Genomic DNA, 72089 nt, shown 5'->3' with positions numbered 1-72089 from the left:
GCTAGATAAATGTATTTTAATGGAAAATTCCCAAACTACTCTTGTGTTGTGAGGTTTGCAGAAACACAACTCAGTGTTCAGGGAACATACTTTTTAAGCATATACTGACGTTTATTCATTTCAGCCACATTTTGACACCTGAGCCAGGAGATAAATCCCATATCCTGTGATCTACATCAACTAACCACCTAGCTCAGGAAAGTAATACTGAAAAATCAGAATCAATCACAATGAGCGTAATGAGTTAAAAACACTTCAAATAACGGCCAACTCTGGTGAAGTAACAACCTGCTTGCAGAGACTCCTCAAGGAGAAAAAAAAATCTAAATTCATTGGATAAATTATTTGTTGCAAATTATTTCTTCAGCTTTAATTAGTAATCTTCATTTTACACAGTAGGCCTCTAATGACCTGCTTGACAACTATGATGTCTGATAGACAGTGGGGATTTGCATGAAAATGAGTTTTGGTTTCTCCCATCCCAGCCATAAAACAACAGTGAGGATGCTCAGCTTTACCACGCAAAAGGGGAATAACGAGGGACCCAAGCTCTGGGTGAAAGGAGATAATTCAGCTATATTTTGGGAAATAAAAAACCAGAAGGCACTAATTCAAAACAAAAAATAATAGCACCTGGCACACAAACAAGCCTAATCAGATACAGCGGCTAAGTGGAGTCATGTGAACAGCAGATGATGGAGCAAAAGCAGAAGATACATCTCAATGAAAATATGGTGACCCAGCTCTAATAGGTCTTGTACTGTTGTTTTCTGTGATTGAATAATCTTTTGCCTTTTTATAGCCAGAGTTTTTAAATGCTGGACCTATTTCAAGTGTGTTATCATCTCCTGTCTGCTGATAATTGACAGGCTTTGGATCTTCCTCTGGCTTGTATATCCCGAATCCAGACAGATTCAAGCAGAAGACGATGCTTTTGCCAGTCATGAGCAGCTCAAATAAGGTTAAAAAAGAGCAAGAGAAAATCAGGAAAAGGCAACAAGCCTGATGTCCCTCCTGCAGCTCCAGGGGTTTCTTTCACTGGGATTTGCAGTATTTTTTGGTGATTTCAGCAATGTTATTCCCAGCCCAGTTCAGCACATCTTGTGCTTTGACAGCTCACTGCACCTGGAAATTATTACTTGATAAAAACTGGCAACTTCTCTCATTTTGGAAGGTTTTTTTGGAAACGAGCCTTTTTTCTTACTTGCCTTCTGGACTTCTGCTGGTGTAAAAGGAGGTGAAAGTGGATCTAAATGTAAGGTGCAAGAAGCACTGTAACACTGCCTGCATGTTGATGGACCAGAGTCTTGATCTGGTGGTGCAAGCAGAGAAAGGGTTGGAGGTTTGTATTTTGTTAAACGGGCACCGGGTGCACTTATATAGCCTGTTGTCAGATGAGCTGCCACGGGAGCTGTGTCCGTTTATTTGGTGGCAAATACGAACACGATGGCTTGAATTGCTACAATAAATTAGTGAGCTATTGGGGTAACTGAGATCAGAATCTGACCTCAAAAGGGATTTTAGCTAGTCTTTTTATTACTATTATTTTATTCAAAATAATATCATTATCACATCAATTTGTGAAGAAGAATTTTTAATTGCTGGTCATCCCGTTCACTTGATTTTTCTTTTAATGATTTGGCAAATGATCTCCCAGCAAAAAAGATAGAAGACATAATAAACCACTGTCAGCCACTCCTCTGTGAATTGGTCCCACTCCTTCTTCATACATTGTTGGTCTTCTAATTTAATCACTTGTCCAGAGGGCACACACAATTTTGTAGAGGGCAAAAAATTCACACAAGATAAAAGGAGGAGAATGAGAGTGGAAATCTCTTCCCTTGCCAGGCTGCGTCCTACACGGGAAGCAACACCCAGCGTGAGCGCTCCCCGGGGCTGGGAGGCGGAGGGACGAAGAGGAGTCTGCTTTCATCCCACCACCATCGGTATCGCTGAACTTGGCTGAGGGAAGAATAAATCATTCGGGAGCGAACAGACAGGCAGCCAGAAATACATCCACATAATCAGCATAGAATCATAGAATCATAGAATCATAGAATCATCTAGGTTGGAAAAGACCTTTAAGATCATCCAGTCCAACCATTAACCTACACTACCAAGCCCACTCTAGACTAATCAAGGGTAGACCAGACTAAACCATATCCCGAAGTGCCACATCTACCCGTTTTTTAAACGCCTCCAGGGATGGTGACTCCACCACCTCTCTGGGCAGCCTGTTCCAATGCCTGACCACCCTTTCCGTAAAGAAATTTTTCCTAATTTCCAGTCTAAACCTCCCCTGGCGCAGCTTAAGCCCATTTCCTCTTGTCCTATCGCTAGCTACTTGGGAGAAGAGACCAACACCCACCTCACTACAACTTCCTTTCAGGTAGTTGTAGAGAGCGATAAGGTCTCCCCTCAGCCTCCTCTTTTCCAGGCTAAACAACCCCAGCATGATTGCACGAGTTTTATTTTACCAGAAAAACGACCTAAAAATAGGCCAGGAAGGGCGCAAGTGGGTCCCCCTCAGCCAGCAGCCCCTGCCCAGGTGAACTTTCCCTTCATGCCTTCGCAGGGGCAGCAGCAAAAGCAATTTTCCGCAGGTGGGAGTCAGGAAGCAAAGTCTTTATAGTGCTGGTTCAAAGGGGCAACAACTGGCCGGAGGCAGCCACAGTTTGCAGCGTTTAGCTGGTTGGCAATGGCAACTTCTGGCTTTCATGTCGCCAAAAACATAGAAGCTGAAGGATTAGACATGGCTGTACTTGTGGATGCAGAACTTTAATGATTTATGGAATACTTTTGTGTGTTGGTTGGGGTTTTTTTAGGGTCAGGAGTCGCCGTTTCAAAATGCTCTGTAAAAACCAGATGTGTAAATCTATTAGCTTTTAAAGCACATTTTTATGAGCTGGAGAAAACCTGCTCAGCCTCCATGGGCTCTCTGACGCCAGCCCAAACCCACAGCCCCAGTGCTTGCCCCACACAGGTGTTCAGCCCTTCAAAGCTCCCCCCATAAAATTCAGCCACCTCTGTGGGAGCTTTGCACAAGGCGGGGGGCACAGACTGGATCCCTTGGCCACGGCCTGTGTGGAGGGGACACATCATGGCTCCCCACTTTTTGGTCCCCAGGGACCCTCTGCCAAGGGACTGGGGAAGATCTGCATTTCTGGGAAAGGAGGAGAAAAAGCAATTTCTGCAAGTGCATGAGGAGGGGAGCTGCCGTGGGGTGGCCGAGGACGGGATGGAGAGCTGCAAAACGCAGCAGCTTGGGGCGGATGGTGCAGGCGGAGGAAGTGGCCGAGAAAGTCCTTTCTAGGGAGTTTCCGTGAACGTCTGTGATGTGTAAAGCCAAGCCGGGATGCATGCCCACAGGCCTATGTATAGACCCCGTCTAAATCTACTCCTAATCTCCTCCAGGCTTAGCTGGGCTGATCTGAGCTGCAACATCTGACAGCTCTGCTCCTGAGAGCCAGCTGAAACAGGGAGCATGACAGGGATGTCCCTGAACTCTCCAAACCTGGGGCTGCTCCGCGTCCCCTTGTGTCGTCTCCCCCCGGGTCTCCCAGGCGCAGTCTGAAGCAGGGAGTGGGACTGCTGACTAAAATAGCCCTGCGTGCCTAGAAAGTGATGGTAGCCGGGGTCTGAACCTGGCTCCATGCGGTTCGGGTCATGTCTCTTGTGGTTTAAAAAAAGAAACAGGCTGTGACTGTGGGCCAAGTCCTCTATTGGCATAAATGGCCACAGTCCCACTGAGCAGAGTTCAATCTATTTATACCAGCAAAGAATTTGGCCCATCAGATAGAAGAAATCCTGGACTCCTCTTTGACTCTAAGTTTCTGCCCCGTAGAGCCACAGGACTTTGTGTTCATAGAAAGAAAGACTAAGGGAGATTTTTCACTAACAGTGTTTTGTAAAAATTGTGGATACAGGGAAAGTCAAACTTTTCATAGGAACACACCCATCCTGATTGAACTTGCTTTGGAAATGGTTTCTTAGCAGACTCGAAACATAAAATTCTCCCTCAGCAAAATTTGCACCCCACTGCAGCAAATAGTTGAGTTCAAACCATGCGGAGCACCAGGGATGTGAAAAAATGGGGAGGCAAGAAACCCAAATTCCAGTTCTCCCTTTGCCTGTGGGAGTTTCACCACTGGGGAAGCATCTTGGTAAAGGGCAATTCACTCATCCGGGGTGTTCCTCTCACTGGGAGGGTGGAGAGGGGAAGAGGGGATTTGGTTTTGCTTGTTTGTTTTATAAACGCTTTGAAAAGCTTTGGCTTCCTCTCAAATTCAGGGGAAGAGCTGCAAAAATCTCAAAAAAAAAAAAAAACCAAACCAAAAACGAAAAACCTTCATGGGTTTTGAAAGCTCTTTCCTGCCCTGTTCCAGAAGGGGTTGATAATTGTACAGCATTTCAATTGCAGAAAGTCTGACTATTGAGTAGAAGAGTCTTTTTGAGTCTAACCAGCTGTGCAGGGCTTTTGTAAGTTGCTCTCGACATTGCAGAAGCTCAATATAGTTAGCATTGCTCAGAATTTTTATTGCTACTGGTTGTAAATATGTCTATATGCATATTTCATTGTAGAGACCCCTACGAGCATCTAGGAACCAAAACTTCCTTCCACACCCCAGTCACTGAAATTAGATTATATACTGATTGCATAATTACTGTATAACAAGGTTTGCTCAGCCTCTCAGTGCACAATGCCTGTTTTCATAGCATTTTAATATGAGTGACATAATAGGCACCAGCTTGAATAGCCGCATGGCAACGAGGCATTGCATTCCCCAAACCAGCTTGGGTTTGTAAAATCTGGTCCAGCTGCTCTGCACACAGAAGGGTGACAAGCAAACGCCCTCCAGCCTGCGCTGGGCCAGGAATCAGAACACACACGGGGAAACACTCCCCTTCCCCGGCACAGAGCCCTACCTGGGTTATTTCTTCAGGCTACCACAGTTACATTAATGCTATGTCCTTCACATGTGTGTTGCCTGCACCTGTGTTTGCAGATCTGGACCAATAATGCTCCCACTAATATTGTTCTGGCTGCTGCTGCTCTGGTCTTTCCTCTTTGCTCTCAGTGAATGATTTAAAATGGCTCAAATCCCTCACAAGGCTCATTTTTCTAATAAGTTAGGCAGCAAATTTGCTTGTGTATTCAACCCTGGTTTTGTCCTGAGTGGTATGGAACCGGAACAGCCCATAAACAGCAATTTGCTCATCTTTTAAGCTTTATTGTTTAGACAATGGGTTTTACTTGGATGGTTGAAGACCAACCCTCTCTTCATACGAAACGTTTTACCGGCTCCAATAAAAACTGCAACCCATTCTTTCTGCTTTGCATTTATTTGCAGCTAAAATAAATGGACCAAATGCTACCAGATAAAATGAGCTCAACATTTCTGGTTGACTTACCCACAGTTCCAACAGGTCCCTTTGCCTGGTGGTTGCTCCATGTCCTCTCCACCCATTGCATACCGCTAACATTTTGATTGTTCTTTCATAAAACACAAGTCCTTCGTGGACTCACTGGATCTTGTTCTCAGCCTGTCTCTGGAAGGAGCACATTCACAGTGCATAGTTGTTACGGGAGGGTGGTCCCCAGTTCTGCACACACTGGTTTATTCTGGGGGGCTTGTGAAGAAACAGAGCTGGGATGGTGAAGCTGACTGTAAGTGTTAGGCTGTTCAAAGAGAATGGCCTGCTCATGGCAAAGTGAAGATTGTGGGCCTGGGCTTACTTAAGGTAATTTTTTTAAGGGTTAGCATAGTTGCAACATGCTATCTGGAAAAAAAAAAATTTGAGAAATTTTCAGGCTCTCTAGCATCAGATGCATACAGTGTGGGGAAAGAGGTTTTCCTGTTCTCAGCCTTTAATTTTCCTCTATCTCCTCTAACTTGTGGCTCAAAGTCACTCAGATCATCCTGCTTGTTTTGCCACCCTGCAGTTCTGTGACTTGTCTCTCTGGTTTGGCAAGTGCCCGGGGAAGTGCCCAGGAATAGCTGCTGCTCCCAGTGCCGGCCAGGCTGACAGCTGAGAGAAACTCAGGCATGACAAACTCAGGGCGATCCATACACGCATGTGTCTCCATGCAAAAGAAACCCGTCTTCCTCCCTCAAAGCTATTTTCTGTTGGTGATATAACCAGCAGAGAGCTATTTGGAGAAAGGCTTTTTAAGTCTGAAGTGTACTAAGGCAGGCACTCAGGCTATTAGGAAGCTAGTGCCCTTGTTAAAGTTACTACACTCCTTTCTCTTAACAGGCTAACCCGCTGCTGTTAGCACTGCAATAATGGCCAGTATGGACATACTCCGGAGCCAGGTTTTTTGCCCCTTCGTCATCTCAAATCGCATTTTGCTGCAGAAGTGTCACTGATGTCAGTGGGACTGCTGGGGGATGTTAGCGATGCAGTGGAGCTGGAAGGCATTGACTCCTCTGAGGAGAGGGGCAATAGAGGGACAGAGGAGCAGGTATCTCCCCGTACTTTCTGATGCATTGAGATGCAGCAGCCCATCAGCACACCGATGGCAGCGTCTGCCTTCCCCATGGCTTTGAGGCACTTGGGGAAGAGGGAGGGCACAAGTCAGCCTCCATGAGCTTATGGGTGTGTTTTCCAGGCAGTGATTGGGGATGGCCAGTCCTGTTGGCTCTGAAGGTGAGCGGCGTGGCCAGAGAGCAGAGAGTATCGTGCCCTCAGCCATCCTTCACATCCCCATCCTTGCAGGGAGCAGCCCCAGCACCCCATCCTGTCCAAGCAGCAATGTTCTTTGCTAGGTCGACACATTTTTACATCTGTCTTCTTCACTTTGCTCCTTTGCTTTGGTGTCAGACTCACCACTCCATGAAAATTAATTAAACAGACTTTTCCGGTGCAAAATATTCTAAAAAAGAAAAGAACCTTAGTCATAAAAATTGCTAATTGTGGGTAAGGGAAATTAATTCTTGTACATCCCTGGGGAAAGCAATGACTGGTGTGATAAGAAGATAAATGACTTTTTGGAAAAGTTTGCCTACCTTCCTTATCTAGATTACGATATTTTAAGTGTGGAAGGAATGATTTTATTTTATGGAAGCTCCCCAGCAGCCAGTGATGGTTTTAGCTGGCTCTCTGAGGACACAGCAGTTTGCACTCTGCAATGACATGTGGTTCACAGCAGCACTCAAATATTCGCACGTTGGTGCTGCTCTGTGTATCCTATTTCCTGAAGAGTCAAAGGATATAATCTGTTCAGAAACTCAAGGTTTCTGATTTAAAAGGACTTTAGACCCCACTTGTGGGGTTGGTCTTTTATCACTGATGAAGGAGGGACGTGAACAGCTGTGAAGCACAGAGGTTTCTCTTGCAAAAATGCCAGTTCATGGGGCATCAGCCAGGGCTATTCCTTGACTCAGTGAGACTAGGGTGGGAAAATCAGAAGGCAGCATTTTCAACACCACCTTTGAACGTTTCATGTTGAAAATATTGCCTGGAGAAAGCCCTTTGGAGGGGATATGCCATTTTTGCAAGGGCCCTTAAAAACCTGCCCCAAATGGCTGCACCACTCAGCCCACTCCTGGGGCCACCAAGCCACCCACGGCCCTGTGTCACCTCCTGTGGTGGCCACGCACCGTCTGCATGCAGGTCTGAAGACCAGGGCCATGGAGAGGTGAGCAGTTATCTAACCAGCCGGGTATTTTTTCTTTTCCTTGAATGAAATCAGCCCCAGCTCAGCAGGAAGCTGCGGTTTAGGCTCCAAAGTGGGTTGCAGCCCTCGCTCTGCAGCAGTCGCCGTCCACAGAGCTGGAAGCAGTAGTTTAATCTTGCTGTGCTGCGATTTCCCCATTTCCTGTGTATTTTGGAGTCTATTAATGAACCCAAGTATTCTTGCATGGGGAAGGCAGCCCTTGGGTTTCCTTCACATGCGAAAGGGGTTAAGCATGTGATGATGGTGAATCTGGCAGAGGAGAACGGTTTCTGTGCTTTATTGTAAACTTCCTGGCTGCCCTGCTGCAAAGCAAGGGGCTACGTTATTTAGAAAGAAGCTGAACTTTTGGGGCAGATATTACATTGAAGTAGTATTGTGTCTCGCCCCCAGACAGCAGCTGCACTTCTCCCGGCTTAGTGATAATGTAAGGGCCTAGATTTCAGATATCAGTGCCAGCAAAGTCCATTGCATTTGTCTTACTGCAGTTCACAGGATCTGGGAGATCACAGAGAAGAAGTCGGCCTCATTGCGGTGGTCTTCATCAATCAGTAGCACAAGCAAGGGGCTGGTACATGAAAGTGGGACTCCATTTGAAACCATTTTCTTGTTCACTGAGGGCAATGGCTCATGCTATATGAGGTCAGAGTGGAAATTTCTTTGGGTGTAGGAGGCTGGGAAGGGAGCTATTGACATCCAGCCGGGTAAGGCTGACAATTCCTGTAGGTGTTCTCCTCTTATGTCAATATAATGGCTATCTCAAAGTCTTTTAAGTTTTAGTTGATCTGGAAGATCACAAATTTGTCCAAAGCTTTTACAAACTTGCAAGTTTTATAAAATCGTATTATACAACTGGAGAAAAATTGTATCTGGCATTCCAGCTGCATAAAGCCCAGTGTGAAAACCCCAGTCCTTTCGTCTATAGTTTTGATAAGTCTCTCTGCATCCGTAGCAATGGAGAGGTACTATTTCTCAAACTGCTCCAAGGTTGAGAACTACCAATGGCTACTAGTTCAAGTCCTTCTTTCAGTGTCAAAGAATACTTCTTCAACACGATGATGTTAGGACTAAACTATCCAGCTATAATTGATTAGCAGCTTTCATGGAAAGGATCACAAAGCACTTTGTGAGCTGTGCGCTAAATGTGCAGTTGCATTAAGCCACTTTGGGATGGAGAGCAGCAGAGGCACAGACGGTCAGCAAACACGTGGGGCAGGAGAGGAAATGCCAGTGATTCCTGGGCAGACGTCCACTCCTGCCAAGTATGCCATCAGGCCTTTAATATCCCCACAGAGCAGATATTTTTAAAGTCTTTGCTAGACCTTAGGAAAAAAATCAGATTTTTAAGGTCTTTCTAGACAGATGTACCAAACAGAAGACAAGCATGTCCATTTAGGTTGGCCTCTGCCCCAAAAGGGCGCTGGCGCGATGCATTACTGGGTCAGTGTGATCCCAAACAAGCAGAATATTTCAGGCAGGAGCGGTCATGGTGTTTTCAACTTCATCTATTTTTATCAAAACACATGGGTTGCTTTGAGCACCGATGCATTTGGCACCCAGGCGTATCCACCCCGTAATTGCTCCCGGCTGCACACACACCCCATGCCCTGACCACAGTGAAGAGGGCAGAGGAAGACCTGCAGCAAAACAAGGATGTCTCTGCTGAGAAAGTGGACATTTTGACAGACTCCCATCTCACATGAGAAATGTTTTGATTTCATTTCCTCTGCAGAACATAAACAGATTTTGAAACCTCAGAAGTTGCCATGAAACAAACCCATTGTTCCCTGCCAGTGCTAATTATGGCTCACGACCAGCTCTTGCTTATTGAAGTCAAAAATTACACAGGGAAGGATTCTGGCTCTGCGCAGATTTGTATAGAGAAATGTGATGTGTCACTATTGTTTTAAGCAAAGTTAACTCTTAGATTTAAGATTTTTTTTGTTTTCTGTCCCTTCTGACTACCAGCAAATAACTACAAAAAGTGTGGTACGTGCAGTATGATAATGGGAAGGGCTGATGTGAACATGGCATGTGACGTAAGCATGGCGATGCCCTCTTTTCTCTGGCTGTCACCCCCAGGAGTGCAGGGATCTGAGTGCAGCCCTGGGGGAACATTTCCCACATGTCCCAGCATGGCATGGCCACCCTGAGGGCTGAGCAGAGCCCAGAGTAACAGCGTCCCCTTCCTCACATGGGCTGGGCGCTTCCTTCACCCACATCCCTGTCCCCTAAATTCACATGCTGAGGCTTTCAGAGTTGTCTTGGAGATTTTAATGCCAGCAGCGAAAAAAAAAAAAAAAGGGAAAAAAAAAAAATAGGGAAAAAAAAAAAAATAAGAAATGAGGCATCCAATTCCTGCAGACAGCTTTGAGAATATCAGCCTTGACAGCTTTGAAAATACCAACCTTGTATTTCTGGGCAGCTCATGAGCTCAGAAGTACTGACAAACTGGACAGAATTAGGGAAGAGCAAGAAAAATGATTAAGTGCTTGGGTAGAGGGGTTTGGCCATGGCGGGAGGAGGGGCAGAGGGTTGCGTGACCGCATTTGAAGAGTAAAATGTCCACAGGGCAAGAGGGTGGTTGGATGGAGGCTGCTGTTGAGCAAAGCAAAAGCCAACATGTCAGCACACCAGGAAACCTTTCCTCACTCTGAACTTCAACCCGTTGTGAAACCTTTCCTCTGGGGGAAGTGCTGGAAACCCCCGAGTTTGTGTCGATGATAGAAGGGCTGGCCAAGGAGGATGCAACCCCGTGAAGAAATAAAGCTCTGGGGAGCTGGCGTACCCGGGCTCTTCTGATTTATCTGATCACATCAAAGCAACCCATCCTGCAGGGCTCATCACAGGCAGTGACATGATCAGCAGCCAGGTTTTGCAGAGCAGGGGCAGGAAAAGCCAATTTTGCTAATGGTTGCTTGAGTTACAACAGGAGTGCACAGACCCATTGCAAGTACATGCACTAAATCTACAGGCCAGCATTTTTCTTCAGGATCAGGGCTTCGTCTAAGAGAAAATACTAATTTCACTGTCTGATACAAAATGAATTGATGGCACTGCCAAGGATTTATAAATATAGGACTTCTTCCAAAATAATCAGTGCTGCTCTTGACCTGAATTCAGGCTGTTAGGTTTTTCATCCCCTCTCATCATGATTTTATTTTATCATCCCCACAACTACATAGATTTTTCTGCAATGACTAATTTCGAAGATGGTAAGCTCGCTGCTGAAAAACAGCATCAGAAATGTATGGTAATCAAGAGTAATAGGTGCCAAAGGCACAAATCTTACAGCTGTGTAAGGGGAAAGGACGATAGTCATCTGAATACAAAATTATTTGCATCCCATCTTTGTCTTAGTGCTTCTGTATAAGAAAAACAATCCTTTTTTTTTAAAGTGTCTGAGGAATAACATCATAAACCAAAAAAACTTCCAAGTTACTGTTAAATTTCCTTTGTGGTGTCTGTAGCAATCCCTCAAAAGGGTTAGCTCTGAGTATTTCTTAATTTTGCAAGGATAACACAGGAAATGATTGCAACTGTGTTGAGCAAGTACACGGCTTGTTTTTTCAATGAATTCTTTGTGTATTTGATTTCAATTTATACTTCTGCATTTTGGTGCACCAAACCAAATATTTCTGGTAGGAGCAAAGGAAGGACTGAATTTTTTCCTCAGAATTGACACTTGAATAATTTCAATCAACTTTCAAGTTTGCTTAAAAATGAGGGTCATTGTTTGGGAGGAAAATTGCCTGGTTTATTCCACATTTTCCCAATATAATGTTTCAAATTTAAAATCTCAATAACATTTAGAAGTTCAAATGTGTTTATCCATGGCCTGCGCTCTGCAGTGCTTGTCCACTCCACTGTTCAGGAAGGACAAGTGTTATGTGATGTATCAGACCCATCATGACTCATCTCACAAATCTGAAATAACCTGAGAAATCATTGCAGACCTTTTTTATTGCAAGAAAAAATGGAATTCTTCTCTGAGAGAGGATAAATAAAGCTATCATGTTTTGCCCACAGAAAATCTTCAAACAAGGAAAGAAGAGATCACATTCCTCTGATCGTTTCTTCGTATGTCCTTAATTGCTATGATAATCCCATTGCCAAATCCTTTGGTACCTGAAAGCCTTTGCAATTGTCTTCTTTAAAGTCATAAACCAGGGGCCCAATCCTCCTGAAACCCTTGATGTTCACCCTGCCAGCTCTTAGGCTTCGTTTTGACACGTTTGTGGAGATCTGGGGAGTTTCCAGCCCAACGAGCAGCAGGGCTTGTTCGTCTTAGGGCAGATGATTCCAAAATGCAGTGGGAGCTGGGCACATATGTTTCCAATTACCATATAAGAAAAAAAAAATTACATTTTTAGAGGTTTCCAGATTTAGGTCTAAGTGTTTATAAAACTGGTTTCAGCTTTTAAGAATGTATTTCCTGGCTTTCAAACTAAGAGTTGCCCCTTGACTTCATGGGACTTTGGATGGGATCCCTGACTGTTTCTGGAGCTCCAGCGCCGGAGTGGTTCAGAGCAGGGGCTGGTACCCACAGCTCCATCCACATTGTGCCTGGGATGGGAGGGCTGTCCCTGGCACCAGTCTGCCAGCCCCACTGATTGCCATACCTTTATATGGGTTGTTTGGGTTTTTTTAATGTCGTCCCATAGGAGAAAAAAGTGTTGTACTAATTTCCAGTCTCTGAGGAGGCTTTGGCGAGCCCTGGTCAGGAGGCATATTTGTATTCAGCAGCATAAGAGCTAAAAACCCCAGAGTATCCTCAAAATCACATCATGGGGAAGTAGGGAGAGAGGAGAGAAGGGTCCTGTCTTCAACTAATGCTGGATCGCTCCCTGATGTGACCTCCTCCGTGTTTTGTCCAGACCCACTACAAATAACATAAAAAAGCACCACCCCAGTCAGTCAAAGTAGAGTGGCTGGTAGTATTAATGTTTTAAATATATATCCTGTCCTTTTTGCCCTCTGTTTTTTTGTGTCTTACATGAGCGGTGAGAACCAGTGTTATATTTTATTTTCCTTCATTTCAGAATTTGATCTACCTCCATGGAAAGCTGCAGTTATTCCATAAAACCAGTCACTCAGGTAAATAATAGCAATCTTACCCCATAAACCTGCTGAAACTGTTGAAATACATTAAAAGATTAGAGCAATCATTATTAATATAAATTACAAGAAAACACAACATTAGCTGAATCTGTTATAAAAAAGGAAATTTCTTCTGAGTTGGTTTTAATTTCAAATAAATAACAGAAAGATTTTTTTCCAGGACCATGAGGGGTAGTTTTATAACATCAGTCTATCAGAAATAATGCCCTGTTGGCTCTGTTCTTTGCCACACATGCTGAAGTGTTCACACTCTAAAGCATTGCTTTCTCTTCTTCAGATATAGGGGGAAAGTACTGATAATGAACATTTCATAAAAGCACAGAGACCTTTATCAAAGGAAAAGATGCATAATGCATTTTCAGCATTATTATTATTATAGTACTTGCCTTTACACAATTATTATTTGATGTTTAGGTTTGCTTGAGAGGAACATCTGAAAAAGATCTGCTAAGTCAAATCCAATGCTTTTAAAAGGCACTTAATGAATTTTTCTTGACGTGTTTTTATTGAGAGGTTATTTATTTGTAGATCATCTGTCATTTTTTGTGCAAAGTGTTTGTTTTTTTAATTCTATTAGTAAAATTACTTATGCAATGGGTATACGTTTTCCCATAGAGGCAGTCCTACAGGAACTTCCAGCATGTTGATTTAGTGCTTCTGAAATAGGCCTGTCTGGCCTCACTGGAGACCATTTTTTTCTCAGTCAGTGGAGATACAGATACAGCTCTCACTGGACGTGCCCGATGTGTCCGCAAACCCCAGCGCCCAAGGACCTGGGCAGCCTCAGCCCTGCTGTGCTGCCAGCACATTGAAGGGTTTCGAGATGTCCCATGGGAACTGCGTTTTTGACCTCTCCCATCCACGGGGTCCTTTGGGCTAAACCCACCGTGGTTAGGTAGAGCCTGACCTCCTGAAACACCCATCATCTGGGCTGTGTGGAGCCGGATTCTGTTTTTTCACAGTAATATTAAGATTCAGCCTGTGTAGGAACCAAATCTTTTTTTTTTTTCTTCCCCCTACTATTGACGGAAGTTTTCCATTCCCTAATTTCCTGAGGAATTCCTGCAAAATTCCCTGAGAAATTACATACAGGAGATGACAACTACTCCAGGTCAACTCAAATACTTCATCTCAATATTATGGCAAAGTTTCATTCCCACTTTGCCCCTCCCACGTCATAACACGAGAGCCAGGAGGTCAACGCAGCAGTTTAATTTAATCGACAGAACATTAAACCATGTCACATTACTATTATAAATAAATGGTATAGACCAGACATCTGAAAATCAGGAAGGATTTTTTTTTTTTCCCCTCCCAGTGTGTCTTTTAACTCTGCAAAGGCTGTCAGAGCCAGAGCAGTGGGCAACACAGAAAACGTCACTTTAAATTGAGGAGTTTATCACTTCAGCTCTCCTTTCCCTCTCTTCCCTGGCCAGTCGGCGTCTGTCAGCACAACCCCATCTCTCATTAGTGACGAGGCAGAAGACGAGGCAGTACTTGGGTGATCTGACAGTTCAGGCCCTGTTTTTTACAGATTGGCTTTAGCAGCTGAACTTGTCAGACATTTTGGGTAGAAAAAGCAGAAATGAGTAATGGAGGCGTCTGACTATAGCCATAAAATTCACCCAACCCCAAAAGGATGCATCGCTGCTCCAGAAACCCCAAGCAGATATTTTAAGGCATTCGCAGACTCCGGGGCTGACGAGGTTGTTGCCAGCAGTAATAAACTCCTGCGATCCAATCTCAGCGTACGCCCAGCCCTAGCCGTCTGTTTTATTTGGGCGAGGTGCGGAGGGCAGAAATTCCCCTTGTTTATTTTCACTCCCAGTGACAGGGTCTGCGTGGAAACCCAACGATTCAGGGCTGTCGTGAAGTCTTAATCTTATCGCCATTCCCTCGGGGGACCGGCATGAATGTGGTTTTCTGCACTTGGAGATTCTTTGGGGGACAACAGTGTTTTGAGATCCCGGGGTTGTCATTACATAGCTTTATTAAATAAAGCACTTAAGACTCTGCTTTTGTCAACCAGAATAAGCGGAGGTGGCCGGGAAATACAGGGATGCCTTGCAATCTGGGATTGCAGCATGGCAGCATCCGCTCTTCTGCCCCACGCAAGCCAGCTTGGCCTCCTCCTTGAGGTGCAGGGCTTAGAAAGCAAAGGTATTTCTCATTCCTGGCCTGTTTGACCTGAATCTTACCATCTACCTGAATTTTGACAGCACAGGATAGCACTTAAAAGAGGTTTGCATTCTGCTGTGTTTCTGCAACAGGCAAATGGGGATGATTTCAGGCTGGGGTTGAAGCAGTGGGAGAGCAGATTTCTCCCCCCATGTTCAAACCCTTAAAACTGGGCAATATGTCCTGGAAGTGTCTGACACCAGGCAGCCATGATACCTGCACGGACACGTAGAGGAATGTCATAGGACCAGACAGGAGTGCACTGGACTGGCACCAAACTGTGCTCTCGGTTTCTCCACTGATTTAGTTGGCTAGTGGCTGCAATGCCAACTGGAGGTCAGACCGACCACGTAAAATGGAGACAGTGAAGTTCACATGCTTTGTAAATGGAGAACAACACAAGGAGCTGTAAGACGAAGCTGTCCAAGCCAGAAACCTCATCCCCGTCGGCCCGACTTGGTCAGCCCCCGGTGACCCTGAGACAGCTAAACCTCCATTTAATCATGAAACATTGGATCCTGTGTCCTTTCTCGGCCATCGCCAGCTCCATCACCATCCCATCCAAGGTCAGTGCTGAGACTGGGTAAAAAATTACTGTTTGCTGAGCCGACTGAGAGACTGGGGATGCTGGAAGGGGAAGAGCCAGGGCTGACACGGAGCAGTGAAAAACTAATGGCTTTTAGTGCTCCTCTTTTGTTTTTTCCAGTTACTTGGAATACCTTCCTTCAACGATTTTTTTTTTCCTTTCTCCTTTATTGTGATTACCTCTGACTGTTTCAAACTCTTAACATTCAAAAATAATGCATGTTTATCTCTTTCCAATATTTTCCCAATATGTTCTCATTCAAATCCATCCAACAAACCCAACCTGAATTAACTGATCTGACTAGGCAGTTTTTAGATAAAAGCAAAGGCAGGGAGACATTCTTGGTTTTGCTGCTGCTTGCCGATGCCCACTGTGCACCTCGTGCTGCTGTTGCCTGAAAATAATAGGAAATGGTCCCAAAGAATTAGCAGCTGCTCTAGCTGGACTCCTCCTGCCAGTTTATCGGAGGATGCCTGATGATATTAGCAACAGCAGAGCAGTACTAGTTTGTCTCCCGTGGTTTATATGTGATTACAAAAAGGGCAGTCCATGACCAGCTGTCGCCGAAAGCAGTGCCTGCTCCAGCATGTTTAACACTGCCACTCTGTCAGCGCCCACCGCCGATACCCTCGCTGCCTTCGATCAAAGGGAAACGTGAGGAGCCGTTCCGCTTGATCTGAAGAGAGCTTTTGACACAGTTAACTGTAGCATATTAATTAACAAACCTCAACACCAAGGCTTCTCTGATGCAGCTCTCATGGGGTTTCAAAGCTGACATGCAGGAGGAGGGAGGGGATGGCAATTGCTGTGTACAGGGAGGTTCCCGTCTCCAGGTCCTTCGCCATTGCAGAGATGCAGCATCCAGGCACAGGACCGGCAGCCAGGATGGTGGCCTGGCGTGCCAGGAGGGGACACAGCCACAGCAGGCTGGGACTGGGCATCCCCCACCCACCCACGCAAGCTTGCCCTTGCATTAACCTGCAGCCTGTATAACCCGCAGTGGGGTTTCCCACTATGATTTGGCTCTGTGAATTTTTAAGGAAATAGGAAAACTTGGGTTAGAGCAACCCATCTGCAAAATGCCTGCCCAGCCACAGGGGCTGCCCGGGTCCTGCTGCCCTGTGCCCCAACTTGGCTGCGTCCATGTTTGGACCCGTTGTGCTCCTGTGGTCCTGTGCTCCTGCAGACCCCTGAAGTAAGAGAAAATGGGGCGGTGGATGATAGCAACGTCACCACGGCCCCAGTGCATAGCGAGAGCAGGCCATGGAAATCTGGTCATCATCTTCTCGTGTAAATCAACACTCCTTTGCTGAAGCCAGGGGAGTTAAAAGAGTGCAAGAAAGACCAAAATTAGGTCAATCAGATGCACAGCTCCTTTTATGCAGCAATGTAACCCTCTTCCTCCTTCCTACTACTCCTCTGCACAGTCAAGTAGGTCAGAAGTATCTCCTGTCAGGCAGCTGGATCCACTGAGGTAGCTCTGAAATAATCCCCAAATCAGCAGGATATCAGGAAAAGGCATCCCTGTCCCCTCCTCGCACTGCGGTCTCTCCAGTTGCCCGTCTGAGCACTGGTCTGAGGGGGAAATGGGCTCTCAGGTGGGGGCTGATGAAGGGGGGAATAAAGCACCCCCAAAAAAGCTCAGTCTGGGCTTAACTAGAGGTACACTTAATTCCTAAATATCCCACTAGTTGCACTTGCTTTCTGTGCAGGGTTTTGCCACGGGCTCTGCTTGCAAGGGACATCACAGACACAGCAAGGAGCTGTTTCGGTGGCCCCCAGCAACCCCTCAACCACCTGCACCGGAGCCTTGTCCCCAAGCAGCGGCACGTGTTACTGCAGGGACCTGCAGCCTCCCAGCGCTGCTGGTGTTGGGGTGCATTCTCCTTCCCCAAATCAGTCCTAGGCCAGTTGGCACAGACTTGTCCACAGCAAGCGGGGTGAGGGCTCTTCTATTTCTCTGCAGAGCCCTCTTACAGACAAACTTGTATATATGTTTTACATGCCTTAAACCAGTGAGAGCAAAACAACTGCTTAACACCCATTGGAAAAGAAGCATAATTGAAACAAACTGGAAATAAGATTATTAGTGAAGGAATCCAGCTTCCTATTTTCATTCACCAGGAGCAGTGCCAAAAGGTAATTCTGAAGCCGGAGAAACTGCGGAGAACCGTGGTGGAGTCAGCAGAGCAGCACAGGAAGCGCTAACGTGGGTGAGAAATGGTCTTGAATCACTGAAAACGTTGTTCGAGCTATAATGATTTTGTGATTCTGACAGAACTTTCTGCCTGAATCATAAAATAAACAAGGGTCCTGGAGCACCATGGTTTCATACCAGCAGCCAAGGAGATGAAATCATGAGACTCTGAAATCCAGAGCTGCTCCCAAGTTTGGCAACTCCCCTCTGTGGTGAGGAATGAAGGCCCTGTGCCAAGTCAGTCACAAATTATAAACAATCCCAGAAATGGCCATTTCTTCTCCCCCCAGCCTTTTTCAATCTTCTCTTACTCTTCTTTCAAATCACTCCATGTCTCGTGTTTGCCTTATATCTACGAGGAGTCTCTAGCTGTCTTCAGACCAGCTGCAATAGGTGACTAGCATGTGTTAGTACCAGTTCTCCCATTGGATGCCTATGGAGCCAGGATGTGACAGGCTGGATAGTGAGGGGTCTGAATTGCTTATCACATTGAGATGTTATTGTAGTCACAACACCTACGTGAGACAGTTATAGTAGCAGGCAGAATTTGGTCCAACAGAAATAAAAACGAATAACACTAATTTCTGCAATTATTTACCACTCACAGGCAAATTAGTCATCTCTTTGCCATACCTGAGACAGTAGATGCCACAAAATACCTTCAGTGCCATCTAGCTACTAAGTTACATGAAGAGATAAATTTGCAACTAGCGCTAATTGCCATAAGGCCCATCAGTGGCGCGATGTCCTGTTGCACCAGCTGATGCTCTGCCCTCAGGGGTCTAATCAGGATGGTAATGAAAGCCACAAAGATAATTTGCAACTGTAGAAAACTCTACTTTAAATGGATGTTTATCTAAAGTACTGCAAAGTGAATTCCTCAGAGCGAACGCTAAATAAATAAATAAATACACGCACCCCAAACCCACAGGATATTTCCTTCCACTTGTAAAGGCACTTCAGTATCGCCAGTCTCTCTGAACAAACCCAAGGACGAACAACAGTACTTTTCGGCTTTAGCTTTTGTTTCATGAGGACATAAAGAAGCTGTGAAATGATATCTCCTTTGCTGTCTAATTGTCTTGGGTTTCATGCCACGTCCATCACAGAGGTACTGGAGCGCTCTGGCCCCTGATTGTCAGTTGTCTCCAGGACTGCTGGATTTTTACAGAAAATACAATAGTCTTCAAAATTACCATGGACCCTTTTTACTGGTGGTGACTTTACTGACCACCTATGATGACTGCACCCACGACGTATGTTCATGCCACAACCAAACCCCCACAACCAAGCTTACGTTCTGCCAGGCTGGCGGCAGGCTGGGAAGTGGGTGGATACTGAGTGATACAGCAAACACGTACCTTTCCCTGGATAACTCACACTGAACCATCACTGAGTGGAACTGAAAATTACGGCAACTGATTGGCCATGTGAAACATGCAGAAATGGAAATGTGAACTGAGGGAGCATAGCAGGGGTTGCCTGCGCCAGGGTCTCGGCATGACAACCAGTGACTGTGAGAGGCAGAGAAATGAGCAGGTGTTTTCCTTTTTCCACCCTGGCCCAGACTGTGGACCATTGCCACACAATCCGGTGTGTCCTGGACCATGCAAAAAGCTAAGAAAAGCAAAATACAATTAATTTCAAAAAGAGGTTGTTTTTATGATATACTGTACTTTGGTGAGATTATTCCTTTTATGGTGTAATTTGTCCAGATAAAACCTGTCTAGAAATGACCTTATGGTCTGGGTATGATGCTGATAGAGGATACACGCATGCTTATGCTCCCACGATGTCAAACAGCGATGCTTGGCCAAGGATCAGCTCCATGGATGGAGCAGAGAGCACCCCTGCACACTCTGCAGGTCTGATCCTGCTCTGGGTGCACGCCCATGAGAAGGTGAAATCAGTCGCACCACCGAGAGCACAGGGCTAGTCCCCGGCTGTCATGGCAGCGCACATCTGGCAGCAATGACAAACCTGCTGATGGCAGCAGGACGTACATCAGAAGAGGTCAGTGCCTGTTGGAGCATGGTGAGGACTTTCATCTCCTGTTTGGAAGTCCTCACTACTTTAATGCTGGAGAGTTTATCCAGGCAAGACCAGATTATCTCCAGGAGCAAATAGTGTTGGAGCCCAGGCCAGCTTCTACTGGCTGACAATCTGCCTGTAGCATCCAAGTCAGTGGAAAAGTTTTTGGAGCATATTAATAATTGAAATTAGTGCTGAGGAGGATATTCATCTTCATATAGATGGACTTCAGCAGTGGGAGGCGGGTCTTAAAAGGACTACCCATGTGGCACCCACAAGGAGACTTTTAGTCAGTACTTAAAGCTTTCATCATGAAAGGTAGATCCTCCATGGCAAAAGCTGGCAGTTCAAGCAGAAAGGGGCTGCAGCCCTCAGGTGTCCCTCTGAGCTGGAATTACCATACAGGCACTTAAATAAAAATGAGACCAGTGCTCAAACCTGACACCACATCTCAATCCAAGCTGTGCTGATTTACACCAGCCAAAAAGAGACCTGACCTGCAGGGCCAAATCTGGCCCATGGCTATATCCAGGCAGCTGCAGTGATTTAAAAGCTCTGTCAGTGTCAGTCACCAGTGGGTCTCATTGAAAGCCAGATTTATCTTGTAATCTGCACTAGGAGGCGTAAAATGCTACTGCTGCTCCCACGCAAAATAAATCAGCCCAGCGCAGCCGAGAGCTGGTAGCTACGAGCGTCAGCCCTCACTCTCCCGTCTCCCTGATTTATACGTCCTCATGCTAAAGTCAGCAGTGGCCAAACACCAGCAGAACCCTTCCCCTCTCACCGACGTCTTTTACACCTCGGGTTAACGTCAGAGGGACTCCTCCTGGAGCGGGGTGGCATTGGGGTCAGCACGGGGACCTGCCGCTTCTGTGGGCTACGGCCAGGGCGGTTTGTAAGCTCTTTGGGGGCAGGAAGAAGCCTTTTGGCCAGGCCGATTCTATACCTGGCATCTCCAGGCTGCTGGTCCCTGGCCGGAGCTTTCCCATGCCGTGGTGGTGTCAACAAGCACTCCTGCGAGGAGTGCAGCGGAGCGGCATCACTGTCCTGCCCAGGGAGGGGACCCCGCTTTGCTTGGCAGAGCCTGTGGGAACGCGTGAGCGCATGGGGTTAACTCAACGTTTAGGCCCACGGTTATTTTAGGCATCCTTCTCCGGTACTGAAACACAGGCTGACGAAACTCAGGAACAAAGATAGTAGTATAATAACCGCCCAAATGTAGTCACAAGGAATATATGCCTCTGATTCCTCACGTCCCAACTGCGAGCTTATTATTTCAGCATCTCTCCCCTTTGGGATTTTTTCTTATCACATAAAACTAAGAACGCTCTTTTTCTTCAGTCCTGCACAGCGCACACCTCCACGTCGCTGCCCTGGCACACTCACTTTGGAGACAAAGCAAAACCCACAGGACACGGGCGAATGTTGAAGCCCACCTGGCAAAGGGAGTACAGGATTTTGGAGGTGCATCAGCAAAATGGCGATTGCCACCAGTCCAACAGCTGTGGACCGTTGCAAGGGGCAATCCAGGACCTGGAGGGAGGACGATGCTGTTGGCCTGGCCACACCATGCGGGCTGGTGGCGAAAGCCCATGCCGTTAAAACGAGTCTTCAAGGGTTGTGCTGGAGTTTGCGCATTCCTCGGTGTCGGGTGAAGCCGCAGGGGTTTGGCAGAGCAGCCGCAGCTACGCCCGGTCCCTCTGCAAATAGTGCTGGCAATTTCAGGGAGCGAAATAACGTCCTGGTGCTGCCAAAAGCCACAGCGATTATCAACAGTGTAAGTAATCAAGTAAAAGCACTTTTCCACAGCCGAATGACCAGATTGTCAAGCATGCAAAGAGTAGTAGCTAAAATTGATTGCAGCTCACATGGATAATTTCTACCAGAATTACGTTATTGTATTGAAACAGTAATGCATAATGTATGGCTGTGCATCTCTGCAATAAACAGTTTACATTTAATTTAGAAATCTCTGAGTCATTAGAAAAGTTCTCTCATTATGTTGCAGAGACCTTTGTGGAGTCAGCAATAACAGAGTCTTTAAAAAAAACAAAAGTTAATGATGAAGGGAATCAGACAGATGCGAAATACCTGAGCTGGGAATGGGAGTGGGAGCTGAGCGCTGCATGCCATCCTGCCCAGCACGCCATCCTGCATGGGACAGCCCATCTGGGGGAGAACCTGGCCACGCCACCTTCAGCACCCAAACCACGCTGCTGCACCAAGAAGCTCCATGTACTGTCAGGGAAGAGAGGAAGAAGGCAATTCCCCGGCACAGTTCAGCCAACCTAATATTTAAATCACCTTATAGGGTTGCCTATGTCTCTGCACTGGCTGCAAAGGAGACCTCAGGTGGGAAAGCTCCTGAAGTGGGTGCATAGGAGGCAGGAACACCTCACGGGAGCCAGGAGCTCCGCAGAAAGTGGAGGTCTGTGCTTGGCACTGAAGGCATGCTATTGTTGTGCAACAGGCTTGTAGCTGCAGAGGAAAAATTAGCATGTCTGATCCTGAAGCTCTTGAGTAAGTTTAACTTCCATGGGAGTCAAATCCCTGTGCTGGCTGCCTTGTACTCCCAGTGAAATTGCCAACTGGGTGGAGAGTTGCACCCAATGTGCACCCAAGGTGGTTCCCATTGGAACGTGCTATGAGTTGTGGCCTGGTACACAGAGACATTCGTAGTCACTGCATTTTACAGGATGGAGATTCACTCTGTTCTGCATAGAAGTCACTCTCCTCCATGTGTTAGCTCATCTCTCCTTGCCAGTGCACAATAACCCTTCACATCTCCCAGAGGACTTTTTCATTCAGTAGTTTTCCATGGCTCCAACATGGGGATCAACACCACAAGGGAGCCACCAAATTGATCTTATTATTTGGGTCCTTCCTCTGAGCCCTTCGTGCTGACAGCAGCTTGTGTAGTCTGCTTGCTGCTGCTCAGCAGGGTGGACCAGCTGATGCAACAGCGAACTCATCCAAAATGCAGAGCTTGGTGCTTGATTCAACGTGAAAACCATCTCCGTCAGCTGGTGACCCAGGTCTGAATAGCCCATGTGATTTTTTTGTCATCTGAAAATGGGATGATCAAAATGCTGCTTGCAGGTAGAGCCGCAGAATGTGGTCCGGCAGCGCCGCAGACCGCTCCGTGGACCTGTAGGAAGCCACAGGTCCCTGAAATCAGCATGCATTTGCCAGAGTCAGCAAAAGCAGCCTACAGACATGAACTTTATTATTTCTTATATTCACATACTCTTTAAACTGATCTCTTTTTTTTCTTCCCCCATGTTTTACATTCTTGAATTTTACTTGGCAATCTTTCCTCTCCGTGGACAAGGAAAGTTTTAGAAGCTTTAGGATAATAAAAGCATTGGGAAAAAGAAAAACGTTGGGGTTTTCATGTACTGTGCAGCATTGTGCAATGGCAATTTGGAGATACAAGTGCTATTTCTAGCTCCAATGCTGCTCTGCCCTGGGACCCCTTCCTCTATCGCTTCTGCTTCCACCTGCATGGAGGGGCTCACGCTGCCACCCTCCCTGCAGAGGCACTGACGGTCCATCAAAGCACCTCACACAGCACAAAAGAGGCATTTTCATTACAAGCGCGAGGGACTGGAGGTCTTTGTCATTATCTAAACATTAGCAGATTTAATATTTGTTGTTCTCAGATTCTTGTCCAACAGCCTGTGCAGCTTTCCATATAAAGACAAAAATGTCGATCAATATTTAGCGCAGCCACAGCATGCTATTAATTCCTCCCTGAGAGGGGGTTTTACCGAAGTTGAATTACAGGAAAAACCTGCAGAAATGATAGTGATTCCAGGCTTTAGTGGATATTACTGGGAAACAGAGTGGCCTTATGGACTTCCCACCTACCATCAGTTACTAGCAACACAACATACTTCACTCCTGAGATGCACACTTAGCTTTGGGTTAAAATTAAATAAAGGAAGGAAAGAAAAGCATAGTGATTATTTGTGTGTAGCTGATAGGCACGCTTGCTGACTCAGCAAGAAAGACAAAGCAGCAGGGTCGATCCGGTTCAGCCCCTCAGCAAGGGGCTGTGGCTTTGCCCCCTCCTCCTGGAAGATGCTGCTTAGTGAGGCAAAGGAGAAAATACAACAGGGAGCAACAGCAAAGCAAAGCACGGTTCAGATAAGGACTAATAAAATGCAGTTCTGTGTACGAGGCCTGTAGGGAGCTCCTGTGCACGGTGCCAAAGCCTCACGTTAAATGCCTTAGCTAGAAGATGGGGATAATGACCATAGAATCATAGAATGCTTTGGGTTGGAAGGGACCTTCAGAGATCATCGAGCCCATCAGTGAGCAGGGACATCTTTAACTAGATCAGGTTGCTCAGAGCCCCGTCCAACCTGACCTTGAACGTTTCTAGGGATGGGGCTTCCACTGCCTCTCTGGGCGACCTGTGCCAGTGCTTCACCACCCTCATTATAAAATGACACTTCCCTCCTCCGTGTTTGAGATGAATGGAGGATGCCCGCACCACGCCTGCCCTGAGCAAGCAAGTGCCCTCACCCTGCTGACCGCTCGTGTGAGGATCTGCTCAGCTGAGAGGGGAAGTTTCCGGCCTGGGCTTGAGTGTTTTGCTATTTTTAATTGTGATCCAAATCAATACAGTACATGAGTCTGTGGGAATCTGTTTGGCCGTGGCAGAAAAGGCAGTGTCATGTAAACGAGTCCAGCAGCGAGACTTTGTCTCCCACCTTGGAGATCACTCTCCGGTCCCAGCGGTCCCAGCAGTCCCACCGGCAGCATGGGGACAGCTGCCCAGGACACCCAACACCATAGCCACCTGGCACATGGATTTGGTATCGTAATAAAGCCGTCGGTGCCCGGCAGCCGCTTCTCAGGAACACCACAGAAGATGCCAGGCTTTGGGGCACAGCATGGCACAGGGGACCCTCACCCCTGGGGCTGCTGAGGATGGGGGCAATGTGAGGACACACAGCATGTGAACCACCCTAAACCTCCATCGTGATCAAAGCTGGGCTTTTGGTGGCCCTTGTCTCTAATTTGGGCAATCAAAGTGTGAATGCTGGGTGCCCTCATAGAGCCCTCCTGAGTCAGTGGGGTGGGAGCGCTGTGGTGACGGTGCTGTGCAAGGGGAGGGGATGGAGAAGAAAACAGAGACATCAGTGTGTGTGTGTGTGTGTGTTGCACTTCAGGCACCAGCTCATGTCCTGCTTTATTTATCCCGTGAAGTATAAAACCACATTGAAAATGTTTGAGGTTATCTGAATGTTGAAATAAGCTACTCTCTCCTAAACAAATGATCTACTTCTGACTCATTTCTAAGAAACTTGGGCTCCTATGACCAAGCTTCCTTTACAGTCATCAGTGAATTTTAAATTATAAACCGAGAGGACATAATTTTCAGTGAAAGATGCCTCCCGTGCATTTTGTGGGTTTGATTTAACAGCAGGAAGACGATACTGAAATATCTGAGTCCATAACAATTAATGATTATATGCTGGGGTTTATAGCCGTATCACAGTTCCCACCACGGGTCCCTTTTGGTTTTTTGCACTGTTAACAAACACAAAGGTTGTGTATCTTTACACACAGTAATTGCCTTCACGTTCATGCTAACTTTACGGAGATGCATTGTTTTTCAAGACCCACGAAAGGCCTTGACCTATAAAATTCAATTTCAAATGGTAAAAATCCCTTGGCCACTGTACATGCTGGTGACAAACTAATGTGTTATGTTCCATAACGGTCTGTTTTGAGTACTGGCTTGACCTGTAAGTGTTCTGGATACAGCCTGACTAAAATGGGTTTTATTATTTTCCATTAGTGCTTGCCGCAAGAAAATCAACTGGCAGTCCACAGGGGAAATAAAAGTATTTTTCTCCTCTAGATAGCATCTGCTGCAAATGTAAACGGACCCTTTCCCAGCCCTCTTCTTCCTTCGGTTTCCTTCCAGCCCTCTGACATGATCGAATTTCCCAAGATTTGTGCTTTGGTTGCAAGCTCCGAGGCAGGGCAAGGGCAGGAGATGCTCCCCGGCCCCCCAGGACCTGCTGCTGCGGTTGGGTGATGCTCGGTCAAACCCCTGGCTGGCAGCTGGTCGAGGATATGCACCGTCATGCTGAACTGTGGCAGCGGAGGAGGAGTGCGGCCAGGAGGCGTTCCCCATATTTGCAGTCGGACTCACTGAGATTAGGAACTTTCCTTTTTTTTTCTCTACACTATGCACGCTCATGCTGCTGTGCAGACCCGCGCACCCACAGAAGGCCCACCACACCACGTGGTTTCGGGCAGACCCCCGTGTCGCGTGAGCGTGTCTCTTTGTGCAGGCACCGAGGGACAGTGCTGATGGCGTGCCTTCCCTGGCCTCATCCATGCTTGGGCACCGCATCCGCATGGGGTACCGCCTGCCCTCTCCCAGCGGAGACACCCACCAACTATGGTCTGACCCTGCCTGGTGCTGCTTCCCTGTCCCAGGAGCAGCGTGAGCCCCTCAGGCTCTGCTTCCACACGTTTCTTTCTGCCCCTCCCCAGAGAGAGCTTCCCAGCAGCGCCCACCAAGCTCATTTGCCCTCCTTTCATTTCCCAAAACTTTTTTTTTTTCTTTTAAGGCAAATTATGCAGTTAAAAAAATCCCCCAGCATTAAAACCTGTCTCACGTCATCTTGTCTCAGTAAAACAATGACATTTTCCCCTCTTTGATGCTCAAATCTAGCTCTGCAGGAAATTTTACTACCATGACTCTTTCATCTCTCTCCCGGTTTGAAGATAAATGATCCTTGGACTCTTCTGGACCTGCATAAATCACAAAAGCAATCTACTAAGAGAGCTGCCTGTGGCACCGACTTCAGCTGGAATTGAAAAGGACAGTCAAAAATATCCATAGTGCTTACACAAGGAGTAACAGTGCTGGAGTAATCCAAGCAACGTCTTCTCCTTTTGGTAAGCTGGACCACAACAGGGAGAAGAAGATGATAGTGGGGCCCTGGCACTGGGGGCATGACAGCCCTGGACACCATCCTCGGAGGTGTTGAGCATCACCAGAGAGAAACCACAAAACTGGGTGACTTCTGAGGACACAGGACTGGCTCCCAAAGACAAACAGGTCCTGGTGCATCCTCCTGGGCCACTGAATTTGGTCCCAGGTGTCAGCTGTGTGTGACACTATCCCTTTCCTAACTGCATTCAGCTCTGCCTGCAACCTGGGGGGGTGGGGTTGTCCCCCCATTCGATTTCTGAACAAGACGCTGAGGCCAGGATGGTGTTGCCTTTGGGGACTCAAGTCTGGGGTTTAGGAGAGGCAGCTCCCCTTATATTGCAAACCGATTGCAGCCTTTGCTGAGGTTCTGCATGCAGGATGGAGAAACACAAATGGCTGCTGCCGTGTCAGTCTCAGCATCACCTTTTCTATTCTAAGAAACTTCCCCTGAGGGCCTGATGTGATGGAGATGACAACCAAAGCATCCAAAACTTGGCTTGGGAGTGGGGTGACAGCCTCCGGTCAAGACCTCTCCTGCTTGGAAACTCCATGAGAAACCATGGGTGAAGAAGGGCAGCACATGCCCTGGGGAAAAGTGGATGGTTAATCTCACACGTCCTTGCTCAAGGCTGATTTGGCTGAGCTGGAGCTGGGAGCACGCAGGGAAAAATATCCCATGCACTGCACTTGCTTGAGAGATGGCTACAGGGTGGGCAGTGGTGACCAGCTCATGCTCTGCCAGAGCAAGCACAGCTTCAGCTGTGCCTGGAGTAAAGCAAATACTCTATTGCATGAAGGTTTGGGTGCTAATGAGAGCATGGTCCTTGTCCCCAAGCGCAGCTGCAACCTGCCAGCAATCCGGGGCACTGGCAGGTTGTAGCTGCAGCAAACGCTGCTCCAGCAACCACTGATGCAGCAAGCAACTGCTCCTGGGTGACTTGTGCTTTTCTGTGGGTGGGAGTGTGGGCTGCAGAGCTATTTTTGTGTCTCCCCTTGCTTTCACCCAATTGCAACCGGATACCGCAAGCCCCATCAGCCCTGAGCAGAGCACGCAGCATTGCTAATGTGAAGCACTGTATGCTTGTAGGCAAGGAGATGGGGTTTCTCACTTCTTTTTTTTCGTTAAGCAGATCTTTAAAGCCCTGTTTTTCAATTAGTTGTGTTGCTCATCGCTCCTTGTAATTTGGGAACATCTGCCGAGATTATTCATGGAGCATTGCTCCCCATTCACAAAGGCTCCCCGTTTAACAATCCCCGTGACACTCTGCTCCTTCCAGTCCGATACAGCACTTCATGATCCTGTTTCCAGTCATAAGACTCCAATCCATGGCAAAATCATTTCAGTGCATACACATACCCAGCTATTAAAATAGCTTTTTACAATAAAGCATCACCACCCAGTACGGTGACCACCCTACCGATGAGTTAGCAAGCACCCTTGATGTGCAGCAAGCAGCACATGTGATGGCTGGGATGTGGGGACACCTGGCATAAAGCATAACAAATGATGCCCTCCATTCTTGCTCCGTCTCTCTTGGGGTTGCATGGGCATCCCCCGCTTTCCCATCTGCTTTATTCAACTCCGACCACCTTCGTTTAAGGCGTAGAGAAACAGCCAGTATGTGTCATGAGAGCTGGTTTTTGGAATAATTCTCCTTTTTTCCATCACGGAGCTGCAAACAGAAGCAGCGTCTCATTCTGAGTTCTAAGCCCTTCTCCTGAGATAATAAAATCAATAACTCAAATCTCTTCACACAAGTTAAGGGATTCCCACGCTGGGATATCTCTACTGAAGCTTGTGAAAATAAGGCCTGATTTTCATGGCTGCTTGATTTTTCCCCTTCTCTTTTCTGACTTGGAAAAACTTGGAAGTGTTTGTATGGCATTTTTCACACGTGGAATTACTGATCTAATTTTGGTTTCTTCTGTCCTTTTTTTTAGGTACAGCCAAATAATGGCCTCTCGCCACAGTGAATTTGTGGTAAATGACGAAGGGATGCCAGACCAGAACGACACCTCGTGAGCAGGCGGAGGAGGAGAGTCAGTGAAAATGGCCTGAAAAGCAATGGACAGAAAGACAGGAGGAGGAGGAGGCATGAACATGTCCACTTCAGTGGGGTGTTGCAGGCACGGAAGGGAGAACATAAGCCATGACACTCTGCTCTCTTCAGGAATGATTTCTGCAAAGTCTTTGTGTCCCCATTGACACTGTGGTCACTGGGACCATCAGGCTCCACAGCTCACCCCTGAAATGAAGCTCTCCCAGCCTCTTCCCGCAGCCCATGGAAGGATCTGCCTGTTGTGCTCACTTCATGGGAAGTTTGCAAAGAGGTGTGGGAGGATTTTCAGCTTTTGAGTAATTTGCACAAAGTCTTCACTACAAAACATGAAATAAAACCTATGGGATTCAAGGGAGGCTTGCTTGGGCTCCTATATGTGACATATTTGCTGAATGCTTCATAAAAATATGTAATTCTTTTTGTGACGGTGCTGTGGAAATTCAGAGCAGACTCTCACCTGCTGTAAATCAATGGATCTGGTAAGATCTGCCCTCTGTGAAGTGGATCAACCTTCTCTGGCAGAAGAATATGATAAATCTACTGGTCCATGCCCACAAGTGAAAGATAAATATGCAGGACACAAGCTACACATAGGAGACACAGGCAGCACATCCCTCCTTGTCTGCGCTTTCTGCAAGGCAGGACGTACAAGGGTCTTTGAATCTTTTGGTGGCTTCGTTTGCACGGTATGAAATCTTTAGGTCCTGAAAAAAAGCACATTGCAAATGCAGAAGACAGAGCTGCAAACTGGCATAACCAGTCCATAGACACATCCCATACTTTGATATTAATTTTCCCTGAGAACAGGGGAAAAAAACAAAAGTCAAAGTCTTCCATGAGTCCCCCGTGGTGGCTGGACCACCGCTCTGATTCATAGAGAGCAGCCCATGAGGTGCCGCAGGGAGGGCCGGCAGGGCAGGGGTGCTAACCTAGAGATGGGGGTCAGAGCTGCACGCTTGGATCTTTTTCACGAACCAAGTGTGTTGATTTGGCAGAAATTTCCTCTTTCTTTGGGTGATTTTCAACAAGAGAAATACCTCTGGGCTTCAAGGCTTACTGAATCGCTCATAGGAATGAGTGCTGGTAGAGTCCAGCAACCAGTCCAGGAGGCTTAGCTAGCGGCCAACGCCAGCTTTCTTGCTCAGATGGTTAGATAGGTGTTTTCAGAGCTGGAGGACTACAGACCCAGCCTTCATTCCGCCTTCAGCTGTGTGTTTGTGATTTATCTAGCAAATCTCTGTGGGCACTAGGGTGCAGTTTTATTAAAATGTCCTTTTTCCCTAACTCAAGAGAATGGTTACAAAACATACTGAAATTTGTTTTTCACTCTTGAGGTCTTCCAGAACTTTGTGCTCATCTATCGTACATTATTTTTCTTTCTATTTGTGGTTTTGAGGTCATGGCTCCAGAAATGTTAACTCCTGAAGTGAAGTTCAGAGCCAAAACCAAATTCTTCTTGGAGGAAATACCAAAATTTCTACTGGTGCCTCACAGCTGAAAAACATGGAAATGAATACCCGGTAATTGATCTATCTCTCTGATCAAAAGGTACTTCAGCAAAGTTATGTACTCATGGAAAACACTGTATGATAGTGTTGGGTGGATAGCACAAACAAACACAAACTTTCCCACAAATATTTGCTTGTCTTAAATTAATCTGCTTGGCTCTGCTCATGGCTCTCCAGACTTTATTTTCCACAAATATTCTAACAAGAGCTTGTTGGCAAGAATACACAGAGAAACTGCTCAAGGTAATATCTGAGGAAACTATTTTTGAAGGTCAGGTTTAAGGCCAGCAACCCTAACCCCCAGCTACTTTCATGCCTTTGGAATTACCAGCCCCGAGGAAAGGGCAGCATTCTCCTTGGAGGAGGCCAGGCGTGCGGACGTGGCTCTGAGTCATGATTCTGATCCTTGTTCCCCCTCTGCTCTGGGGATGTTGATTAACCAGTGCCAGCTGGAGAACTGAGACTGCATTTCCATGGTCAGAGGAGAGGGACTCTAGAAATGCTCTTCCCCACTCCCTGCCTTTGCGTTACATGAAGGCAGGAGAACCAGGGATCTCCCCTCCTCCCTCTTCCTTGGATGCAGATGACAGCTCAGTGCTGAAGTCCTGGGCAGTATTGCAACCACAGGATGCAGCAAGGGTCCCGAACATGCAGGGTGTATGGCTTGGCTGCACCCCAATTTTGCCATCCCTGGTTTTGGCAGAAAGACAGCGATGCGCAGCCCGGCGGAGAGCTGCACTTCCCCTTCCTTTCTTTCCCCTCCCTTCCCTTCCCTTCCCTGGACACTTAGGAGACCAAGATCCTGCTGGAGCAGGCTGCAACATGAATCCTCCAGGCAGTTTATGCATTGCTTGAGAGAACCAAACAGCATTAGTTTAAGTTCATGAACTAGTCTCCATATTCCTTGTAGGAACCACAAGGCATCTCAAGTCAGACTTGCACTGTGAATGCAAGACTGGGGGCATCTTCTCTCTTCACTGCTTGAGCAACGGAGCAGATCCCCGGGGAAGCCCCACACCAAACAGCCTGTACTGCAAAACTGGGCTGCTGGGGCTGCATCTTCCAGCTCACTGCAGAGCCTGACAGCTTCAAGTCTGGCTTCCTTTTGATTCAGAAGAAAATTTCTGAAACTCCCCTAAAAGCCAAAGAGAAGACCACTCTGGATAGATCAAAGCATTTCATTTTTATTGAGACTCATTTATTTTCTATTACTATAATATATAATAAACAATAAAACTGGAAAGCCATTCCAGAGTGGAAAAAAAAATTCACAGTGTTTACTGGGTTTCTTTTCTTTTTCTTTTTTTTTTTTTTTAACCTGGTTACCATTTGGGGGAACATGCATGATTTTGAAAGCATTGTGATAGAAGTAGGTATTTCATGAGCAAAGAGCTTCAAACTTATCCTATCAGCATTATTACAGTACTTCGCATTTATTCAGGTATCTTAACCAGAGTTTCTCAAAGCACATTATGAAAGTTTATCATTAGTCCTATCCTAGATCGATATGTCTAAAGCTGAGCTGGAAGGTTTTTAATTTCTCTTCTAAATCACCATTGCCAACAAGCCTCTGTGAGCTACACTTGTACCGTCAGGAAACAAAACAATTTCTCATGACGTACGATAAAATTGGGCAGCACGAACTGGCTACAGCCCCCCAGACAGGACAGAACACTGCGCCAGGAATCAAAAGATTCTTCTCTGCCACCACCTTCCCATGGGGCCATTTTTTTCCTCCTCCTTTAGGCTGCTGGGTGTGTTTAGACTGGAATTCCTCTGGAAAAAGCATGGTGGCCTCCCACAGCCATTGCCACTGATGCTACAGGGTGGAAGAGCTGGACAAATCATTTTGGAACTGGAGATGTGACAAAGTGGAAGCAAAAAATCACAAGCATTTTTGCGGAAATGCTGCTTGAAAGAATTTGAACAACTCTTTTGGGTTTTAACATCTTTTAAAAGACATTAAACAGCACAAAAATTACTCATTGGACTTACAGAAAAGAATGACTCTTGCAAAACATGATCACAAGCAGTCGTGATATTAGCAACCACCCCTTCAACGTTATGGTTACGTAGGCATTGAATGAGAAAGGCAGAAGGGTATGTTTGTAAAGGAAACCGATTTTTCATAGGTTACTCCCTCCACAGTGGGAGACCACAGATTGAGAAGAGCTGACTACCCTTCCGGTAGCAATAATGCAATTATGCTATTCATAGCGAGAGAGAAAAACACCACTTGATTTTCTTTGCATCATAATCTGTTAACCTCAGAATTAACCTTGCTGGACACAGATCTGTTAACTTTTACCATGTTTCTCCAATTAAACTACTGAAGTCTGAGACAGAAATAGCTACCCACAGCTGTTATGAATTGATATGTTCCCTGATGATGCTTGGTGCTGCCTGCAGAAGAAAGTTTCTTATTTTATTCTTTGCCACAAAGTTAACCTTTTTTTTTTTTCTTACTATTTTTAATATTCTTTCATTGCAAACTGATGGTATTAGACTGCTCTGCTTTGCTTTGCTTGGAATGGAAAGCAGACATGCTACTTGAGTACCGTCCGTAATGGTAACTTCATACCTAATATTTTTGTTTTAGAAAAAGGAAGGGTGGAGGGTGCTTGCAGGGCTGTATAGCTCTAAGTGCATCAAGTTACACTGGAGCATGCATCGCACTTCCAGCTCTATCAGCGAGCTACAGACCCTTAGATGTCCTCTGCCCAGCCAATAATGACAGAAAGAAAGAGATAGATCCACTGGAGGCCAACATTCTGAAAACTCCTGCTCACACGCAGTGGTAGCTGCGGTTTTAGTGCGTGCTCAGAATGGAAATCCCCAAATCTGCAAACGGCACAAAAACGGCAAAATCCCCAAATCTGCAAAGCCACCTCTGCAAACTGTTTTATGCATGTACCGAGCAAACGTAGCTCTTTAGAAACACATTAAGTGAGGTCTCTTTGATCTTTCCCACACCCGTTTAGGGCTCCTGCTCCTGATGGCTGGCCATCAGGGCTGAAAGACATTTAAGCAGTGGTTGAATGTCACATCCGCGAAGTAAAGCTTTCATATATCTTTTGGAGCCTTGGTTGAAAAATTACTTAATTATCAACAGTCATATTATGTCCTTGGGACATAAAGCATGATTACAGAAAACAAAGTATGGGAAGATGTTTAAAGTAAGTACAGTAACAGCAAAAACCACACGAACTGCTGACTCGGTGGCAGAAACATTTCTATGGTACAAACAAAGCAGCCCAGCTGCCAGGATCATCTGCACAGCCCTTGGCAATGAGACGTCCAGACACGAGGGACTTGTCTGCAACCTTCTTGGACTACAAAATACCCAAACATGCCCACTCATGGGGCCAAGCAGAAGTAGCGGCATTTTGGGAAGCCGCATCATTGCAGGGCACCCTGGGGTGGGAAACCCACCCACCCCAGATCCACGCACCCCACTCGTACAGCTGTGTCCTGTGCTGTCCACAGGCTGCCCTCGTGGGTAGGAGCCACGGGGCACACAGCTGCTTTGCCACCCGGCACAAAGACAGCCACAGCCTTCCACCTGCAGATGGGCTGGTGTGTAATAACTCATGGGGCTTGGCTTTCTTTTCCATAATCTCCAATGTTGCCTCGATTCAGAACAAATTAAAGCGCTGAATGTCTCCAAAAGCTCCAAATAACTTGTGTTTTCTCATCTTATGCCCCCTGCTCCGTGCTTTACTCTCTTGTTTACCCTCCCTTGCCCTGCATCTAGAGGAGAGATTACAAATTGCACCACCAGTGGCCAAGCAAGGTCTAAGCCACAAGGAAGGATCTGAGTCATCTCCCTGAGAGAATATTTTAGCCATACATCATTGTTTGTTTTCAGGCAAAACAGTACAATTATGCAACATAAATTCTTTCAAAGCATTTGGGACTTCAGTCCCCAATCTGTAGGTTTTATGGCCAGAATGAGCAATTACTAAGTGTGTGTATACAAATGAAGATTTAGGAAGAAGCATGTGGGGGGGATTAAAGGGCATGTGGAGCCTCATGCACACGCTGGGCAAGCTCTGGCCAGGCTGTAACAGAGGACGGGAGATCTGAAGAGCCCACGTCAAAAGGTGGGTTATGATATTTATGGCTCAGGAGCACAGTTTTGCTCTCCCAGTGCGGCAAGCGTTTTCTGTGAGCACAAGGCCCGATTGCAATCTCCTGCAAGTGCATTTCCATGGGCTTCAGTAGAGGCGGGTGACTTTGCCTAGATTAACTCCTGATCTATGCTGGCTTAAATGGGGATGAAAATCTGATCTATTTAAAAACAAGACTCGGTTACAACAGGAATAGAGGGAGGCATTAAAATGTCTCCAATCTGAATATTTTATCGCTCCAGGAAAGTGTTAAGCCAGAGGTATAAGGCTGCCTGTTTGCCCTCAGGCAGGGAGGATGGCCGGGGTGGGGGGACAGCCCTGGCACCCTGAGCCCATTCGGCTCCTGCTCTGTCACAGAGTTGCCGTGGGGCTGCAGAGAAATCACACCCATTGCTGAGATGCTTTTACCACCACCCTCTGCCTCCTTCCCCTCCCAAGGCACGGGACCGCATGGGCGTTTTTGTCCCTTTGACCTCACAGGGTGACAAAGGCCCCTGTCTTACTTTCCTTTTACTTTGCTTTAATTAACAGACAGAAAACAAATTCCCCCCGCCTTCAAGCACAAACTCCATGCGATCCATTCCTGCTTGAGCAACACACAAAGCCCAGGTGTGTAACCTCGAAAGCTGCATCTACATCCAAAGAGCTCAGCACCCACGCTGAGCACCGGCAGGACCTGCTCGGTGCCGAGCATAACCACCGGTCCCAGGGCCAGTGGGGCAGGAGGCAACGTGGAGGAAACACACACCCAACCTGTCCCCGCCAGCGCCCAGCTCGGCCTCGGCACTCATCGGTGCTACCCGCTGCGGTGAAAAACATACACAGCTATTAAAACATTACCAGGAGCAGGATGAAAGAAATCAGTAAGCCAGCACTTGCAAAGAAAACCAAATTGTCAGCACTAGTTTTTTTTGTCATCATCATTATCATCACCACTACTGTTTAAAGACCCAGTGCTCACTGTCGTGCTGGTACGTGAGACTCGGCCACCACTGTACAAACAAGGTCTTGGTCCTTGTGAACTGCAGACCCCAGCAAGAGAACCAGGAGCTAGAGATGCAACAAGCAAAAAGCAAAGAAAAAGATCCCAAAGCTTGGCTTAACAGGCTTTCTTTGAAATGTACTCTCATGATTTTGGGAGGCCTGGCAAATAAATCAGAGTTTACAATGCCAGCTACCTATTTATTGATTTCTCATTCTGTATAAAGGAGTGGAGTCTACAGTATTATTTTTTCTCTTTTTTTTAGAGGAATACACAGACAGATTTGTATCTCCACATTCATTTTTTACTTATACAGATGTAAACTCCACTAAAGCTGGGGGAATTATTGACAACTGAGGCAATCCAAGGCCAGACTCTGACCTATTGATTTCCCCGAGATTGCACGGGACGTATGTAGTTCATTGCAGCATACAGTCTTTGTTTGTTTTGTTTATTACTCAATATATAACAATGTGGAATAAAGAACAACGCCGAACTGCAGAAATGCCTGAGGATTTCTCTTTAATTGAAATCAGGGCTGGGAACATCCTTGTAAATCAAGAGCAGTCAGCCTTTGAGAAAATTCATTGCTTTTGCAAAGTTTACTTTCAAATGGGATTTAACTTTAACTCTTTGTCTCTCACACCAGCTCAGCTAAATAATTTTTAACCAATTTCTCTGAAGCAGCTACGTGCTGCTCAACAGTCTGAAAACTTCCAGGAACAACAGATGCTGGGCAGGATTCTTATTTATACTGAAGCTATGAACAGTAGTTGAGAAAAATCAGATACAATTATTAGAGATTATTACAGTAATTGTTAGAGATATTCCTGATATTGGTCCAAATCCATATTTTTAAAAAGCTGGATGCTCTTCCGAATCAGGATTTTTGGTTCAGTCTATTAAGAACCTACAGGCTCTTCTTGTAAAATTATGACCTAGATCTGAATTTTCCTTAAGTTTGATGATGCTTTAGATTAACTTTTAAGTCAGAGCCCTATAACTGCAAAGCAGAGTGCAGGGCACAGAGACACTTAACTCCATCAGCAGGTTGGCTCCAGCTCCAGCCCTCTCAGAGAGCACTTCAGCCCCCCATAAATGGGTGCCAACCACAGTAAGCAGAAGAAACGTCTAAGCTCTGATGTCCTAATTACAGTCCCCTCATTTCCCACATTGGAGCTCCTTGTGCATTATGAAACATCCAAACAACAGTGTTTCTGCTTGGCTAAAGATTTCACAATGGGACTTTCCTTCTTCAGCTGTATTTTTCCAAACTCACATTTTCAGAGGCTCTCATTTCAATGAGTTTATTGGACTGAGATGTCTTGTAATTATTTATAACAAAAGGGTTTGTCCTTCCAGCCTATTGTAAATGGACAGCACACTGAATGCTAAGTTAGCAGCAGCAGCCTGCAAGAGGATCAGGCTATTAAGATTAATGCAACAAATTTGAATTCTTCCATCCCCTCCCTCCAGTAACCCATCTGTGTGTGTGTGTGCGTGTGGCTGGGAAGGAAAAGAAAGGGCTCCTATGCTCCAGAATAATAGCAAACACTACTGGAGAGGAAAAAGGAAAACACTGTTTATCCCTAGCAGGAAGATAATTGATCTATAGTCTGCACACAACTGGTCTCAAAGCAGCCAGCAGCTACACAGAAGAGGCTGTAGCTAACCAGAGCCCAAACTAGCCTGTCAAACAAAAGCTTTTATAGGGACACCAGGGAGAACAAAAGTAGCACATTTCATTCCTTCATAATAAATCTTCCATCTTTATTGTGCAGAGATGTTTTGCTCCTGAGCATGCCATGTTTCAGAGCAGGGCCCGCCCCTGCCACCCCAACCGAAATGCTTGACGGCGACCCAGAGCATCCAGCCTGAGCCGAGCTGCTTTATCGGGCTTTGGGTTTTATTTTCACTGTGCCCAGCCAGGCCCAGCTGTTCTCTGCATCCTCAGACAGCAGCAGCTCTTGGGCTCTAGCTCTATCACTCTCTATTTTATGTGCGCTAATGGTAATAAAAGAACCATTTCTAAATTTAACTAGCATTACATAATGCAGCTATTTATTATGTAAAGCTGCTGTTTACAATGCCCAGAATATTGATCACTATAAAAAATGCAATGCAGCTAGAGCTCGTATAAATTAATGTTACTGTTTTCCTTTCTTTTTGTTTAAAGGATCAATCAAAGGTCTAATTTGTCCTCGTGAATTCACCTCTGCAAAGCATGCAAAGCACCAGGCAGCGCATTGTTTACTGTCATTCAGGCTCGCGCGCAGCACTCAGCTCGGAATCTGGCAGAGGATATGTAAAGATGACAATTTGTTCATTATCTGAACCATTGGAAAAGGCAAATAAAGCATACTAACCTGCTTTATTTCAAATCAGGTCAATTTTTTTTTTTTTCTCAGCTATAAAGCAGCAGTGGCAACCACTTAAGAATTCCAGCATTATGACTGTATATCATCATTATCACCTACAGTAGATTATGAATAGGTATTTTCTTACAATAGCACATGAAGCCTGAGAAAATGAAAGATGTTTTCCTATTCTTTAGGCCTTTTGGGGGTAGAAAGAGGGATGGAAAAAGAGAATTAAATATTAACAGAGCGAACAGATCACTAAGCAAAAAAACAATTAAATAGCACAGCATCCATTCAACAATAACACCAAATCATGATGCAACAGCTGAGCGTGGGGTGACAAACTAATCATGGATTAAAGGGACTGATTTGTGTCTCATGAGTATTCATGGGCAAAACCTGATACATGCAAACCGATCTCGGGGAAATATGTTTTGCAGGAAACATGAGGTTATACTAGTGTCTGAGCAAAATGGTGATGGCTTTTCTTGACTGTGCCTTAGGGAGAAAGGAAATATTTACCTTTTTATCTCTTACTTTCTTTTTTCGTGGAGTTGTTTTCCACCTCTCTACCAAATGAGACACAGTTTTTTCCCCATCTACCTGCCCATTCTTGTATTTGCCTGTACAAATACAGGTGATCACAAAAAAACACTTCCATCATCTGATGTCACCCAGAAAACCAAAGGTCAGATTGAACCAGGGAGCATGCCATTGTGGGCAACATTCCTCTAACAGCACGCAGTAGCCAGTGTGTCTGAAGATGAATCACCCTTACAAACAGAGAATGGGACGGTGTAAATCCAGCCCCCTACCAGATGTGCTGCCAGCAATTACACATGGCTTGTCACATGGGGAAGAGGCCATGGGACGGGAAATAGAAAAATGTCCTACCTAGGTGGGAGTGTCTTTTCTGTACCATTAGAGTTGCCTGGCGCGGCTTCAGTGCAAAGATTGCTGTTAGTCATACAGTACTACGCAACCTTTTTTCTTCCAGTTACCTTCAGCTCAGGATGCAGGAAAATTAAAAACACCAAGGGGCCAAATTATGGTCTCTTGGAGAAATTTCCTTCGTAGACCAGAGAAGACCCCAAGAAACCAACTAGTCCAACTAGTTCCATACTCAGAAAAGGTCAAATATACTACATAGCTTTCTCTCTACTCGCTCCACGAGGGTGAAGAAGGTCACACCCCCCTCGTGGAGAGCCACAGAGCTCTACAGATCTTCCAGGATCAGTCCTGTCTCCTGCTCCTACTGCTCCTGGGCCTTGCATCATGGCACTGGAAGTCTTCTGCTGGCCTCCAGCCACTGCTGAAGCCACCAGGTAGGGGACACAAGAGGAGTAGCGCTGCCGAGGCCACCTTAACTCCTGGGGTCAAGGATCAATGTGCCTTCTCTGCTCTGCTCTTTGTTCTCCACTCACATTACTCACTCAACGTCCACTGCCTTTCCCCAGACTCCTTTCAGCCCCAGGAAGAAAAATCGTCTCTAGTGGTGTCTGAATGCCAGCTATTGCCATGTAGGTAGGAAGCCATGTGCTTTGTGCAAAAGACTCTTGGGAAATGATCCTTTTCAATATTCTCCACTAAACAACTACTCTAAAGCAAGGAGGAGGTCACTCGTGACTTCAGCATCACAGAGGAGGCCGTTGCTGTGTATCCTGAGGTGTCTGACTTACATAGCTCCAGCCCTGGTAAAGCAGACTGGTTTCTTTTCCCCATTTTACAATTTGGAAAGTCCCCAATTCCTCCAACTACATCCTCATCTCTGCCATCAATCAACAACTTCAGTGCATTAACGGTTTGTTAATATTGAGATTGCTCGTCTCCATCAGCCTCTGAGCAGTTGCCTTCCTCTCAGCACAGTGAGAAATCCAGCAGCTAAGGCAGTACATTTTTATAATCTTAATGGAGCTTGTACTTTAAAGTTTAAAGGAGCTTAAACAGTGGGAAAGCCCCTGTGGAAAATCCAGTGTGTTCACATGCAAGTCAGGTTTTTGGTTGTGTATTAGCTGTTGTTATTTTCAGTAGCCGGTGTTTCATTTCTGTTCAGAAGCAAATGTAAAAAAGCAAGTGAGCAATTTATAATGAAATAATCAATGCTGGTGGTGAATTCACTGGTGCCTGTGCACTTAGCCTTGCCTATGATCAGAAATTTCTCTTGGGGGCAGCATTTCTTACAGAGATGGATGGATTTATTTTCCATCTTCAAAATGTTTACTAGCACATCTAGATCTCCTGCTCCAGCCGTACTGCTGGTTGAGGGCCAAGAGCTTGCCCTGCTAATGCCAGCAGGGGAGAGTAGAGGCGTCGTGAGGTGGAACAGCAACCCAAGACAACCCAAAGGCAGGCCACTGTCCCTTTCCCTTCCCCTGACCCGCGTTCCCCTTAGCAGCCCTGGGTGGAGCATTCACGAGAAACTTGCAGCCCACCCAGCCCACCCTCCATGGGGCTTCCAAGCTCTCCTGTGCCCCAGGGCAGGCTTCACGGAAGCACCAAAGCTCAGGCTGCCTGTAGTGACACCAAGCACTGGGGGATAACTAATGCTGGTGACTGCCTGAAGCTGCATCCCCACAGCAAGATGATGCCCACGGAGCTGACTTTAGGCTGCCGAGAGCCCTAAGTCACCTAATGCCTGCCCACATTGCCTGCTTTAGTGCAGCAGGGGTGCCCTCGGCCTCAGGTGAGTAGTGTTTAACACCTGTTTAGGAAAAGCAAGAAAAATGCCAGTGCTGCAAGCTCCACAAGGAGCTGTTGCGGTGGGCAGGGATGTCTCCTGTGATGAGACCTGTGTGCACCTCAGCCACCCCAGGCACATGAGAGCCCAAGCCTTGGTGTGGGCAGGACTCTGCCTCCTGCCCTAAGCCTTTACGGCACTTGTTTTAACAGTGTGGGATACAGACAGGTCTGCTGGTCAGTAGGCTGGGGACCACGCCAAGCTGACAGAGAAAATGCAGCCAAGTCATGCTCTGAGTAGGTCAGACACAGGAGGCTGCCCCACAGACATCCCAGGACGTTACAGAGCTATAAATGTTTAATTGCTTTCCCCACATCAGGCCCAGTGGGTGAATGAAGCCCTGCAAGGTGGATGGGAGAAGCAGATGCAGTGTTTGTTTTAATGCTCAGGACTACGGGCTTTCAAACCTGCTGGTTTCTCGGAAGCATGCATCCGAACTACGCAAAAAATATAGCTGAGGATAGCTAATTTACTGTGTGACCATTAGCAGTCCATGAGGAATTCAACTCTCCTGTGAACTGAACATGTGAAGAATACGGCTGAGGTTCAGCATCTTGGAAAGAAAGTGTTGATGAGCGAAGGACTGAAGAAACTAAGCTGTACGTTGCGAGAGGGATGAGAGTAAGAGCAGAAGGGTGTTCCTGCAGGGAATAGTCCCAGAAACCTGGATGATTACACAGCACAAAATAAACTGAGGAGCTTTAAATCAACGAAACTTCACAAAACTTGCCAGGCGGGATGTCAGGAGTTCAGTATTTATCAACAAAACCGTGGGGACAGTTGTACTTATAGCTAACCTAATCATGGGAGCTCCAAAATAGACGCTTCCAAAAGCAAGCAGAGACAAACCCGGGGCATTTTTGGAAACTGTCCTCTTCTTTTTCCCTTTCGTTAGCTCCAGACCATCTGGAAACTGAGGTGACTGATTTTCATCTTGCTTACGCGACCATAAATCAGAAGCAAATTTAGCAAAGGCAAGAAGGTGATGTGGGTGTAGCGGGCTGGAATGCCTGAGAACCGTCTTTATTGTTATTATTAAGCTATAACTGCATGTGGGACTATAAATCAGCCCAGCCTGCTGATAATGGCACGTAGGTAGTGCTACACTTTCCGAACCAGCCTGAGACTGGTAGGACTTTGTGGTAACCCACACTAGTGAATGCCTGAGCTCCTTCTCTATTAGGAAGAGCCGTGGCTCTTCCCTTCCCATCAGTGGTGTGGCTGGGCCGCTAAAACCCCTCTGCTTTCTTCCCTGACGTCCAGATCTTTGTCCCCGCCTGTGTTTTGCAGTGCTTCTCTGAGCAGACAGCCTATTCTGCAGGTTTTTGGGCTTGTTAAATACAGCAGCTTTTCACAGGGGGAGCAAATACAGAGCAGAAGACTTTCCTGCACAAATAAAGCATAACAAAGTGTAGTCCCCCTGAATTTATGCTGGATGTGGCTGGTTACCTTTACTCACTGCCTATAGGTTTGGGAGGATGAGAATCTTACTGCAGACGTACACTTCTGTTTGGTGCCGTGAAAGACACATCTGGCCTTATGTTCCTCTCCCCATCCATCCATCATAGGGCAATTTCCCCTCTTTTGCTTTCTTGCCGGGAATCTCCCCATCCCTGCTGTGCACGGTGCTTCTTGCTCATGTCAACAGCATCAGGGGTCTAACCTGGGGTATCCCAGTGTCAAAACCACAGGGCTGAACTAACTGATAAAAGTCTCAGCAGCAGTAATCAAGCAGGTAGTGGGCTTACAGGCAGCTCTGCGTGGGGCAATGACTGGCAGGTGAGACAAGATGCCAGGCAGAGAGGGGTCCCTCGTCCTCAGCTTCCTGGGGCCACTGCCTCCCCGGGCCACCAAAGCATCTATGGCTCCTAACAGGACACTCCTGGGAGGGCCTCAGAAGCGCGGATCAGACCTGACACGTCTGGGTGTTACATAGAAGTCATCTTGCAGCCTCCGAGTGTGTTGTAAGCGGATCATCTTGGCTTCATGGCCAACGAAGAGGCCTCTTTTCGCCCGCTGTCTGCCTTCGCACCCTTCACCTCAGATGCCAGGGCACTGTTTTCCAACTGCAATACTCTGTCAGGTCTTGGGGGAAGGGAGAACAGGTCCTTATCTTTAGTATCATAAAAAAGAGCTACAGAAAACCTCTTGAAGGGTGTCTAGCCCTCCCCCTCTCAGTCTACACGAGTAAACATCCTCGCTTAGGTGTGCCTTTTACCATATTAATAGCTACTTCCCTTTCCGTAATCACTGGGTTATTGCTAAAGAAACTGCAGCAACGTTAATAGCCAGTGACCCACAAGTTCAATACACCACCAAAGGTCACGGAGTTATCTCACGCAACGAACTTACTTTTGATGAATTGGTACCATTCCCTGGAACATTTTTACAGTAATTTTAAGAGTCATAACATCTTACCACGTGCTGCTTCAACTTTTTGACATGCAGCTAAAAATAGCAAGCACTGCAAAGCCTGGGAGAACAGCTTCAAGTTCAGATCTGAGCTGACAATCCCCAGCATTTCAGGGCACGAGTGTTTTGATTTCAACACACCGTAAAGACAAGGTTAAACTGAAAAGTTTGGATACGAGTCCAGAGCAGGAAGAGGACGGGTACAAAAAACAGGTGCCTGCCTTCATCCTATTCCTATTTAAAGAACTGCAGTATCAAAAACCTGGCAACTGACTTGAACGCAGAGGCCAACTCAAAATGATAAGCGATTATAAGCAGATGCTGCTCAGGCTTCGGTCGCTGTGCTGTTCGCTGTCTGCCACCGTGTCACGGCGCAGGTGTAGTCCCCCGTCTCGGGTCTTGCTCACCCACTCTGCAATGTATAATACTGCTCGCTTGTCTCACCGGGGTGATAGGAGGGCGTATCAGTCCCTTCGTTTTTGCCAAGCAGTTCAAGACCATTGGATGAAAGGTGCCATTATTACTGTTATTGATCGCGGCGATTTGCTGGCTCTCTCCTAATTCACCACCCTACTGGGAAGGCAGATACCTGGGGAGGTTTTGAGCTCAGAAGAAAAACAGGCGCTGAGCAGATGTGTAGCAGGAGGCCTGAAGAGCGAGGGACGGTGCGAACTCTGCGTCCCGTGACCCCACAGAAGGCCAAGCCGGGGCTTACAGCCCTCTGCTGCGGCCTCTCCCGCACCGCCATGACTGCCCGGGTATGGGAGAGGATCCCTGAGCTTTTTGTACAGCCAATTCCTGAGAAAATGTGGAAGCTTGGACCACTGTTGTTTGTGTTTCCATAACTCCCCTCCGACACACGTCTGCTCTTCTTTGATTCGGCCTGGCTAATCTCACGCGATGGGTTGTTCCAGCCCCCCGGGACGCGGGGTGACTGCATTCGAAGCGGCGAGGAGGTGGCTCTGCCTTGTTTACGTTTCGGAGCGTGAATGCTAGCTTGCAATCCTGTGGGCTGTTCCGGTTATCAGGCATGGCACTGCTCTGCTGGCAGCTCCCCCATCTCGAGCCGTCGCCAGCGATGCGACGCGTTAGGTAATCCGCAGTGTGGGAAGGGTGAACACCCTGCCATTTACGGGTTATTTATACACCCAGATTGGCTTTCTCTGCCTGCCTATTTCCTTTTTTTTTAAGGAGATTGTGAAAATTCAAAAGGACTTTTTTGAAACTGTTCTCTCTCCCCTCGCCTGGAGGCGGCCAAGGGCATTTTCTTCTGTAGACCCCACCGAAACCTCCAAGACCCACTGCCGTGCCGAAGCTGCTGTGCAGCAGCACCCACACCACCGGGACGTGACGTGAGGGGAAGATTGGGACGAACGGGAGGACCGCGGCCGCAGAGGTGCCAGGCGGTCCAGCCAGGGGAGAGCAGCGCAGTGTTTGGGCTTTTCACAAGGGTTTAAGAGCTAAGGCTGGAAAATCAATCCTTTGGCTAAGGCTTAAAGGCACATTTGGAGACTTGTGTGTGCTGCGAAACCCAGGTGGATAGGTGGAGGTGTTATTTCTTGGGCTTGGATCAGACCAGCACGTCTGCTGCTCCGCCTTTCTTGCCGTCCACTGTTAGATCTGATCGGTGCAGGCACTGTGGATCCCGGTCATTAAATCCAGGGCAAGCTCACATCTGATGTTTTGGGGTAATTCAGTCCAAGTTTGTGTTGTGTTTGCTGGGCTGGAGACAGAAAAGACAATCATTACACAGTCCTCTTCTTCTGTCACCTGTCATCTGTCCACCCTTCCTTTTATAACAGGGATTTCTGTATCATTTCCCTCACAGAATGTTATCATGCAAACACTGCAGGAGAAATAACGGCAGAGTGAAGTTTAACACTGCCCTGGTCCCGTTGTTAGACATGGGTTAGGCAACCAGGCTGCTCTTCTCTGCCACAGGAGGTTCCTGGGCAAAACCAATAAAATGTAGAGGAAAATATTCTGCACTCGCACAAAGTCTTTTGTGCCGGGAGCTCTCAACATCGCGCCCACAACAACAAACCGGGCCTGACATGCTCCTTTGGGGCAGATTAGCACGATCACACACTTTTTGGATGGCTATGTTAGAGCCAGTTGAGGTCAAAATCGTTAATTCCAGTATGTTCTGGAATCAGCTGGATCAGCTCATCAGGGCACCTAACTTGTGGGTCGTGGGGCCCCTTTTCTGACTGCCCACAACATCAGCGTGAAGCAGCGGATGCTCAGGCGTTCCCTTAAGCTATTTCCCAAATGCTGAAAAACACCGGGATTCTGCAGGGACTCGTGCGGCAGAAGGTGATTAGCAGGCTGAGTCGAGAAAGCTGGAGAACCTGATAAATTCCCAATTTCTACCTACTTTCCCCTGAGGACCTACGCAGCAGGAAAAGTGCCCTCCTGTGTGACTTTTCCACCAGCTGTGGCCCCGCTGGAGGGGGACCTGCGGGCTGCCGGTGGTTCCCGTGGGTCCGTAAGGGCATCACTGAGACTCACAGAGCCCAGACACGGCTTGGGTAAGACCAAGAATGCTACGGGGACAATAAATAGGGGAATTGCGTGGATTTCACTGCTAACACTGTACCAAGCCTACAGGCACCACCCTACAAGTGCCCCTCGTGCCTCAGGCTCGGAGCTGCCTGCAAAGGGCAGCAGCGGTCAAGATCGTGCAGGCGTCGGGGTTGGGACGGGAGCTGTATGGGCAGCAGAGACTGGGGCTGCACCTCCCAATTCTCCTCATCACCACGTGGCCATTGTCCTTCTGCAGGGCCAGCAGCCCAGGAGCAATTAAAATTTAATAAAAATTAAAAAAAAAAAAAAAGAACAAAATAAATGCATAAATAAACATGGAACTTCGCAATGCAAATTAAGGCCATATTGCAGGAGAAATTGAATCCAAAGAATGCAAACAGCCAAACAAACAAACAAGCAACAAAAGAAAACCAATTATTTTTTGAGGGAGTCACAAATGAGTAAACAAAACAACGAACGCCTCTGGCCTCCAGCACCCGTGCACTGGCACTATCACAGCTCCCTGGGAGCAAGGCCTGGGCTTCCTTTTGGAGTCACTCCTGCCTCACAGTGATGCCCCTCTACCCTCTGGCTTATCTCAGATTAAAACGATTTAATTGTGACACACGGCCTTGTCTGATGGGCCTGGCACCATTTTTTTTTCGGTTAAAGCCATACGTTAGACAAAATCGCAGAAGGACGAGGACTTCTTTTTTCATTTTCCTTGTAGCATCCTCTTTAGAAGAAATTAATTTCTCCCCCACACTCCTTGATTGGCCATGCAGTCTTACAAGATTTCCCTGCATCGTTTGAAAACCAGCGTGGACAGTTTGTCTATTGTGAGAAACCACAGGGAGTTTTTAAGCTGTCGCATCGCAGTTACTAGCTTTAGCTTCACCAGGATGAAAATAGACAATAGCGAGAGGAAGGGGGTTCTGGAGATCTCCAGCTCACTGTTTCCAATTAGCAAGCAACTTCGGCTCATTCCACCGCTGCAGCAAGTCTTCATTAGCAGCACAAATCGTTCGAATCCTGGCTCAGGCTCCGATTCAAGGAAACTTCCCTTTTTCAGCAAAGCACTTCAGCGTACACCCCGGTCCTGCTGAAGTCAACAAGGCTGACGTGAACGCTCCAGGCGCATCAGGGGCTTCTCAGCCTTCCCCGAACTGCAGTCCCCCAGCCCATGGGACGGGGAGGGCACAGGGACCCCCCCTGGTCCCCACCGCACGGCCCCGGTGCCCCCTCGCAGCACCTCCGTGGCCGCACAACCCGAATGCAGCCCTCTCGTCCCCTCTTACTTTGAGCCAAGCTTAGCTTAAGCGTAGGCCGTCCTGCTGCCGTCGGCACCTTGTTGCCCGAAATGGCAGCACGGTCTGCGTCTGCCTGCCTTGGAACGAACCAGCCAGCGATAAATCCACTATTCACCCCACTTCTTGGCTAACTTTATTGATTTTAGCCAGGGTTTATTCAAGCTTTCTGGCCGAGCACTATCCCACGTCAGTGCGGGTAGCAGGATCTGTCCCTCATTTATCGCCCTTCCTAGTTTATTGTCTTTGTTTCTCTTTTCACAGATTAATTACAAACATCTCACTCTGTGAACTCGCACTGTATGGTGGTTGTGTGATCTCAGCACCATGAATTATAGATGCCTGACATATCACACCAAGCTATTACGATTTTTTTTTTTCCACAAGCAAGCCATGAATTATGAAGAAGATCTATTAAATTTATAATATTCTCTGTCTTTGGTATAGGAATGGGAAGGCACAGCCCAATAATGCCTTTATATCGCCCTCCCCCTCCAGGCTCGGGCAGAGCAGACACCACCAGTCACAACACGGATGCTGTATTTAGGAAAAATTACTGATGTCGTAGGGACGTCGGCCCCGCAGTCCCTCCCGTCAGTTGCGGGAGCGGATCTCTGGGGTTTATTCGGATCACCGGGGGGCTGCTGCGTGCCCAGGACCCCCTCGTGAGGGGCTGCGGGCAACGCGGCCCCACAGGAACGGGGCCATTGCCCGCTGCCGCGGCCTCCCGGCTCCTGCCCTTGGCGTGGTTTTTGGGTGGGGTGCTCAGGCGGGGCAGCGGAGGGAGGCTTCCACACAGGACCAACACCGGAGGCTGCACGGGAGGAGGCTGCAGACCCCCAGGGACAAGAGTGGAGGCCCTGAGCCACCACCCCTCAGCCATTTCCCTCAGGGGTCTCCCCTTGGTGCCCTCCCTGCAGCCATTTCCCCTCAGCAGCTCCTCCTCAACCCAGTGGCTCCTCCTCAGCCATCTCCCCTCAGTGGCCGTCCCTCAACCCATTCCCCTCAACTGGTTCCCCTCGGGGTCTTGCCTCGGCCATTGCCCCTCACCAGCCCCTCCTCAAGTGCTTCTTCTCAAGGCTCTCCCCTCAGCCATGTCCCCCCCGAGTGCTCTCCCCCCAGCCATGTCCCCCCAAGTGCTCTCCCCCCAGCCCCCCCGGGGCTCTCCCCTCAGCCCCCCGGCTGCTCTCCTTTCCCCATGTACCCCCAACTGCTCTCCCCTCTCCATGTCCCCCAGGGCTCTCCCCTCAGCTGTGTCCCCCAAATGCTCTCCCCTCAGCCCCCCAGATGCTCTCCCCTCAGCCATGTCCCCCAGATGCTCTCCCCTCTCCATGTCCCCCAGGGCTCTCCCCTCAGCTGTGTCCCCCAACTGCTCTCCCCTCAGCCCCCAAATGCTCTCCCCTCAGCCCCCCAGGGCTCTCCCCTCAGCCCCCCAAATGCTCTCCCCTCAGCCGTGTCCCCCCAGCTCTCCCCTCAGCCCCCAAATGCTCTCCCCTCAGCCCCCCAGGGCTCTCCCCTCAGCCCCCCAAATGCTCTCCCCTCAGCCCCCCAAATGCTCTCCCCTCAGCCCCCCAGGGCTCTCCCCTCAGCCCCCCAAATGCTCTCCCCCTCAGCCCCCCAGGGCTCTCCCCTCAGACCCCAAATGCTCTCCCCTCAGCCCCCCAGGGCTCTCCCCTCAGCCCCCCAAATGCTCTCCCCTCAGCCCCCAAATGCTCTCCCCTCAGCTGTGTCCCCCCAGCTCTCCCCTCAGCCCCCCAGGGCTCTCCCCTCAGCCCCCCAAGGCTCTCCCCTCAGCCCCCCAGGGCTCTCCCCTCAGCCCCCCAAATGCTCTCCCCTCAGCCCCCCAGGGCTCTCCCCTCAGACCCCAAATGCTCTCCCCTCAGCCCCCCAGGGCTCTCCCCTCAGCCCCCCAAATGCTCTCCCCTCAGCCCCCAAATGCTCTCCCCCTCAGCCGTGTCCCCCCAGCTCTCCCCTCAGCCCCCCAGGGCTCTCCCCTCAGCCGTGTCCCCCCAGCTCTCCCCTCCCCACGTCCCCCCGGGTCGCTCCCCCACAGACGGCCCGGCCCAGCCCGGCCCAGCGCGGCCCGGGAGCGTTGCCCCGCCCCCCGCCTCGCGCCTCCCCCCCCTCCCGCGCGGCGGCCCCGCCGGCAGCCCCGCGCCGTGCCCGCGCGCCGCTGGTGATGTCAGCGTGTGACGGACTCTCCCCGTCTGAATGACTGAGCGCCGGGGAGGGGGCGGGGAGGCCGCGCGGCGCGGCGCCCGGCCAGGCGGAAATGGGCGCGCGGGCCGGGGCGGGGGAGGGGCGCGCCGCCGCCGCGCGGGGGGAGGGGCGGCCCTCGGCAGGGGGCGCCGCGAAATGGCGGCGGCGGCGGCGGCGGCGGGGGGGGGGGTTGGGGCTCCCGCGGGTCCCTGCGCCCGGCGGCGGGCGGCCCTGACCCGTGCTGGCAACAGCGGCCGGGCGAGGCTGCGGGAGCGCGGTGCGCACCCCGCTGCCTTCGGCGGGGGCCCGCGGCGGGCGCTGAGGTGCGCGGGCCTTGGGGCGGCGGAGCCCGGATCCCAGGTGGGCTGCGAGCGCCCGGCCCGCCGGGGCACGGCTGCGGCTGGCAGCGTGGGGCTTGGGCGTACGCAGGCAGCGGCCAGCGGCCTTCCAGCGCCTACAGGGGCTGCAGCAAGGATGGGGGCGATCTTAGCAAGGCCTGTTGGGACAGCACAACGAGTAATGGCTTTAAACTAAAGAAGAATGGATTTAGACTGGATATAAGGAAGGAATGTTTTACAGTGAGGGTGGTGAGGCACTGGCACAGGTTGCCCAGAGAGGCGGTGGAGGCCCCATCCCTGGGAACATCCCAGGCCAGGCTGGACGGGGCTGTGAGCACCCTGGGCTGGGTAAAGCTGTCCCTGGCACTGCAGGGGCTGGGCTGGGTGGGCTCTGAAGGGCCCTTCCCACCCAAAGCATTCCATGATTCTATGAAACTACGAATGTCGTTACGTTATCCCAAACCTCCAGGCTATGCCTAAGACCTGCAGATTTTTTTCCAGATTGCACATCTGCGGCCTCTTCCATATTCCTGCCCCTTCCTGCCCCTGCCCAGGCTGTCGGTGTCTTCCCGGCAGGCTGGTTGCTGCCATATCCTTTTTCTCTTGCCCTGACATGTCCGAGCCTGCTCCGCTCCATCCAGAACACAGCTGCAAAGATCACCCTCCTTCGCCGTCCCGTCGGCCGCGTCACCCTTGCTGCACCTTTATCCCGGCACGCGTACCTGTCATCTTCTCATTTTCCCGGCCGGTTGCTGTCTCTCATTCAGGACCAGACGGAATCTATCATCTACTTCTTCAGTGCCCAAACAAGCCATTTTAAGCTTTCTCATGTGTTTCCAACTTGGCTTTGCCATGAGGCTTACGATTTATTGCAGCGCTGAGGCTGCTGGGGTGCCGCGTGCCTTACTCGGCAGCGTTGCCTCATCGCTTTTTCCTGTTTGCCTCTTCCCATGCGTTGCCTCTGGACTCGTAGTTGGGTTGGAAGCCCCTTGAGATGGGGAGTTGTGGTTCTCACTGGGAGAGAGGCATGGAAAGGGTGTGCTGGGTGCCGGGCACGTTTCCCTGCTCAGCTTGGATCAAAGCAAAGGATTAAGCAAGACATAGCCTCTTCCTGTAGCACTTGGTCACTACCACTGGTATTTTTTCCTGCCCAGCAAGCCATGGTTGGCTTGAAGAAAGTGCCTGAGAAAGTCTCAGGCACGGGTGGATCTCGGTGTCTGGAGCTGTGGCTTCTCCCCCAACCCAGACCCGTGGGATATACATTTCTCGGGCCATGCAGATCACTCGGAGCTTCCCTACCGATGCCCCGTGAGGCCGGGCTGGCAGCAGGGTGCCTGCCCTCGCGCGGGTGGGAACCGTCTGCGCCGAGAGCACCCCGGCCCCGTTGTCGCAGGTGGCAGCGCAGTTCAACGAGGGATGCGGGGAGAAGATGATGGCACTTAATATTTAGGCTAGCTTGATGCTATCGTTGCGAACAGCAGGCATCCATTCCGAGCATTTGGCCAATATTTATGGGATCAAATATCTGCTAATAGCAGGGAGGTTTAAATTGTGGGATACGGAAATGCTCCAGAAGCAAATGCCCCAGTGTTCACTTCAGTGCACATGCAGAGTGATTAAAGCCCAGACTGTCGTTTACCACCTGAAAGCTGGCTCTCGCGGGATAAAGCACAGGGAGAAATATCTGCAGCGTAGCCAAATCCTCTTGTCCATGCCTAACAGGAAGGTGGGGGCTTTACCAGAGCATCCCATGTGCGATGCCTCTGGGAGTTGTTGGAGCCAAACGAGACGGACACAGCAAATGCCTTCTGGATATAATTGTTCACAGGCACAGCAGAAGGAAAGGAAGACTTTTATAAACAATTATCTATGCAAGCTGCAAGAGTAGCATTTGCACTAGCTCTCCAGGGCCCTGATAATACTCCCCGAGACGTGCCGAGATGGATAGGATTTATAAACCGTGGATGGGTATTTCCTACGTTGCAGCTCTCTCGGCAGTATTATTCCATGAAGCTCTCTGTAGAAGACATATATGTTCATGAAAACATTTTATAGCCCTGTTGTGCTGGGATTAATATCAGACAAGAAAGTCCAGACCACGTGTACTTTGTTCTTCCCAGCACGTTTCTGAGTCCGCAAATAGAAAGGAGCCCCCAGGAGCATATGACTATTAAGTTGATTGAACATGAGCCAGCAGTGTGCCCAGGTGGCCAAGAAGGCCAACAGCATCCTGGCTTGTATCAGGAATAGTGTGGCCAGCAGGAGCAGGGAGGTGATTGTCCCCCTGTACTCGGCACTGGTGAGGCCACACCTGGAATACTGTGTCCAGTTTTGGGACCCTCAGTGCAAGAAAGACATTGAGGTGCTGGAGCGTGTCCAGAGGCGGGCAACGAAGCTGGTGAAGGGTCTGGAGAACAAGTCTTATGAGGAGCGGCTGAGGGAACTGGGGTTGTTTAGCCTGGAGAAGAGGAGGCTGAGGGGAGACCTTATTGCTCTCTACAACTCCCTGAAAGGAGGTTGTAGTGAGGTGGGTGTTGGTCTCTTCTCCCAAGTAGCTAGCGATAGGACAAGAGGAAATGGGCTTAAGCTGCACCAGGGGAGGTTTAGACTGGATATTAGGAAAAATTTCTTCACGGAAAGGGTAGTCAAGCATTGGAACAGGCTGCCCAGAGAGGTGGTGGAGTCACCATCCCTGGAGGCGTTTAAAAAACGGGTAGATGTGGCACTTCGGGATATGGTTTAGTCTGGTCTACCCTTGATTAGTCTAGAGTGGGCTTGGTAGTGTAGGTTAATGGTTGGACTGGATGATCTTAAAGGTCTTTTCCAACCTAGATGATTCTATGATTCTATGATTCTATGTTGTGCCGAACACGTTTTGTTTTACATTAGGCTTACAATTTTAGGTCTAATGTTTGGTTTGGAAGCTCAAAGCCGTGCTCAAGCCCACAGCTGCCAGCTCTAGAGCAGGCACTGGTGTAATAGTCATTTAATTCCTCTGTACTGTAATCTGACGGTGGGATGTGCTCCCAAGCTGCTTTTAGGTCTGACTGGGGAACAAAATCAATCATGGAATGCACATTACAAGAAAAGCGCTGTTGGTGTCAATTACCTAAGCTCTGCGAACGTAACTCTTCTAATTTCCTGTTAAATCAGTAATGTTACCAATCTCAGTCTATTATTTTAATTAGGACTGTGACTGCAGTTGCTAGGAGCCGAGCGAGCGCAGACAAATGCGAATGTGTAATTAGTCCCACAAACGAGTGGCAAGTTGAATGTGTCAACATCATGGATAGTTACAACATGGGGTGCAGCAGGAGGCCAAGTGATTTGGGCCAGATTCTGATCTCACTGGCCTCGGCGCCAGCCCAGGCGACTCCGCCGAGGTCAGAATTACCCCAGATGTGAGCTGGGGTTAGGGAATCTGGATCTGGCCCCTGGTCATCACAGTTTCTTGGAGCTTCACCCTGGGTTATTTTTAAAATGTCTGATGTCCCATCTTGTTCGATTAATGGTTTGTTTTTTTTTTTTTAATTCTGTAATGCCTCCTCAGAGCCAATTATCCCACAGCGAACGCTGCAGTCAGGTTAGCTGAACGTGGGTGTTCCCAGCGCCAGTCAACATCGGATTCCAGCCCTCCCTGGGGACCAGAGCTCCTGGGGTGGGTATGGAAATGCTTGGCTCCTTCCTCTCCCTTCCTAGCTGTGAAAGAAACCTCTCAGCTTCTGTCACATCTGACTGCCTCATGCATCCCAAGAACAGCCTGCGCATTGACAAGGGAGGCAGGCGTACCAACAGCAGAGCAGCATTAGCTACCAACCTCGCCGAAAAAAATAAGCCAAGGACAGAATCCCTGGCTAAATATAGAGATGAACTGGGAGAGCAAACAACGTGGCAATGCAGCTCGATCAAAATTAAGAATGAAAATCTTAAGCTGCTGCTGGTTGATGACCCCAGGCTGCTCACAGCGAGCACCATATGCCCGCAGGTCCAGCCTGCCTCTGGTACCCAGTGCAGAACGGCACAGGAGGGAGAATGCTGCTTTTATTAGCACTTGGCTATCGGTCAGCAGTCCACGCTCCACAAATAAACGAATGGGCTGGGTGCGTGTCATCCCAGTTCACGTGTTACAGAAATAACACTGGACTGGAACCAGAGTTAACACAGCTGAGATCTGGGATGCAGCTGATTTTGAGAGAGGGAGGATGGCAGAGGCTAGTTAGGCTATATCTGCCATTGGACACAAACCTGATTTACAGCTCAATCCATCTTCTACACTCTAATTTCCCTGCTTTAGTAGGTCACTCTCCCACTCCACTTCACAAGGTACTTCTTTTGGAACAAATAGACTAGGAAAAAGTCAAGGGTTTAATGTATATTAGATGGACGGATTCAGTCACCTTTCCAAGACAAAAATATTACAAGAAACAGTATGATAGAGAGAGAGAGAGTACCTTGAGGTTTTTATGTGACGGTTATTCATAGGGGACCTGAAGACCATGTAGTGATACTGTGTTAACGTGACCATTGCAATGCTGCGGGTCCCAGTACTTCATTTGGGGCTGGCTATGGCTTCATGCTCTCGCTCATGGGTTGGTTGGGTTGGGCTGGGTTTTTTCCTCCTCTCTCGTGACTTTTAAACGGAGGTCAGGCACCATTACTGGATGCATTAATCTTTGAGCCTGGTTCCTCACTGATGGAGCCTCTACCATTGCCTTGTAGCAGCCACTGCGATTTTGCAGAGGGTGCCTTACCCGAGCCGTTGTTTTCTTCCCACTTATGTTCCTTTAGTCCTACAGGAAATAATTTTAACCAAAACCACATTGCATATGCGATATATATTATTATTAATAATAATAATAATAATAATAATAATAATAATAATAATAATAATAATAATAATAATCTGTTAGTACTGTCACCAATGGGTTTTCAGACTTCAGCACTAGTCCGAAGCACGTGTCTTCCTGTGACAGAAAAGCCAGCTGTCTGCCAGCTGAGCAGGGAACAGAGGAAGGAGCCAAGGCTCACCACTTGTGACGATCAGGAGCCTGGTCCATCCCAGAGAGAGCCCCGGATGGGGTGGCTGTCACCGCAGGCCTGTGCTCGGCCCCCGAGTCCTTGCAAGTCAACATACTCGTAGCCTGGATCAAAGAGCCCAGGGGCTGGGTAGAGCTCCCCGCTGCCCACACACACCACGAGACGCCTGTTTTGTGCAGAAAACACTTGTCTGTAGAGAATCACCATCCCCACGCCCTTCTGGCCTGAATGCAGCATGGATGGCACGCTGCAGTGCGAGGCACGTGCTCCGGTGATCCTTTACTCCAGCTTTCCGCAGGAGGGGAGGTGTAAAGCAGCTGTACCGTCACGGCTCTGGGCTGGCTGGGCAGGTTCCTTGAACCGCACGCAGCCCTTTGAGGTGAACAACCGTTACCCCGTGATTAAAGTCTGTGTGATGTCATGTATGTATAAAGACATCTATAGCCATAAGATTGTGCAACTAGCTTGTAATGTGCATGTTAATAAGGCTATTAAGGTTTACAAATATTCTGCTCTTCCTTACAGTTTATAATTTAATTAATTGCCAGTTAATTGTCTTATTTTCCCCCTTGATTGATGTCACTGAGTGGGATTAGGCAGCATCAGATGACAGAGGAAGGAGGAATGAATGCAGCATCCTATGACGGTATGAGAGGAGATGTTTTTATGGACAAATCCTTTCCGACATGGATGAATACCTCAATTGAATACTCAATATCACAGAGTATCAGCTCAATACATATTGTAATGGGATCATTAGCAGAGGTACCAGCTGTGTGAGGCTTGTATTCACAAGCCACGAGTAAGTAACGGGGAAATATTGGCTCCTTGGAAATGTTTGCCAAGCGTAAATCTTTCCCTTTTTACATAGCTGCTGCTCAGTTTACATAAAATGGGAAAATATTCTCTTAAGTCTCTAAGTGGGGCTGCTCCAGCTACCCCTGAAGTCAGTCATGGCAGGGGAGCCTTTGGCTCCTATGGTGGAATAAGGGAACCTAAACGCAGCCCTATTCAGCAATTTTATTCCACAGGGAAAACGTAAAGAGGAGGGTCTTCCATCAGCGTGCGTGAGCCAGGCAATAGCTCTGTCCCTAAAACAAGAGGCGTCTTTATTTCTAAGCAGGGAAGGTGGGATGCCTGAGCCGGTGCTGTATCTTCTCTCCCAGGAGCAGGATTTTGAGTCTTTCACCAAGCTTGTTTGCCCACCCCCAAATGCACGTTTGTTTGACTGGTCTGTGCATCAAAGGTCTCCAGACATGCCAGGAACATCACTCCTTCAGGTGCTGTTATGCATGTGGACTGTGCGTACTTGTAGCCACGTCAGCCAAGTGGGTCGCTGAGCCTCAGGCTGGCGCTCTGCAGAGTGTAAACCTGGAGGTGCTGCAGAAAGTACTTCAGAGATTTGCTTTCCCTGAGTCATTCTGGGTGACCAAAGGCAACCAGCTCTGGATGGGAAAGACATGCCTTTAGCTCCCAAAGCCTGCAGTGGTGCCAAGCAAGGAGATCCAGGGTAAACGAAAACACAGTCTTAATGTGACTTTTGACCGGACTTTGATTGCATTTCAGCAGAATAAACCTGGAGCAATTCCAGTGGCTTTGGTGTGAGCGGGATCAGACTGTAAAACTGGGCTGAACAGCAGATAACCTGCATGTTCCCGTCTGGGTGGGTGTGCGACTCATTTGAACCCCTGCATAAATTGGCGTGAACTATCTATGCTATTTCTGAGGCTGTAATCAGAACAAAGTCAGCCAAACCGCATCTGTCTCTTTTAATTCATGCCTTCCATTTTGGGGACTTAGCCTTTAGAAACAGCTATCGGTGATTACATAAAAGAGATTAGCTAACATTTCTGCATAAATCAAGGCCAGCGCAAGATGTTTCCTACGTGTGTTGCGAAACCCGGGGCTCGTGGAGGACAAGTTCCTCCTCAGGGGGTGAGGCTCCCCTCACCCAGCGTGGCAGGCGGTGCAGGAGCTCAGCGGGGCCAAGGATGAAACCTTCCTGCTTCTCAAAACAGCCTTTCAGAAAGAAAAAAAACCTCTTGAAGAAAACATGTGCATGGCGGGGAATGGTCTGCCCCGGGTTTGTCTGGTGTGTTTTTTTCATGAGAGCAGATTTTCTAGCCAAGATACATGATGGAAACAATGAAAGAAAGGAAGGGGCAGGAGAAAACCTTGCTGTAAACCAGATTTCCATGTGTGAATGCAAATCAATCTCGCTGTTAAAGGAAGATCCAAACCAGAACGTGTTACATTTACTCTTTTAGCGCAGTTGCTAACAAAATATCTTGATGTGAACACTGTTGGATGACTCAACAAATCTTTTTCTTTGTTTCTTTTTTCATTTTGAGGCAATTTCATCATTTTTCCTCTGTTTATTGCTCTGTTAACATGAAGGGTGAGGTTGTCCCAGGGTCAGGGAGTTGGAATTTCCCTTCTAGTGTTGTCTTACTGCTCCTCTCCTTTTTTTTCTTTCTTTTTTTTGCTGCAGGTCAGAGCAGATCTATAATGAGGTTGGTGGGTGAAGGCTCAGCCCGGCTCTCCCATTCGATCTGCCCTGGATAATGCCAGTCCTCTGATGGGAGAGCACCTGACTCGGCGTTGTCCTTCCACCCCATCATCAATACGTCTGCATCCCAGCTTCCCTAAAGAGCTTGTAAGCCAAAAATACCAAAAGCAGTCTCGAGTTTTTGATTCCTTCATTTTTGAGGAACTGAACTTGAGACACTGCAGCTGAGTTTCAACACTGCTGAACACCAGTAGGTCCCATTAGCTGCTGAGTACTCATCGCTGCTTTAAATCAGGCCTAGAGTATCTCTTAATGGTATTTATTGCTTAGAGTAGAATTGTGCTTCAAACCTGAGCGAGACCTGGGAGAAACCGAAGAAAGGGAGATTCACACTCCTTTCTTTTCAGGTGGGAAATTGAAATAAAGAGCAATTTAAGGTCTGCCATTTAAATGTATGTTGGGCTCCTCATGAAGAAACCAGCTACCCAAAGGCATTCAGTAATTCAAAAAAAGCACAAGGGTGCCCATTTCCTATTGAAATGTGCAGAAAATACATGCCCAGGAATAGATCTGAAAACAAAGCTGGTTATCTTTCTTCATCCTTTGATCTCTAACATCTTTCAAAATCTGGCCTCCAAGTGATATGCCTAAGGATGCATGAAATCAAGTGCTGAATCTTTATCTCCTCCACTTGTGCATCTCTGCACTGCAATTCACGACGCAGATACATTCTTCCTCGGCACTAGTCTTGACTAACGGCCATCAACAAGACTAATCCCAGAAATAAGGATACTGGACAGGCATTCACGGGGTGGAGGGGAAGGAGTGGTCCCTGGGCAGCGTCCACGCTCCGAATGACATGACAGTGAGCGATTGCCTTGCTCAGATGCCCTCCCCATTTCCTCCCATCCAGGTTGCAGCTGCATCTGGCCCTCAATTCTCCCCAGATGTGTGATGCATTTAAAGATCTATCCCAGTCCTTGACCTACATTGAGGACCACGGAGCTCGTAATTTCTGAAATAACACCCATAGAGAATCTGAGACCTTTTCATGCTAGAAATACCACAGGGAGGAGAGTGCCTGTAGACACCAACCGCCTCTGTAGCGAAGGGAAATCTGAAGTTTCCCCTCTGCTTTTTCGTGCATAACAGCATCTGTATGCCTCATTTCCATCTTCACAGCTCCTGTAATTTACATAATGAACATTTGCAAAGCCTGAGATCTGGGTTCACTTCGTATCACATTTACTGTAGATGACCTTCAACGCATCATCAGAAAAGTTTCACAGGCAATTTTCCCAAAGGGTGTGAATGTGAAACATGAGGCCATCAGGAAAGAACAAAAGGGAGTAAGACCAGATTTCTGAGATATCCATAATTCAAACTTATATTTTCTCTTCTACAGCAGGACAAAAATATTTGAGTTTAAAATAAAAGGAGTTTTGGCTTTAACAACTTGCTTCTTTAAAGCAAGTGTTGGTATAAGGTCCCTCAGTAAAGTAACTTTAATTAGGTTTGCCTTCCTAGATGTGCAGAAAGAATATTTCCGTAATAAAATGCATTTGAAGAAATGTTAAGTAGAGGAAACAAAATAATCAGAGGGCCAGTTTTATTTGCATTCCTTCATAAGCAGTGGCTGTAAAATGAGTTTATCCATTTTGGTCCCCTGATCAGGTAATTAATCCGACAAAGTCCGGTGACAAATAGTTGGCAATCTAGGCAGAGATTCACGACTGAGGAGGAATCCTGACCTCGAGGGATAGGAACAGGACATCAGGGGGAGAACAAGCAGCTGATGCTGCTTCTGCCTCCTCTGAAGGTGTCAGGTGCTGCTCTGATTGCTCCTCCTGATAGTGCTGCAACAATCACAAGGTGATAAACCAGGAACTGACGCGCTTTTGCTTCTGACACCCATCCTCAAGAACTGTCCTCTTCAGCCCCCTCCCAAGTGCCAGCAGAGCTTGTGTGACAGCATCCTCGGAAACTGCATCTCTAATGTTATATTGAAGTTTATATTATACTGACATGGGGCAGCAGGAGAGAAACTTCTACAGGTGTTGGCTGGGTTCTGGATAAGCATGACTCAGGGATAATCTCTCATCTGAGAAGTGCCTGTGAGTTGAGTTTTCTTTTCTTTTGCTGTTTGGGCTATCAAGCTGGTTATTGCTCACTGAAGCAAGGGAGGATGCTTTGAAAGAAGGGGTGTGTTTTGTAACTGACTCAGGACGTCTGCTTGTATAGAAAATGAATTGAAAGCTGAAACACAGAGACTTGTTCTGGTGATGAAGAAAGATCTCATGTCACCTGTCATAAGACTCTTCAGATAAAAATGGATCTTAAACCCACCGTGATAGGCATGCTGGAAATGCCTGAAGTAGCTGAATCTGACACCATTCTCATTGCTGTAGGCCAAGCGTATACAAAGCATTGCTCTGCACAATAAGTTTGAGAAAGAATGGAAGCTTCTTAGAGTCCTTTGTTCTTTTAAAATAGTGCCCTGTGTGCCCTCCTTTCAGAGCAGATCTGTGTATTTGCATGCTGTCAGGTAATTACAAGATGACTGGTATTAGCTTGTATCTTCCTACCTGTTATGTGTTGCAAGAGGTTTATCCACGTATCCTGCGGGGCTTGATGCTACTGTTACGGGGTTAATGTACAGGTGAAAACAACAATCTGGGTGAATCTTCACCAGCTTGTTTCTTTTAGTGTGGTCTGGCTCTTGGACTCTAGTCATTAGCTTGGTCTATAGATAATTGTATAATTTAAGTATTCAGAACATAGGCTGCATGTTGCAAACTTTCCACCTTGGGACCAAAAAGGAAAGAGGGGGGTTGGAGGGAGAAGAGGAATACCCCTGGCCGAGGGGCCCCGTGAGGGACCTCCTGTCCTTGGTGGCTGCTGCGTCCGGCACGGCAGATGGGATCGGAAGAGGAGCGCACATGTGTTGGATGAGGCCTTTGGTATCAAGTTATCCTGAGCCAAATATGAGTTCTCTGCAGCTCCTCTATCCGTCATCCTAAAATGATGTGAATCTGATATAGTCGCAGTTCAGGGCTGCTGGACCTTCCTTTTGGGCTGGGAGGGTTTATGCTTTTAGTCTTCAAACCTCCCCGGATGGTAGTGGCTGGAGAAGCGCTGCGCTGAAGTCCTGAACAAATGGTTAATAGAGCTGCACGGCAGCCAGAGAAGCTGTTCCTTCGGCTTAGGAATGTTTCCTCCTTTCATCCTGCCTTTTTTTTCTTTTTTTTTTTTATGGTACCATATAGTGTTTAATAATTCAATATATACATAATCCAAAATAAACACACTAATTAACCTTTGTTTTGAGAAATGTAATTAGTTAATGCTTAGTCTCTGTTCAGATTCCAAACAGTTTGGAGTGGGAAAGGTGCCATGGGGAAAGCATGGCAAAATATGTTTAATGCTGAGCACCTTCAATTATTTAAGCAGTAACGTGGGCTGGACCAATTAAAAAAAAAAAAAACTTATTATACAGGCATGTACATGCTAAAATATCTTCATGCAGTGTTCCCAAACTCCAGTCTTGCTGCAGAATGGTAAAATACATCCACACATACAGCAACTGTATGGAGGAGAGAGTGCAGTGGCTGAGGAGCGATTCTGCTGCTTGCCAGGCACCCCAAAACCTTCCAGCCGGGGCTCAGGGGGGAGGAGGGGTGAGGGAGGTACTAAAACTGTTGCTGGTGGTGACTGCCCAGCCTGGCTGGGTGAAGCTGGAGGGCAAATCCTGCGTTACATCCCAAATAAACGATGAGTTTTCTGAAAGGTCAAATGCTGCGCTCTGACTCACTAGTACTAGTCATCTGCAGCCCAAATGCCTTCAAAATATATTAATGTAGGATAATAATTTTACCCAAAATACTCAAGCTTTAATATTCTTCCCCAGCTGAACTGTAAATAAAATTATTTCCTAAGAGCACTTATTTGAGCTTGATTATTAAATACATTGCCAAAATCTGGTCGGTTAATATACTGCCTGCTACTTGAGCTGAAGTATCTAAAAGACAAAGAACGAAGTAAACGAAAAGGAAATCAACATTTTGCTAAATTGCATGTTTTTAAAAATCCTATAATTGAGGCTGCTACTTCATTTCCATTTGTAAAACAGATTGAGTTCCCCTTCCATCTACTAATGGATCTGGTTTATCTCTGATACTAATTGCAGCATTTGCATGGTTTGCACGGGCTGCTGGTGACAGGGTGTTGGGTAAGAAAAGTCAAACTGCTCCTGCTGAGCTCCGGGGTGTCATTTAGGAGTGATACTTGGCACCGAGCTCCGCGGAACTTCAAGCCCTTGTTCTTTTTCCTATGGCTCCAAAGTCTGGGTCAATCAACCAAGATAAACTTGTTAATTTGCTGTCAGGATTATGTGCCTCAGGTCTCACTTGAGAAGCAGTGGGACGGCTCAGGTGATAATAAAGCAACACCAGACAGTCTGGACGTTTAATTAAACTTGTCCGTGCTCTCTTTCACCTAGTGACTGGGCTGGAAATGTCACCAGAACAAAGGTTGCTCATGAGGTTTGCACGTGGGCCTTTCTGCTGTGCAGGGCTTTGGCGAGAGGTGGGGTTTTGCAGCATCTTTTCTCATTCTTTCACGTGAATTCTCTCTTTCACTTTTCTCTTCGTTGAGAAGGGAATTGTACTCTGAAGGTCTGGGGGAAAAGAAAACAAGGGCGTTTTCAGATGAATGAGCCTTTTCTTTGGAACCCGCTCTAGCAAATCTGTGCGCACACCTGAATTAGGAAATTCTGGGCCTGGGTCTGGTGAAAACATGCTGCTTTCAACCCACCCAGCGCTCAGCTCCTAGTTAGCAGCCACTCAAGAGCTGGAGTATATACTTTTTTTTTATTGCTGGGGTGGGGAGGGAAAGCAGCTTTTCAGAGGATTGTAGCCTGGAATGTAAGCTGGAGACCTCTCCCTCTCCCCTGCCCCACGGTCTCTGCATCCAGGACGCTCTTCTTGGTGCCTGTGTGCACACATCTATGATAAAAGCCTCTGTGGCTCTTCAGCCTCTACCGCTGCTTCGGTAACAGCACCCACAGAAGCAAACTGAGGCTTCACCCTTCACCTTCTGTTGTTTCGTTTTACCTTTACAAACAGAGATTTTATTTTATTTTTTTAAGACACTCTTGAAAGCAATCCATCAGCTTCCCGGGGAGCTCGGTATGGCAGAGGGAGCCCGGTTACAAGAGTGGCCTTTGTGGAGCAGGTCCGCGGGCTCTCTGCCACCGGCGCCGCGGGGGAGCCTTGTAATAACGACACCAGCGTCGACCAGATGTCTTCTAGAGGATTTGGTTTCAAGACGCACGGCTGCTAGTTCAGGAGAACGTATGGGGGGTTTTCTGCTCTAATATACATGATTTGTTTAAAAAGTTTGCAGGTGTTAGAATTTTTATTGAAGTCAGGGAGCTGAGAAATTATATCCAGTTGGTGAGGTAATGCTTGCTCCGCTCAGACTGGGAGTGGGGAGTATACACAATCTGCGTTAAATAAAGGGCAGCTGTGTTGCCAGCACAATTTTATACATACGAAAACTAACCTGAGCCATACCAAGCCAGACGTTTCCATTCCTGCAAATCCTTGTAGAGAACAAGAAAACCTGCTGATTGCTTGCTGCTTTCCTCCAAAAGCTGGTGGGGACTCGGTGGTGGGAGCCCCTGTCCTGGCTGGCATCGCTCCTGGGCTGCACCCCAACAGCTGCGGGGATGAGCTGGGGGGATCAGGGATGCTGCCGCGGTGGAGCCGTCCCTGCAGCTCGGCGTGGGCTTCAGGGGAGCGGGAACAGCTGCTTCCTCTGTCATCGCCCGGCTGATGCCTGTGACGCGCGGTCCCGGTGGGACCCAGGTAGAGACGGGTCCTCGCTTCTGCTCCAGCTGCAGGGTTTTGCTCTCCTAATCCAGAGAAAAAGGAGGAGAACACACACCAGCAGTTGTTCCCATGGAGCTATTCAAAGGTGTTGGGTTTTCTTCCTCTTTCTTTGGGCTCAGTTTTGCTATTTGCTGAAGCCCCAGTAGAGATTTGAGAATTTTTTTTTATTATTATTATTATTTTATATAGGTAGGTTGTGATGTCAGGATATGAGGTTGAAAGGGCAGGTCTGAGTCAGCTCTCGGATGAATTCTGAGTATTTCCTTTCTACATGGATGAGATCCAGGAATTTATCTCAGTTCAATAAACCCCACATATTCCTGATGCTCATTCAAATAGACTTTGAATCCTTTGTGCCTACGGACCAGGGCTGGTCATTCAGGATCTGCGCAGCTCTCTTTGGAGAGGTCACGACATGCAGAGTCAGCAGGGGGAATATTTTTGGGGTGGCAGCTGAAGTGGGCTTTTTTATTTTTATATATATATTCTTATATATATATATAAAGCAGGCCCACCCACTTTTGCCATCTGTACACCTCTCACTGGCAGGAGAAGCTTGCCATGCGGCGGCTGGGATGTGGGACGTTTCCCTTTGGGTTTGCAGGGAGCGATGCACAGCCCTGCCTGTGGCAGGCACCGTAAGTGATGGTGGTTTGGCAGATGGGGGTATTGGCTGACTGGACAAAACGGTTTAATTTTATCGTATCTACCACTTGGCAGGATACAGCCTGTAAGGCTTAGGTAGCATCCTTTCAAGTACTGCCTGAATCCCGTACTTGGGGGCAGAAGGGCCCTGGCAGACACGAGTACCGCTCTAGGGCTGCAGCTGCAGGCTTTGTCCTCAGCACCATCTCTCCAGGAACGTTGCACCTTACCCCCATCGCAGAGGTTACATAAATAGGGCTAAACTTAGAGCAAATGACACTTCACAGGTGGAAATTTGTCCCCAAGGGCTCGTGGGTTTTCTACCAGCTGGGGCTAAGGAAGGTGCAGCCACGGTGTGGGGCTCCGGTGCCTGCAGGGACGGCTGTGGGGGGCCACGGGGCGTTGGTGGGGGCCCCTCTGCCAGAGCCCTCCGCACCCCACCGTGCTGTCCCCAACATCCTCTGCATCCCTGGGCCTGGGCTGAGCGAGTCCCGCAGGGTCTTTCAGCTCCCTGAAGTAAATTTTCTCTTATTTCCCTCTAGGCTGTCTTTTCCCCTATTGCTGAATTTCACTCAGCATAATAATTTTGAGGACACCACTTTCAACTGCCTCTACCGAGCCAAAGTTAATACTAAGTTTACACCACAGTCTAGCAGAGCTTTAAGCATCCACCAACAGTGTGCATATTTCAAAATAATGTAATGGCTCCTAAACCCAAATATGGCTTAAAACCGCCATCATACTCCACTGTAAATATCAGTGATGCTTGCCTGTAATAGCAACTCTGCTGGTAGTATTTATGTGCTCATTAACATCCCACCACGATGACCGTTTCTTCACCACCAGAAGCATAAGTGCGTGTAGGTGCCGGGGCTGCGGTCGGATGCTGCTGTGGGGCATGGAGAGGTGCTGGTCCTCGCCTGTGGGAGAGGAAGGGTCTGGTGGCACCACTGTTGGTGATCTCCTTGGAAGAAGTTGTCTGGTTGATCTCTGAAAGTGTTGAAATTAAAGTCCTCTATGGAAAAGACATGGCCGCAGCATGCCTTGTTGCAGAACAGAGGTTGCCTCCCCAGGGACGTGGCCGCTGCTTGTTTTGGGACGCAGATGGAGCAAATGTGTGGCTCCGCATCTGCCTTTGAGCATGGCATGTCTAGAGGCCAGGACGGAGCCGGAGATGTCTCGATAGTGCTGGCTGAGATGAAGGGCGTGCTGTTAAGCTGACTTTAATAGTTTGTGTACTGAGTCTGACCAGAACAACCCTCCCTCCTGATCCCCGTGGAAGCCGGCCAGACCTTGCCCGCGAAGGACGGGCTCAGCCCCTCGGCTTGCCTTGCCTGGGCGCAGCACTCTGGAGGGATGTTTCGGGAAGCCGCCTTTGCAGTGCAGCGCCTGCGCGTCCTTCGGCAGAAGCAGTGACGTGAATGGCCCGGCTCTGACGGGGCTGGACCGGAGGGTGCTCGGGCATCAATTCCCAGCCCATGCTCTGTGATTGCACGTGAAACCGTGGATCTGTTGGGCTTGGCAGGGAAACTCCGCGTGACTCCAGATGAAGTGAGGCTTTGACTTCAGCTTTCCAGAGGTCAAAGCTGGAGGAGAAGCTGCTCTGCTCAAGCCGCGGTGAGGGCCATCTCTCGTCTGTGCTGGAGTCGCTGGTGTGAAAGGGTTTCCACCACTCCCTTCCTCTCCGTCAGACCTCGCAGAAAAGAGCAACTCCTGCTAGGAAAGACCCACAGCCTTATTTTTCTCTTTCCTTTTTCAGCCCTGACTGCATAAGGAAGCCCCTATCCTCTCTCTTCCTCTCTCATCACAGCTCAGCTAAAGGTTAGACCCAGCCAAGAAAATTTGGGTCTGCTTTCCTTGGTCCCCAAGTCTTGTGGGCAAATTTTTGAGATGAAGGATTTTAGTTGAGTTACAACTTCAGTGTATGCCCTTTTGTTTATGCCTCATCCCTTACAAGGGAGATGGCTGCTTTTTTTTGCTTTTTTTTTTTAGAAATACATATATAGGTAGGCAGAACAGAGGAAAGTTTGTGGAAAGAACAGGTTATCAGTGACTGCCAAGGCTATGGATTTACTGAGCGCATTTGCTGCCTTGGGCTGGTGATTTTGACTCTGTTTAGAGAGGAGCAGAGGGATTATAAGAACCCGTGTGTGCAAAAGTACACAAGCCATTAATTACGGCGACCGCTTTGCGATACGGTCTAGCAAGAGCTAATGGAGCACGAGAAACCTGTGGAAAATGTTAGCGAGAGCTGTCAGGATGTTTGTCTTACAAGCTGCTCTGGATGATCTCATCTCTCCCGACGTTTCGGAGGGCGAGGGGTGTGCCGGGTCAGCTGGAGGCAGCGCGCAGACGCCCCAGGCACGCAAGGAGGGCGATGGGGTGGAGGCGCAGGGTCTGCACGAGCTGATGGGCAGAGAGGGTGCAGGCACCCGGGGTACTTGTTGCTGTGCTCCGCTGCCGGAGATGAAAAATACGGATGGAAAGAGTATGACTTGAGGGCGTTTGGAAAGCATAAAATTGTGCCTCTTCTTTCTGCTCCTCTGAAACAGCCCAAATAAAATATCATTTGGCATTGCATAACCAGGCAAGTGAGGGACCTGGGGAGCAGCTCGGAGGGTGCAGCACCGGAGCCCCCAGGCAAGGGGCTGCAGCGGGCAGGAGGGATGCGGCTGGGCTGGGGAGATGCCACATCGATGCGTGCGGGGCAAGGACGCTTCCTCGCGGGAATTCCTTCTTCCCCCACCCCTTCTCCGTGCCGTGGCTCACAGAGACGATGCCCGGGGGACTGAGCGATGACAAACAGGCCAAAAATGGTGGCTTGGCGATGTCAGGGCTGGGGGTCAGCTTGCTGTCCTGATTTATAAGTGATCTTGCTCGCTGTGTCCCAGGGCTGCCTTGGCTTTTCATTCATGCTGGCGATGACGAAGAGCTGTGCTTAAACAGCATTACCGTGCTGGCACGGGCTGCTTTTAGGAGCAGGAAACTGCTCCCTTTATCCTCGCTTGATCTTTTGGAGTGAAATATGTGCAGTGCCCTTGTCGGCAGAAAGAGCCTCCTAAGGAAAAAAAGAAAGGTTAGCAAGCAGAAACAGATGTTTACTTTTAACTCTCGCTTTGTGTGGACTAGGGAAGCTGGAGGAGGGAGGTGTTAAGGCAGAGAGGTCTGCAGCGCAGAAGAAAGTGCTCTCGCAAAGCCTGAGAAAGTTGTGTCGGCTTGAGTCTGCCTTTCCCTTGATTTTGCTGTGGCTTTTATTTGGCCCGGCATTCTTATTATTATTATTATTATTATTTAAATGCACTGTTCTATTAAAAGAAATGTAATTGCCTTTTCTTTCTTCTGCCTGAGCTTCTCAACACGATTAAGATACAGAAAATAAATGCCTGGACATGAGGATGATCTAATAGGCACCGACCAGCCCAAGTCACTGTGGCCCAGTTTAAAAACATGGCACTTTTCCAGGATCTATTTGTCTCTCTCAATAAGGTGATTTATTTTTCTATATCGCTCTCTATAATTATCGCACTGCATATTCACTGGCTCTAGGTTCAGTGTAATATAAATCTGGAATTAGTCTGTTGAAGTCAATGTCAGATGCATTTGCATTAACAACTAAACTAGGTCGTAGTCTTTTATCCTACTGTAGCTCCAAACAAACTCCACCAAAGTAAATACAGCTTCTCTCTCACCGGTGTTTTCCAAAAAGCCCTTGCCACGGTCCTTGGCTGTACCTTCCACCCTTGTGCTAAACGGCACGCTGCTGCAAGATAACTCTTGCGGCATCTTGCTTTGCCTTCAGACTGAGCCTTGCTTTAAGCCCCTGCTGAAAGCTGCCTGCGCTTGACCTAGCTGGAGAAGGAAGGACGGCTGGGTCGGAGCCATCGCTTCCCTCTGCGCCGCTGGCGATGCAGGTTGGCATTCCTTCGCCGCTTTAGTTCAGCCTCCCTCCTAAATGCTGGGTAGACCTGGGCTCAGGCTGCTCTTAGATCTGGTGCTTGAACCTTTTGTTGTTATCTGGACTGCCAGGTCGGGAAACGGCTTTTACACATTCGTGAGATCCCTTGGGTTCTTTGTCTCCACACATAACGTGCGCGCGGTTAGTGCTGAATTGGGGTTTATACTTGGTGGCCAATAATTATCCTTCCCCAGGTTGTTTTCAGTAGCTTAGGGGGGGGAAATTCACAGAAAAATACTGAAAGGCAAAAAAGTAGTCCTGGTTTAGAAACAAACAAACAAACAAACAAATCAGTGCTATTACTGTTAGTAGGGTTGACATCTGCTAGTCAAAGCTGTTGAATCGGAAATTTCAATTCTAAATCCCTGTGTTTTGGGATTAAAGACGGGGGGAGCACAAAGGTCACTGCGTTTCCCCGTCGGGCTCGGTCCCAACTCTCTCCCCTCCCAGTGAGCTGGCTGGTGCCTGGCAGGGGCTGTTCCATCCTCAGAGGAGAACTGAAGCCGTGCAGAGCTGACCCTCACCAGCCCTCCGGACGGTGCATATGGATAAACCGGCTCCGCTGGGCTGACTGCGCGCTGCACCCGTAACTAGACGGGGTCATCGCAACCCTGGAAACTTTCCCCCAAAACGCACTGCCAAAAAAAGGTGAGGTTTACATTCAGAGGACTCTATTTCTTCGTTACAGAAATGTTGTAGTGTCGGTGCGTACATCTGCTGTGGAGGGCAGCTCTTAAACGATGTGCGTGTCCCCTGCCTGAGCAGTCTGTGCTGCAGCCTGGCTGCCCGCATTGGCGGCGGGTTCCCTCTCCTGCTCGGGAAGGAGCATCCGAGGCGTCGACGGCCGCTCCCCGTCCCCTGGCCTGAGCCGCCTCTCAGTTTGGGGGGGGTGCTGCCAGCCCCAAGGGGTGACTGCAGGAGCCCCCTCGGACCCGGCGGGTGCAGGGGGTCCCTGCTCGGAGGGATGCTGCAGCCTGCGCTGTGGTCACCCAGCGTGGTCACCGGGGTGTCCCCTGGAGGGGACAGGTACCCCGTGGGCGTAGCTTTTGGTTTTTAGCAGCTTTCAGTTGGAGACAGCCACAGCGATGAGGCTGCAGCCTGAAAAGCAGCAAAACACATGCAACAGGATTGATCTCCAGCCATGCATGCCGTGAAGCCAATGCCAAAACCAGGGTGGTTGTACGTAACTTCCATATCTGAGCAACGTGATCTGTGACACAGACCAGTTGTTTTCTGGTGAAATGGGTGCTAAATTTGGGGGTACAGGGCCTGCCTGCGCAGCTAAGCTTGGGAAAAGCCCTAGTAACTCTGGGAAACCTGCAAGAGGAGAGTAAAAGGACTGCGAATATTGAAGACGATGCTGAGGGCCAGGGAAGCAGCGGGCCAGTGGGCCAGTGGGCAAGCTGAGGCTGAGAAAACCTCTGCCAGCTGGACAGGGGCCATGGCGGCTGGAAACCACTGCAGCCCCGCGGCAAGCGCGCGGGGAGCGGGAGGGCGGACGTGCATCGTGGTTTACCCGCATGTGCAAAGTCAGTAGTGTTGGCTGGAGGACTCGGTCTCGGATTTGCTCTTACGTGGATGTAAGTGTGGAAATTATCAGGGAAAATGCAGGTTGCTGTGCTGCACTCAGTGGCCACGGTGCCGACCCGCCTTGGGTAGAGGCACCATGGCTGGTCCCTGCTCCTCCCCTGGAAGCAGCCAGGTGCTCTCCTGTGGGCTCCAGTAGGCATTTCTAATAAGGAAAAAATACAACTTTTCAATCTCTTCCAATTTTTGATTCTGGTAATCTGGAGAAATTCTCATATAGCCTAGGGATTTTTTTTTTTTTTTTTTTCCTTTCTCAGATGGAGACCATGCACATCAGTGGGTACCCAAAACACACCTCATGCTTCCCAGTGTTTTCTCCAAACTTCTTCAGTCACTGCACAATAAGTGCACTTCACAGCTCTGTGCTGCGACTTGATAAGACAGCTGGAGAGAAGCTATTTTCTGATTTTCAGATACCGTAGTTTATCTCTAATGCTAGTTTTCACTGGCAGTTTAAGAACTTCTTAGAAAACTCTTCAACTTCCCCCTTAGTACCAAGATGGTAAGAGGCAGATAAAACTTATCATTTACTAATAACCAGCAAAAAAGTTTAGAGGTTTTTTCAGATGTAAACTGGGGGGCTATTATTGGGTTTTTTTGAGATGACATGTGGCTCACCCCTACCCCAAGAAGAAAGGGAAATGATTAGCAGTCCTTTCTACTGGACTTAAAAAAAAAAAAAGTTACCCAAAGTATGTAGTGTTTTTACTTAGAAGTGGAAACTTGAAGATTTTGGGGAAAAAACTTTCAAGTCAAAGCTTAAAAGTTCTGATTGAGAAATTTCCTCAAGGGGAGTTTCTCGCTGGGGAGATTTGTTTGCCGGGCCGTATGTCCCGTGTCACCCCGTGACGCCCTTTCAAATGGGAATGAAGACATTCCCAGCCGCGGTGCCTCATCAGGGACGAGGTTGGGCTTGGGAGCTCTCCCCATGAGGGAAAAGGGAAGCATTATTTGTTGGGAAAAAAAATTCCATAGGACGGCAGGCCTGTCTCTAAAGATTTCTGTTACAAACCCACCATTTTTCCAGAAAACACTGCTCCTGTTGGCTGTGTGCATCACTTCAGAGCAGAGAGAGCTTCTGGTCCTTCCCTAAGCGTGCCCCAAACCAGCAGTATCTGACCAGCTCCTGCTCGCCATTAAAATTCAAAACACAGCCTTTCTTGCCATTCCTTTTCTCAGATGACATTTAAACCTGTCAGTGTTTACAACTGGTGTTGTGTAATCTTTGTAACCAATGCAAAAATTGCTCTCTTGCTTTGTGATGGCTTCTAAAAACAGAAGAAGAAAGAGGATGGCTAAGAATGGACATAAATATGCCAAAATGCCTGTGTGCCACTTTCCTTGTCGCTGGTCTGACAGCATTTCCACTGCTCCTCCCGTCGGGAGGCAAAATAAACCCGGGCAGTGGTGAGTAATAATGTGCAATAAGAGGGATGAAAAATACATTTATCAGCGGTCAGACAACATAGACAATGTGTCAGCCCTGTCCCCACGCTGCGTTTGGTGTCACGTAAGTATCATTACGGATAAGGAGAGGGTGCTGGGATGCGTCTGCCGAGAAGTCGGAGTTCGTCCCTGAGACCATCTGGAAGGGGATCCCTAAAGGGATCCTCAAAGATCCCCTAAAGGGATTCTTTCAGCCACGGGCTCAACGCTGGGGTTCCAGTGCCGGGCTTGTTGCCTCCCAAGGGGCTTGGGATGGGTACGGGGGTGCCCGCCGGCATCCCCTCCCACGCGGCACGCTCATCTGCCCCCCGAGAACGGCCAAAGCTGGCGGGAGCCGGACCCAGGCCATGGGGTGGTTCTGCACAGGGAGGAGGCGAAGGGCAGCAGTGACTTCACGGCATGACCTGCAACCCTGCAGCGCTTGGGCAGATACCTTGTCTATATGGCCACTTACTCCATATATAGTCTAGGTACAGAGTACCTGGGCGCCTTTCTGGGCAAGCGTGCTAGAGAGAGCACCAGCTGACCCGTCCGCACACAAAGCCAGCGCTGGTCCGTACATGGCCACGCCACAATGCCGCTCGGAGCTCTGAATGCACACGCGGACCATTTTAATTGCTTTCATCTGGTCCGGCCGCTGGGAAACAGCGACCTGTGATTGTTTCTCTAAAGCACAAAGGGTGCTAGACAGTCCTATCGAGCTGTTTCCATTTCTCCGTGATTAATATATTCAAGTCTCTAGCTGTTTGTTTTTATGAACCTCACAAACAAAAAGTTAATGTTGATGTTTTGGTACCAAGCTCAAATATGGGAACAATTTTATTCTCAACGCCAGCATTTCTGATGCGAGAACTGAAAGGCATCCAGAAATGCTGTGTTTTCACGGAATATTCTTCGGTCCCAAGATATAGCATTTTTAAGGCATTACAGAAGCAAAAACAATTCCAGTGCCTTGAAAGCTTTTTATACTGACTCTGCTTCATGGAAATACTGACTCAGGGCCAAATGGCTGATTATATCATATGATGTAAGAAGGAGTTAGAAAGCTTAGCAGGGAATTAGAATAATGCAGTTTGTGTGTGTCAGTGTGCAGTGAAGGGGGGGAACACAGCATTTATTAGAAAGCTTTAAATCTTTTGGAGCTATATGTTAGTCGCTTGCTAAACTATCGCAGACCCTGTTGAAAGCAATGGGGATTCGATGTTTGACAAACTCTTAGCTGCTGAACGGAGCTCCCGGTCGAGATCTTTTCAGTTCATTTAGAAGCTGCAAAATCTCCCTTGCTGGGGTGTGGAGGAAGCAAATGCCACTGCTGCCGTGTAGACAAGGAAGAAAAGGACTTTGCTGTGTTATTCTTCTGGAAGGGGAATGAAGGATGCAGCAGTGTTGGGGGGGGCTAAATTCAGGCCCGGCTTCTGCCGTCACACCAAACTACAGGTGGAGATTTGGGGACTGGACATTGGGGTGGTGCCTGACTCCTTGGATGCGGATGCTGGCAAAAGGAGGGGGCAATGCAGGGGGAGCACCAGACCTGCCCCTTCCCTGCTCCGGCCCTCGCTGCTGGGAGCCACTGCGCTGGGGAAGATTTTATGGTTTACTTTCTCTCGTCGTCCTGCCAGGGAGAAAAGCCATTCATTGCAAGCGTGAACTCTGAGACGAGTAAAAATCAAAGATGACCCAAGTGCCTGGAGGCATAAAAACAGCT

The sequence above is a fragment of the Pelecanus crispus genome, chromosome 9, assembly GCF_030463565.1.
Source record: "Pelecanus crispus isolate bPelCri1 chromosome 9, bPelCri1.pri, whole genome shotgun sequence".
NCBI classification, from domain to species: domain Eukaryota; kingdom Metazoa; phylum Chordata; class Aves; order Pelecaniformes; family Pelecanidae; genus Pelecanus; species Pelecanus crispus.
This window is presented reverse-complemented; position numbering follows the sequence as displayed.